Source organism: Centropristis striata, chromosome 16 (genome assembly GCF_030273125.1).
Source record: "Centropristis striata isolate RG_2023a ecotype Rhode Island chromosome 16, C.striata_1.0, whole genome shotgun sequence".
Classification (NCBI taxonomy): Eukaryota; Metazoa; Chordata; class Actinopteri; order Perciformes; family Serranidae; genus Centropristis; species Centropristis striata.
In genome coordinates, this window is record NC_081532.1 from 5,521,683 (window position 1) to 5,593,771 (window position 72,089).

General features: G+C 38.7%; 3 protein-coding genes and 2 long non-coding RNA genes across 5 annotated transcripts in view; all 5 read right to left on the minus strand.

Moving 5' to 3' along the window:
• Positions 1-17,337: 17,337 nt before the first annotated feature.
• On the minus strand, positions 17,338-18,682 carry LOC131987855 (uncharacterized). Its single transcript, XR_009395832.1, has 3 exons — positions 18,512-18,682; positions 17,559-17,614; positions 17,338-17,474 (listed from the first exon to the last, which is right to left on the minus strand). It is a non-coding gene; the product is annotated as an uncharacterized LOC131987855 (long non-coding RNA).
• Positions 18,683-20,440: 1,758 nt separating this feature from the next.
• On the minus strand, positions 20,441-25,021 carry LOC131987752 (uncharacterized). Its single transcript, XR_009395827.1, has 3 exons — positions 24,938-25,021; positions 20,672-20,730; positions 20,441-20,552 (listed from the first exon to the last, which is right to left on the minus strand). It is a non-coding gene; the product is annotated as an uncharacterized LOC131987752 (long non-coding RNA).
• Positions 25,022-47,246: 22,225 nt separating this feature from the next.
• LOC131988359 (uncharacterized) lies at positions 47,247-49,929 on the minus strand. Its single transcript, XM_059353484.1, has 4 exons — positions 49,638-49,929; positions 49,194-49,553; positions 48,928-49,040; positions 47,247-47,390 (listed from the first exon to the last, which is right to left on the minus strand). The coding sequence occupies exons 1-4, from the start codon at positions 49,684-49,686 to the stop codon at positions 47,247-47,249; spliced, it is 666 nt and encodes a 221-aa protein (XP_059209467.1). The 5' UTR covers positions 49,687-49,929.
• An 11,494-nt stretch (positions 49,930-61,423) lies between these two features.
• On the minus strand, positions 61,424-62,377 carry LOC131988360 (uncharacterized). Its single transcript, XM_059353485.1, has 3 exons — positions 62,259-62,377; positions 61,818-62,174; positions 61,424-61,659 (listed from the first exon to the last, which is right to left on the minus strand). The coding sequence occupies exons 1-3, from the start codon at positions 62,305-62,307 to the stop codon at positions 61,424-61,426; spliced, it is 642 nt and encodes a 213-aa protein (XP_059209468.1). The 5' UTR covers positions 62,308-62,377.
• Positions 62,378-66,700: 4,323 nt separating this feature from the next.
• Positions 66,701-72,089, minus strand: part of LOC131988361 (uncharacterized) — a 6,581-nt gene continuing 1,192 nt past the window's right edge. Inside the window, exons 2-16 of the mRNA XM_059353486.1 lie at positions 71,984-72,089; positions 71,528-71,693; positions 71,361-71,443; positions 71,084-71,260; positions 70,685-70,792; positions 70,559-70,612; positions 70,383-70,451; positions 70,146-70,280; positions 69,069-69,203; positions 68,457-68,525; positions 68,267-68,361; positions 67,874-68,000; positions 67,622-67,739; positions 67,386-67,462; positions 66,701-66,808 (exon numbers count right to left, since the gene is read on the minus strand). The exon at positions 71,984-72,089 is cut by the window's right edge and continues 114 nt beyond it. Of these exons, the coding sequence (XP_059209469.1) occupies positions 66,701-66,808; positions 67,386-67,462; positions 67,622-67,739; positions 67,874-68,000; positions 68,267-68,361; positions 68,457-68,525; positions 69,069-69,203; positions 70,146-70,280; positions 70,383-70,451; positions 70,559-70,612; positions 70,685-70,792; positions 71,084-71,260; positions 71,361-71,443; positions 71,528-71,693; positions 71,984-72,089 (1,627 nt within the window). The remainder of the gene's footprint in view (positions 66,809-67,385; positions 67,463-67,621; positions 67,740-67,873; positions 68,001-68,266; positions 68,362-68,456; positions 68,526-69,068; positions 69,204-70,145; positions 70,281-70,382; positions 70,452-70,558; positions 70,613-70,684; positions 70,793-71,083; positions 71,261-71,360; positions 71,444-71,527; positions 71,694-71,983) is intronic.

Genomic DNA, 72,089 nt, shown 5'->3' on the forward strand with positions numbered 1-72,089 from the left:
AAATCAAATGAGAAGTTTTCTCATTTTGTATTGAAATGAATGGACCCAAATGCTTCTGCAACCCTCGTCAGCACCCCCTGCTGGAATTTTCAGTAGAATGCAGCTTAAGGCACTTCCTGGTTTGCCTCCCTGCTCAGACCCGGAGGTTGCCGCCTGGACACTGAAAAGGCTCAACAAAGTTAATAGGAGTCATCCTCAGTGGATCATTTTGAAGATGAGATTGAGATTTTTCAGTCTGGACCAACATTACCATCTTCAGCACTAGCTTCGTTAAGAGCATGCAAAAATTAAAACACATATTTCTCCTTTTTTAAGACTTTAAATTTTCATTTCTGCCCTTAAAAGATTGATTTTGATTTTACAAAGTGCTTCCAACACACCATGAGAAATGCACAAAGACACACAATGCAGCCAATGAGAACACAAGGGATTTCTGAGAAACAGCTGTACTACGGTTTTACCTTTGTGTATTCTCTCCACATCAACATCGGAGCCAGGACTTGACTGAGCCAATGCTTCACAGCAACTTGCTCTAATCGACATGACACACTGTCTGCCAGAGGAGGTATCTCAAATAGCTAGGGATAAATAAAAAAAATATCACTAAACAAAGGAGAGGCATTTAAAACGGTTCGTTGTGGAGGCAGAACCAGGTTAGCACTCGCCTGGAAGCAACGGGTGAAACGAGCTCGAGGAGTGAAATGGGCAACTAGAATCTACTTAAACAAGTTCACAGTGGACGGAGTTACTGTAGGAGCAAGAAAATTATATTTGAATTAAAGAAATATAGGTAAAGTTAATCAAACGTAATTGAAATGAACAGACCTGACACTTCCAATCTGACACATTAGGATGCTGACAAGCAAGCCAAGTATAATGCAAGGATTGATTGCTGTGAGTTCCTCTCCAAATGAAGCCTCTTACCTAGTAGGTAATTAGGAAGTGAGCAGATGCTGGTATTGAGTGCTTTGAGCGCCTGAGAGAAGCAGTAATTGTTTTCTGTTGATTACATGGCCTTTTGACAGAAAAATGGGTCACTGCAGTAGTGACCACAGAGTACCGAGCTGAGAAGACCCTCCAGCATGCAGAATTACAACAAGCACAGAAGCATTTATTTTACAGTTTATGCATGTCACTGCATCTGCAAACACAGGGTGGCATTTGCATTTTTTTTTCATGTTAATTCATCTATAATGGATATTTTTTCAAATTACATAGTCATGAATCCACACAAAAAAAAACTATCACTGGAATCTTGGAAGCTTTTAGTGAGTTTTAGTTCATCGTTCAACCCACACTTTCACTTTTACCGTCACTTTCAGCTCCAGCAGGCAGCTGTTTTCAGTGAAAAAGCTCTAAAAAACCCACTGTAGTACATGAGCTGAAGACAGACAGTTAGTGGCTAACTTGGGAACATAGTGGAGCATTTAACGACTGAAGAGCCAGATGTTTCCCTCAATAGTTTGTAGTGACCAACAATGTTGCTAAAAGAGTTAATAATGGATTTACATTCATCAGGAGGCTTGAAAAATTACTCCAAATGTGTTTTACGTGCTCTGTAACCGTCTAGATATGTAAATAAACAACTGTTTACTGTATCAACTGAAAAAAATGATATGTTGTTGTGTTCTAACCTTGTTTTTGCTGCCATCAAGTGGCCCAAAAAAACTTTTTTGCTGGTTTTAAGCAACAATATTGCTTTATTCCATATCACACACTATTTCTTTTTATTTTACTGCAGCTGCCCAAAGTACCTGTTTTCAGTTGCAGCAGGCAGCTGTTTTCAGTGAAAAGGCTCTAAAAACCCACCATACATGACCTGAAGACAGACACAGTTAGTGACTAGCTTGGGAACATAGAGGAGCATTAAGCAACTGAAGAGCCAGATGTTTCCTTCAGTAGTTTGTTGTGACCAACAACGGTGCTGAAAGAGTTAATATTGGATCGATGTTTATCAGGAGGCTTGAAAAAATACTCCAAATGTGATTTACATGCTCTTTTACTGTTTAGATATGTAAATAAGTAACTGTTTGCTGTATAAACTAAAAAAAAAATGTGATATGTCATTGTTGTGTTCTAACCTTGTTTTTGCTGCCATCAAGTGGCCCAAAAATGTTTTTTTGCAGGTTTTCAAGCGACATTATTGCTGCATTCCATATCACACATTTCTTTTTACTTTTAGTATGTACTGCAGCTGCCCAAAGTATATCTTTTGCATGCAGTATGCATATAATTGGGACACACTACTTTGAACTTTGACCCTCTTGCTCATACAGTCATGGAAAATATGATGAGACCACCCTTGTTTGCTTCAGTTTATTGTTCATTTTAATGCCTGGTACAATTAAAGGTACATTTGTTTGGGCAAATATGGTGTATATGCTGCACAGGATTGTGGGTCAGAATCACCCAAAAAAAGAAATAATGCTGGCTTGCCTTGTAATCTGCAAAATGTGACCTGCTGCTGTAAGACATCGTGGTATTTTAGGCATGTTTGTGTTTGACAGATTGTGTATTGAGACATACATAGCTGTTTCTGGCACACTAATCAGTATGGTTGTATTAATTAATAATTGCTGCAGCTCAGCAAAAGTTACATATTCTCACTTTAATTTGTCTGTTTTTACTTTTTTTGTTCCTATTATTGTCATGAATTAGTCCTCTTTTTAACCAAATCAAGCCAGATTGATTGCAAATTACTGAACATGCATAATGTCTACATTACTATTCAAAATACTGGCCAAAAATCACTACGAATCACTATCAATACAGCACATTTTGGCTCAGATGAACCCTCCTACAAGTAGCTCTGTGTTTGCAGCTTTGCTCACATTTCCTGATTAAATTTGCAATGTCACCAGCGGTTTAAGCAGAACCATCCACACATATGAAAAGTAATCCCTGCAGAGGCGGTGTGAGCTCCTATTGTCTAGTTCAAGGACCCTTCAAGCCTCTTTACTGGCAGGGTTCAGCAGGGGAGAGACTGTTTGGTTTGCTTTTCTTGAATCCTGGCTCCATCTGCTGGTTAAAGGCTCACCTCTCCTTCCACTGTGTGCTGCTCAGCCAACATGACCTAAATCATGAGCTCAGAACAAAGGTTGATGCCTCATCTCTTCCTGCAAGCTGAGAATGAGAAATATACCGAGCATGTCATTGTTAATGTGTTGAGTAAAAGGTTTGCATTAAAAAAAGATTCCCACAAACCTCCTACTGAGGTCAGAAGTTCATCTCTGTGACGTACTTTCAGCGTCAACACAACAGCAGAAGCCTTAATTTACACTTAGTGATGGAGCAGATTAAGAGGGATAGCTGAAAGTTAAACAGGGCGGCCCAACGCCTCTTTCACTACAGTTCAACTCCTCCCGGCTGCATTGACGGTTGCCCTGGCAACCTTATGTCACCGTGTCAGAGTTACAATATCCCTCTGTGCAGCTCTGCTCATCTGTTCACTTGTTTACGTCTGTGCAGCGTCTCGATGGACAGATGAAGCTTCACTGTCTCCCTTTGTACTAAATGTCTCATGCACAGTTTACTCTGTTCATTCACATTAGTGACTAAAGTCTGTAAAGATAGCGGACACGTTTTACATCTTAATCTTTTACATCCAACTGCAAGATCTAACCTATTTGACACTGCAAGTATCTGACCTGAAGTATTTTATTCAAGAGATATTTAGGGTTTGAAAACTTAAATCACTAACAAATAAAATATACACATGGTTTTGTTTTGTTTTTCATTGTTGCAAAAATGCATCACTGAGTTTCATGTACCGCATCCACCAAATTAAAATTGAATCCTCAGACATTAAAAAATGATTAAGATATTCAAACAAAGTTCAATGTGTAAAGATGAACAAATTGTAAAGGACTTATGTAATAAAAATTCATGTTTTACAAGGTCAAAAAAAGTTTCAATAACAAGTGTTTTCTCTATTTTTTATTCATTTTTGTTGTGCAGATTTGCCTCATAATGTGGGTTACAGTTACAATTTTTTTAATTAGTCAAATTAATGTACTTTTTATTGTGCTGTATCAAACAGTTTTAGGTTGATAACATTAATTTTTAAAATATATATTTTGAAAAAATGTTATTAATAAAAAGTGTTTTCTTTTTTTATCGTGTAGATTTGCCTCATAACTTTTCAGTTACAATTTTTTTAATTACTTGAATAATGTACTTTTTATTGTGCAGAATCAAACAGTGTTAGGTTGATAAAAATCAATTTTTAAAATATATATTTTGAATTTATTAAATAATTGGTGTATAACAATATATGGACGTCATTACAACATTTTAATGTTCATAAAATCCTCAAAAGAAAAACAGGAAAACACAACAACTTTTTTTTGTTTTGATGGCCGGCTTCTTGTGTAAAGATGAACAGATTGTAAAGGACTGATGTAATAAAATTTCAGTTTTAAGGTTAAAAAAAAAAATTCCAATAAAAAGTGTTTTATTTTTTATTTTATTTTGTATTTTTTATCGTGCAGATTTGCCTCATAACTTTTCAGTTAAAAATGTTTTAATTACTTGAATAATGTACTTTTTATTGTGCTGAATCAAACAATGTTAGGCCAATTTAATTAATTTTTAAAATATATATTTTGAATTTATTAAATTATTAATGAATAACAATCCATTGACTTTATTTCATTTTTTTAAATTTTCATAAAATCCTCCAAAACAAAAACAAGAAAACACACAAAAAAATTGGTTTTGCTGTCAGGCTTCTTAAAAAATAGTTAAAAACTGAGAAAATAAATCTAATCGATATAATCCATGCTTGGGTTTGGAGGGTTCAGGCTTTAGTCTGAATGGATCCTAATGATAATGATACTAGTAAACATGAGATCCTGAAGAAAAAACCTATACTACAGGATGTGGTGTGTGTTTATGTTGAAGTAGTTTTTGTGACCCTGTCATGTTCTTGTTTGTGTACCTGGCAGAGTAAGAGAGGCCCAGACAGTTTTACTGGAATGCCGATCAGCAGGCAGCTGGCTTGTTAAATACTCTCCAGAGATTCAGTTTCACCAGACATATGGCAGAAATGTGTCTTTGACTCAAACATGACAACAGAAGTTTAATTTGTTGCCCTTCAAATGGAGAATCAATTCAGATTTGTTGTACACGAGGGGAACAAAGGGCATTTTATACTTAAAGTTGCAAAATCAGCTCACTAATTGTCTATACCCAGTCCCAAAATCATCTCAGTTCACTTAGTTTTGAAGGATTTGATGCACAAAGCCAGGACAAAGAGTGAACTTTCCTCAGTCTTTCAAGTCTCCGTCCATGGGAGGAGGAACATTGTTGAATCTTGGAGAAGTCGGAGAAGCCACAGTTATGCAGCGAGCTGGGCTGTGGCCTCCGTCTTGTGGCAGATCCTCCCCCTCGTCTGGAAGCTGTTGAGTTCTCTTCCAGATGTGGCCGCCTGCATGATCTTTTTAATGATACGCTGGTGCAGGCAGAGCATAACAGAAATGAGGATAGAAAAAAAAAATCCATGAGAAGCATTTGTGTACTCCTACTTTGGGGTAGAATCAAAGAAAAAAAATGAACTTCTACTTTCACTTAAGTACATTTTATTGGACTTTTGGAAAGAAAAGATACATTTATGCAATTATTGCACAATCAGGAGGATGGTGGAGTAATGCTCTGAAGCTCTTTTCCCTATAAGGAAACCTCTCAGAAAACATTTTCATAAAGTAAAGATCATCTTCAGACACCATCGCTGACATAAAGATTGGCTGGAGAAAAAGTACAATCCAATACCATCCATTAACCTAAACTATCCCGTTAATGCTTAACTAAACTTTGAGTGACAAACTGTACGGACAGATGTGCCACAAGTTACACAGATGAGCAGCTGAAATGAAAAGAAGCAGCAGTCTTGCATAACTGAGTCATATTTCAGGTTATTCACAGTTTTAGAATTATGTTTTTTAATGGCTAGTTTAAGCCGAGTGCATCCATACAAATGTAAACACATTTGTTGTGAGAGAGGAAAAGATGTTATGGGATTGGTTCGGACATGAAAAGGCTGTATTGAACCTCCTCTACACTGGGCCTTTCATTAAGACATTAGTCGTGTTTCCATTAGGGTAAAAAGTGGCCACCGGGAAAGTTTCAGGCCACGCCGCATCAAATGTCCGCTCACTCAGCGTGTCTCCATTTCAAAGATGTATGGTCTTCGATCGTAGCGTAATCGCTTAGCGACAGTTTCGACCGTGGCATCACAAACATGACGGATTAAACACGGGATACGCAACTGTGGCCGCCGTCACTAACTGTGCACAACGTCCGCCAATGATCATAAACAAACCAGCATGGGTAACTGTGCACAACATACACCGCTGATTATAAACAAACGGGCATGCTAACTGTACACAAAGTGTCCACCACTGATCTTGAATTAACCGGCATCACTAACTGTGCACAGAGTGTCCGGTGCTTGTTGTAAACAAACAGAGATCGCTAAGTGAACACCTCCTGCTGCTGCAGCACATACACACTGTACTGCTACAGAGCTAACTGTTAGCCTGTTAGCACTGTGCTACCGTGCACCTCGTTCTGCCACGCCTTTGCAGGATCACTATGAACGCCCTAAGGCGAAGAGCAGTATAGCGGGGACTTGCGGGACCACACTATGAAAGGGGCCTATGTTTCCTGTCGTTTGTGACTCCTCGTTACTTCACTGGCTTTTAGAAATGGCGCGTGTTGTTGTGGCATCGAGTAATACGCCACACCCTGCTTAGCATTCTATCCAATCAGCAACCAGGCTTTTTTCAGGGGAGAAAAACGGCCCTGCTCTTCCACAGGGCCAAAAAAAGTCAGCTCAGGACGGCTCGTATTCAAATTAGGGGCGTTACGCCTCATTCCGGGTATTGGACTGTAGTGGAAACAGCTTATAAGTCACTGCTTCTGACCATGGTCTTTCAGCTCAACCATCCTGTTTCTAGTAAAAGTACAATAGTGTAGATCTCTCCCCCCCAACATCTTAGACTTGCTCTCTCAAAAATCAAAAAGTAAAGCAGGAATTTCCACGATGAGACATCTGGGACTTATAGCCTGACTCTCTCCCCGCCTCTCACATTCACAGTTTGGAAAGTGCCCGTTGCTTAAACAGCAGGTGTCTTTGACTTGGTCTTCCTCCAGAGAGAACAGGTTGCACAGCTGTCTGGCACAAACACACACATATGTGTGCACACACAAGCAAGGACAGAGAGAGAGAGAGAGAGAGAGGCACTTAATGAAAGATAGCAAACAAGTCCTTCACTCGGGTGAACTCTGGGTTCTTGTTGGACAGCTCTGGCAGGGAGATGCTCCCGCTGTGTCTTTTGTATGTGCAAGTGGATCAAACAAAAGCTTATTGAGGAATCTCTGGGAAGCCCAAGCTGTCGGAAAGGAATGCCCCCTTTTCTCTTGTGGCTCAGTGCTTCAGTCTTAATCAGTCAGCGGAGGGGCTGGTGAGCTGGGGGCCTCCTGGACCCGCCGGGCCGACAGGAACTCACTCACTCCTGACCTCACTTGGCGCAATAAAATCTATTAGCTGAACACAGAGGGGCAAAAGGCTGATGTGATACACATAAATCACACTAATTGGCCCCTGTTAGCCTTTTCATAGCCATACTGTCTAAATCCTTATGTAATCACTTCCTCAACCCTGCCGCGTATTTAAATGTAGACTTTTTCAAATTAGAAAATGTTTAAATTCTAAGAGGAATATGAGAACACATGCAGAGGTTCTAGAGGGAAAAAGTGGAAGTTATTTGTGTCCAGTACAAATACTGGAAACATAAAGGGTGTGTGTTCTCTTCTATAAGAAGGCGGAGTTTTCTCCCTGGGGTCCGGAGCCAAACTGGTGTTATGTAACTGATACGCTGCTTCTCATCCTGATGTGGAGTTACGCGAAAGTTTACAGGCAGCTGCTGTGTGAACATGGAGATGGTTTCAGCGGCGCGTCCGAGGACATTTTTTAAGAAAATTGGCCTTTAGAGTTGATTTCCAGCCAAAGAAGTGTCTTACAGCCGTAAAACCTAATTGAAAACTGACCTTAAAGCTGCAAAGGCTCTTTGTTGGTTAATGTTCAACTCTCGAAACTCTTGCGCCTGAGGAGGAATTTGGAAATGGGACTTTGTTGTTAGGTTTTGGAAGCAGCCAGACGCACGGACGGACGGGCGGACGGACATGGGCAGCGGGACGAGCCGCGGGAAGAAAGTTGCACCTGCGTGTGTCAGCGAGGTGAACGTGACCAAAACATGCGTCACTTCGCCCAAACAGGACAGCCGTCCATTCAAGCCTCTCAAAATCCATGCAATTTTGCGTAACGCGCGCAACCGTGCGCAACACGACTGCCACAGCGAGGGCCACGACTCGGACTTCTCTCGGGAGGACGAGGACATGGATGCAGAGCTGGACACGGTGCTGGCGGACTACGAGGAGCGAGGGAGAGCCTCCGCGAAGAAGAGTCCTCCCAAAAAGACCGTGGTCAGATCCAAAACGTACGGACTGTGTCACTTCAGCCAGGAGGAGGACGAGGAGCCACGTGGCTCTCACGGTGGATCCAGAGATGTAAACAAGAGGAACAATGATGCGTTCACGCACTCCAAGAAACACACACCTGCCTGCCCCACTCAGCACAGTGTAAGGACCTCTATTTCTCTACTGTCTAATCATTATTATTGGATCATTTCTGTGATTGTCTTTACCAGTTCATTATAAATCATTGACATCAGGAGGCAAAATTGTCATTTTATAAACAAGCTGGCATTTAAAGAGTTCTGAAAATGGATTCATATTTGGTAGTGATGATCAGGACTGATGTTGTTTAAAGATGTTGCAGAATTAAAGTGGAAAAATAATATAAATACATTGTATTTTTATTGTAGATTTACTAGGGAACATTTGTGTTCTCTAAGGTAATAAGAGGGACTTTTTAACACTTTGATGCACAACATGGGTCAAAAATGACCCGCATTCATTCCCCATGTTATTTCATGCTGGCTGTGTGTTTGAATATCTTTTTTATTATTATTACAACAGATCATTATATCCATTTTTCCTTTAGTACTTTATGAAGAAAAATAGTTTTTGTATTATTACATCAAGTTTACACACATGGGTCAAAAATGACCTTGTGCATTAGAAGCGTAGTGATACACTGAATTAACAATTTGAGTTTATGTGTAACTATGTTCGTCTTATTTTTAAGGTTTAACTTTAAAAGAGTTGTTAGAACCACCAGATTACATTGGAAAGTCACATATTTTAACATTTGAGACTTATTAGAGCCACCAAATAATAATTTCCACTGGAAAAACACCAATTTAACAAAACAGGATTGTTAATATTTGTGTCTTCTTTGTCAGGTTTTAAATTGGTGACAACATATAAACACCTTCTAATGCACAACATGGGTCAAAAAGGACCTTGTGCATCAGAAGCGTAGTGATAAAAAAAAGGGGTTTTATTCAAAAAGTATGAAATGAAAACAAAAAAATTAGGATGTATGATGATCAAAAACAAGTTATTTGAGGAAAACCTGGAATACTGAATAATGTAATTAATGTATTGCAAAGATATAGAATATAAAAACTTAGTCGGGTCACTTTAGACCATGTGGTTAATCATGTTGTTGCTGATCATTGACAGAAAATTTAAAAAAATCTTAATCTCTTCTAGTATACAGAAAATAATTATTAGCATTGGCATTATGTAAACAAACTGCCATTTAAAGGGTTAAAACTCTGAAAATGAGTGAATAATTGGTGGTTGTGATCTGGACTAATGTTGGTTAAAATATTTAACTTGAAATAATATGAATCTATAATTTTATGGCAGTTGTTTTGTTGTCCTAAGGTAACAAGAGAGTCTTAAAAGAACGCACAAGGGTTAAACGGTCCTGAGAAACTGTTCACTGCTGAGATGAAAACACTTGATATGGTTTCTCTCCTCTCTGGTTTGTGTCAGTCCTCCTCTCAGGGCTTTTGGACAAGAGGTGCTTTGTTGGAAGCTGTCCCCACATCACAGAAACAACCGTAAGTAGAAGGCTCTAATAAATAATACATGTCCGCGCTCAGTGGAGTAGTAAAAGCTGAGCAGGGCCAGATCAAATTCACCTTAAAGGGATCCAAATACCAAGCCATTATTCTCAGGGCAGATCAGATTAGTCAAACGTCTGCCAGCAGCATAGAAACAAACAAGTCTGTTGTTGCTGTTTTGTTTATGCTGAGTGAAACCCGGAAGCACAGCTGACATATGTCCACAACAACTAAGCAGAATATATATATATATATTTGGCCCTTTGGTGCTCCATATTCATTGCAAATTCATCACTGGATTGTTTGATTTTGTTGTGGATTTATTTATTCAACAGGGTCCTTACACTTTTTTCAAAATAGGTGAAATTCAAGCACTTTTCAAGCATTTTTAAGGTGCATTTTCAAGCTTTTCAAGCACTTTACAGAAGCTGTTTTTTTTTAATCAAGGTCAAGGTCACGTTTATTTGTAGAGCACCTTATACACAACCAAGGTTGACCAAAGTGCTTTACATGAATGAATAACAACAAAAAATCAAAGATAAAATTTAAAAAGATAATTACATCAAGTAATATATGATATGAGATATACAATACAGCACATAAAAACAACTTCATTCTCACACAAGTTCAAAAGCCTGGGAGAAAAAGTGAGTTTTAAGAGAAGATTTTAAAATGTCCAATGGTTTATATGTATATTACATATTGTTAGGGCCACGGGGCAATCGTACCGAGCACTGGCCCCTACAGGAATAGCTGTAGGGGCCAGTTATCGGGGCTTTGCCCAGCATATTGTTATACTGTGGATTTTTCTTCTTCCTCTTCTGGACACAATTTCCCGCTACTAGTGTGTGTATAATTATATATCAAAACGTGTGGTTTGATCGGGATCGGTGTGCTATTACTTTTCTCTACGGAATACAAATTTTTCGCGACATAAGTCGCCAAAAACTGCCCAAAATTTTGCATTGAAATAAATGGGACGGCCTAAAAAAATGAGCGAAAAAGAACACTAATTGGAGATTTTTAAACGTCTACTTCTCCGGCATAATTTCACCTAGAGACTCCATTTAAACTTCAAACAGTAGACACAAGTCTTGTGTATTGGTGTATTAATCCACGTTTCAATAGGTCATATAGTTTTTTATCAATCCCTGTTCAATGACCATGATCATTTTTGGAGAATTTCTGAGATTATAATGGGTGTGTATTGCACGGAATGTTCGTGTCACAGTGTGTGACATCATCATTTGATGTGATTACAGTTACAGACACGCATGTACGCACACACATGCGCGTGTAAGCGCGCGCCGCACACTCCTCCAGATACACATGCTTCACACAGACACACACACACACACACACATGCGCGTAAGCGCGCACACTCCTCCAGATACACATGTTTCACACACGCACACACACATTTTGAGGTTAAAGGGCATAGGTTGCTATATAAATAAATACTTGAAAAGGAATGCTTGTTGTAGGTGTGCTCCTTGTATATTATATAGTATCATAATATTACTAGTATTAATTGTTTGAAATCTCTGAAGAATCTCATCATAGTGTACACACACCGGCAGTAGCCCCCGTGGCCCTTGAAGAATTTCCCCAGAGGAAATTTTCTAGTTATTGTTATTTACCTATTTTGTTCATTGTTTTTCTTATCCTATATTATGATTGTTTTTGTAACTTTGGAGCAAGCTGGAACCAGATTTTCCTTCGGGATTATTAAAATTCTATTTTATCTTATCTAAATGGTAAATCACTATTAAATATAAATATTTATATACAGTACATACAGTGTATAGTAGGCTGTGCTGATTATTGTACATCTTCAAATTAAACTAGATGTTATTGTCTTATAAATTATGTCACAAAATGTCAAAAAATTTAAGCAGTTCCAAGCACTTGGGAGACACAAAAACTTATATTTAGTTTGAGTTTTTCCATTACCATGTTACTGATTATGTTTCTCCACTCTGCAGGACTTTTGGCAGCTGCCACAGCTCCTCTCTCACCATGCCGGTCATCCTGTACGATGGATCAGAAGAAGAGCTGATGGACACTATTGAGAGAGAGTTTAGCTGACCTCCAGCTGAGAGCGCTGCTACAGAGCTGTTATAAAGCTGCATTCAGGGCATACAGCAGATTCAAGGATAGATTTTAAAAAAGAGAAAGGAAAGCAGGGTTACATTTTGACAATTTCCTGCCACTAAGGAAGGCTACATTAATTATATTTAACCCTTGTGCATACCAGGTACATTTTTTTGCACACTTCTTTATTCTTTTTTAAATACTCAATAATTTTGCCTGTGTTAATGATAGTGGGACAAAATTTTGTTTTCTATCAACTTTTAAAATTTCGACCTTAGATCAATTGAGAGGACGATATTTCACTTTGTAAAAAAAATAGTTCCACGTAGTACCCTTAGGACATTTCTTTCTCCATTGACTCCCATTCAAACATACCTTTTCAATCTAAGCTTTTGGCCTTCATTTTTTTTCTTTTCAATTATCCATCATATGGAATCATGAACATGTTTTGCATAGTTTTTCTTTTTTTACAAACTCATACTGGTAAAAAAAAATAATAATCCATTGAAATCAATGTTGTTAATTATTGATGTAGCCAAGGGTCTAATACCCCCCCCCCCCCCCCCCCCCCCAAAAAAAAAATCCAGTTTGCACTTAGTATATGGAAAATATTCATATTTTGTGTTTTTATCATTTAAAACATGTGGATTTACATTTCCAAAAGGGCATTAAAGGGTTAAAATTATTTAAGAAATGCATGTAAATGTTATAGTTATGATCAGGACTGAAGTTGGTCAAACAATTTAATGCATTGAAAGTGAAAAAAAATATTCATTTATAATATTTTTATAGCATTTTTGAAGAAGTGAACATTTTTTGCACCAAGGGTAATACATGTACATTTTCTGAAGGGGTGCACAAAGGGTTAAAGCAGGGTTGATCACTTTAGGATCAAACTGCTGCACTCCAGGCCTTTGCATGCACCCAAGTCTTATTTACCACCATGAAGCAGTGTAATCGAGTTATAACAGCGAGTTGAACAGGTGCCAGGAGGCTCAGAAGCCTCCTCCGTGTGTTATCTGGAGCGGTAAGGTGTCGCTGTCACCCCCTGCACGTTGCCAGGCTCCCACAGAGCTCACGCTACTTATTTGTTACCTATTACTCACTTTACTCTAACCTGTCTGTTAATAGGTAAAGAGGATAGATATTTATCTGGTTGTTGGAGCTAAAATAGAGCAGTAAGTGCACATTCTTGTGGCCATGCTTTGTTCAAAAAAAAATTTCTAGCAGCACTTTTGTGCGTGCAGCAGATTGTATAGTGTAGTTTTCCATAAATGGTGACCCTGCTAAGGTATGAGGTGGGACTGTTTATTTAAGGTTTCCTTCCTGACCACAGTTCCTGCACTTTTCCACCCTTGTGAGGAAGGAATGTGTGGCAACAGAGACTTTCAGTCAGGCTCAGTTTGACCCTGCTGCAGCTCAGCCACATTCAAACATAAAGGCCTGCTGCCGCCTAGTGGTGGAACCTCAACAATGACAAATTCAGTTGCAATGTTTAACCCTTATGTCCTCCTCAAATTTACTACGCTCTCCTGACCCTCGTGGCCAAAAAAGGCCACACACTCTAAAACTGCTATTAAATCACCATACATAATTTTGCTAAAGAGTAAAGTTCCTGCAAAAATTCATGCCTCAAGCTGTAACACAGCCAAAATGATCAACAAATGACAAAAAGAAGAAGAGAAAAATGGCCTAAAATGCCCGAGGAGGGCATAAGGGTTAAGACAAGACGCTATAGATGTATATAATGTAGGGAATTTAACTTAGAGATATCATCATATAAGTCAGATTTTTTGTATCAGAAGTTTTCCAGTTTTATAATAAGCCATTATCGTGTTAAATGTGCAAATTTGCAGAACAGAGATAAAGCCAGGTTCAAACAATCCATAAATACTGTCATCAGCTATGAAAATAAATGTTTGCCACATTTAAGGAATAAAATGTTCTATAAATAAGGCTTTTAATGATATATGAACAAAAAAATTGAAATTTGACATGTAAGTTTTACTGAAGTGCTGCTTTTCTTTCCATGTTCTGAAAGAAGACACGTTACGGAAGAAAAAGAAAAAAAAAACATGTTGGCGTGTCTCGGCTTAACAAAAGGGGGATTTCAATCAGAAATATAAACGTTTTGTAATTTTGTTTTATATTGCAAATAAAAATTGATTATTGGTATGTTACTGATCATGTTTGAACTTTCTGGGAGAATTGTGTGTGAGTATTGACTTATTGTAGTTGACTCATATTTAAAATACCTGTCTAGTCTAATAACACACACCTTCAGATTAGAAGAAACAAATCTCTGATTACCTCCTCTCACCTGTAGAAAAGAGATCAGTGAGCCACCACTCCAAAAAGGACTGTTCTTCTTGGAATTTTTTGCTTTAATAGAATAATGTAGAAAACTCCCAGGTCTCTTTACACTGTAAAAAAATGTCTGTAGATTTTACGTGAAAAACTCCTAAACCATGAAAGTAAAAGACTGTAAACTTTTTTTAATTTTCAAGTTTTTCAAATACATCGGACAAAGAAGATACAATTCTCACATGAGACAATCAAGTCTAGTTCCTGTCCAATCAAACAAACCTCCCAATGCCCCACACACACAAGTACTGGACTCCAAGCAACTTTCAATACATCCAGACACCGACACATACACAAACTAAGTAAATAAAAAAAGGAAATCACAATGGAGAGAGAAAAGAAAAAACAAAAACAAAACAAAAAACAGATCCATATATACATTTGGGTTACATAGAAATGTTAGTAGCTGCCATGCTTTCAACAAAGGAAATAAATACACCGTAAATGTATATATCAGCCAAAACAGTATTTTTAACATTAAAAAAAAAAAAATTTTTTAAAACATTACTCCACTGTAAAATACACTGGCACCGTGTTTGTCACAAAAATATACTGTAATAATTTTACAAGCATCACTTTAATTTTTGCATTCATTTAAAAAAAATACTTTTTCTCACTGTTAAATGTACTAAACACCATATCTCTAACAGAAATATACTGTAATATTTTATGGTAAAATCTTTAATTTATGCAGGATTTATAAAGTATTTTCTTGTCAATTATATGGCAGAACAGTGTTTCTTTTGATGGAAAAACGTTTTATTTATACGGTAAAATATGGAATAAATTGGCAATCTTAAACAGGAAATCAACAGTGCTAATATAATTTTACCGTAATATTGCAAAAAGTTGCACTGTATTTATTACGGTAAAGTTCTAGATAGAAGTAGTGAAATACATAAACATCAGATTTTGTTCACATGAATCAGATGAGACATGAAACAAACATTTAATGTAAATGTAGCAGATAAAATTAGAGCAGAAGATCTTTGTGATCATGGTGGAAAAACAAAAATAAAACAGTTTCATAACATAGTAGTTTGATAGTTTTCATGCTGTCAGACAGTAAAGCAGCTTCACTGTGAAAACTAACACATGAAGAACAGAAACAGCAGGTTTGATCATTTACACTGATGATAAACAAAAGCATCACTTCCTGTGAGTCACTACAGTTTCATGACAGAACACATGAAGTTTTAAAATGCCAACAGTGCAAGTTAATAGAATATAAATATAAATATAAACAACAATTTTCCATGGGCCCACACACTTTGTCATGACTGCTGAGGAAAATAAATATTATAGGCTCTATTATATATATTTCAAAATATACACTGACATTTGAAACACTGGAGACATGCCATGTGCTTCCTTCAGGACCTCTTCTATTATCCTGTTCTGTCCTTCTAAAAACCATCCCAAACTCCTGTAAGACCTCTGTGATGTTTCTCCTTCAGTCTGTATATCACTGAGGTGTAATGGGGGGGACGTTAAATGATCTTTTTTAAAGTGTTAATAAGAAAGGAAGTGGAGTGTACCATTAGAAACACGACTCTCACTGAGTCCTTCTCTGAGTCTGTAGAATCTCTACAGTGAGAAACAGCACGACATGCGGTTCTTCACCATCATTGTTTTAAATTCACTTGCCGCTGTTGTTGCTTATTCTACACGTAATGCTGCTGCTTAGCTACACACCACTACCGTCTCTTCACATTTTGTTGCATAATTCGGATTGCAATGTGAATTCACAGACACAAATGTCTGAAGGAGTAATAATGGCAGAGTTTGCTATGGCACTTTTGCAGAAAAACACTTTCCAGCACCTGGATTCTGCAGGAACCTACGCCAGGATCCTGTTTGTGGACTTCAGCTCTACCTTCAACACCATCATCTGAGCTCAGCTGAGCTTGCCTGACTCCACCAAGAAATAAAAACAGCCCAACAGAGGATGTTCTCCCTGCAGCAGGTGAAGAAATTCAACTTGCTAAAGTCTATCCTCACTTCCTCCATCACCATCTGGTACGCTGCTGCCACTGCCAAGGACAAGAGCGGACTGCAGCGTATCATTCGCTGTGAAGAGAAGGTGATCGGCTGCAATCTGCCATCCCTCCAGGACCTGTACTACCCCTCGAGGACCTGTACTATCCCTCCAGGACCTGTACTACCTCAAAGTTGTTGCTATTGCTACCTGCTGATGTGTTCGGACTTACAGTGACCTGTCAGTAACATTTCATTTGTATAATTTGATAAGTTGTTGATGAAACTGTTTCCTTTTCCTTTTCCCTTTTTCGCAGAAAGTAACAGAAACAAAGACTCAACAGAGCTGCTGCTGTCAGTCCCAGTACACAGTAGAGGCTGATCATTCCTCGACTCTTTGGTTGTGGTCCACTTCTTGCTGGAGGAGGATCTGTTCCCTGACTTGGTGTGTTTGGTGTCTCAGGTTCGGGCCGATCCCTCGCTGCTGCTGCAAAGAGAACAAACAGATCTGAGTCATTCATGTGAAGTAAAAAAAAATTGACTGGAATAGAAAAGAAAGTATCAAGATTTGTGAAGTCTTCAATAATTTTCTTCTCAGATTTTTATTAAAAAATAAGAAAACAAAGTTCAACTGGATCAACTTACCAGTGACGTTGAGCCAACATGAGCGAGAGCCCCCATGATAACCTGCATGCACATCACACAGATAACGTCCAGAGTCATTGGTCCTGAGTCTGGACAAATGAAGTCTGAGTCGTCCTTCTCTGAGGACGTCTTTGTCAAACTGGACTCGTCCTGCAAACTGTTGATCCTGAGTCTCTGGGACCTCAACACCTTCATGTAGATCAAACAGGAATAAACTTCTGAGTTCAGCTAACAGTTGGCAGGTGATAAATAAGTGTTTGAGGGAAGTGTTACTACTGGTCCAGGTCCACTCCAGTGTGATGTTCTGGTTCTCCTCTGCCTGATAGGAGGTCTGTGTCACATTCACTACTAATATTCCTGTTGAGGAGACAGAGAGGGAAAGTGAGGACCAGACAGACTTTCTTCTTCTCTGTGGATAATAAAGTGAAGGAGTAAACTAACCAGAGACACAGGAGGTCAGGCTGAGGACGAGCAGGATGCTGCAGATCATCTTCTCCCTGAGAGAGGAGACAGAGGTGAAGAGTCACACATTACAGGTGAAACAGAGAAAATATGACACATACTTATTAAGCCTGACCAAAGATACAACAGTGTGTTTCTGACACTAGATGGCGCCAGTAAAGAAATAAGAATCTGAGATGAGCTGTGGAGAAAAAGCAGGAGGGCGTTAAAGCTGAAAACAAGCATTTCCAATGTGAGTATTAAAGGTACAGATCCTCCGTGGGTATCTGCTGCGACCCCTGTAGCTGTCGGCCTACTGGCACAGATCTGTGAGGTACTGCTGATCCAGTTGTCAAAGTGAAGTGAAGCATCTCTCTCTCTCTCTCTCTCTCTCTCTCTCTCTCTCTCTCTCTGGCGCTAACTGTGTCAGAGGGGAGTCTGGAAAAGAAATCTTGAATCCACTTTTGGAGCATTACTGACCAGCTAGCCTAATACGCCCCCACTTGCTAGCAAACATGATCGACCTCACAATCTGCGCATGCATCAACAATCCAGCCACAAGCAACAGTTATGAGGACAATTATGCAACATTAATTGTGGTGAAAACTGGGACATTGTATATTTATATATTTATCTTTATTTATCCTCTATATCATTGCAATGTAAGTTTTTTTTACATTGATGTTAAAAAGCAAAATTAGGTAGTGAATGCTGAAAGCAGGGACATTTTAGTGTTCAACTGGTGTTTTCATATAACTTTAGTAGTGTACATAATGGAGTCACTACATTCACTACAACAATGTAACATGGCCTATGTTAATACGCAGCTGTACTTGCAAGTGCTACAGTTAAAACAGCTGGGAAATCTACTACTGTCTACTACTGTCTACCAGCTGAGCCACAGCTCAGAGACAAAGAGAATATTCAGACACCAGAAAGTGAATCGAACTCACCTGTAAATCATCCAGTCCTCTTTTTAAAACTTCTGTATCGTCCCACTGGTGTGGATCAAATCTTTCCCACAGGATCAAGTCAACGACAGATAAAAGCGCCGTTTCCTCTTCTTGTTACTTTTTGCTCCTCTTTTGCAGCGTGAACCTTACATACTTGTTTCACACAAAGAATGCCTCCCAGCGAGGGCTGCATGTTGTTATTCTAACCAAGACTGAACTCCATTTATCTCACCTGAACTGTCTTCACTCCGTTGATTACACCTGATAATAGTCGGGGAGCCAAACAGATCCTACATGTTTGCAGGGCCTGTTTGGGACAAGTGTGCAACAACACGAATGTTTTTTCACTTGTCCCAAACAGGCCCTGCAAACAGGTAGGACCTGTTTGCAGGTAAAGCCTGTTAAAATAAAATAATGAAAGTCATTTTGCTGTGTTATATATCTTGTGTGACACATTTCCATTGGGAGAACAGGGTTATGTTGACATTTAATAAAAAGCCTCTGCCATGATTTTTGGGAGTAGCTTAAAATTCTATTGAGGTTCTGAGCTTGTTGATCGCCAACTAGTAGTGAAATCATCACAGATCCATTGATTTTGGCGATATTTCTGGCAGAGCAGACCCTCCAATTATTGGTCCTCAGGGTCAAAGTTAACAGAAAAAACACAAATAAAAAGTATGACAGACGATGTCAGGTTCAACCCACTGTTGAGACTTTGGCTCCCCGACTATAAGGTGTGCTCTAAATGTAGTGGAGTAAAAGTATAAAGTTACATAAAATAACAAGTTTCATATTCTTTTAATGTTTCATCGACTCCTCTGTGGCTCACCTTGTAAAGATGCATGAATGTATAGTTTGTTTACATTTTGGAAAAGCATCTGTAATTATTTTTAAACCAGTGTTTCCACTGAGAATGAAAGTTTGAATGTGGTTACTGTGGTAGAGTGATGTTCCCCTGCAGTCCACTCTGCAGTAATGATGTAAAATGTGTTGTTAAACACAGGACATAAATAAACAAGTTTCCCCTCAGGTCATGCATGTGCATACATGCTGAGCGTGACTGTGTTTCACTTTGAGTGAGTACTTTGTCATGTTGAGATGAGGAAAAACTCATCCCAGTTGAGAGTGATCCAGGTCTCCAACTAGTGAAGGAGTGGCTGAGCACCTGGCAGCACACTGACAGCTTGAGCTTTTCAGGAGGGCTTTTAAAGGTCCATTTTGATATATTAACACAAAAAACTCTTTACAACATGGATCCTCTGTTCCTTTTCACCCCCTTTTTTGATTATGTGTTACATACATGAACATATTGCAGGATAAATATTTATGTGCAGCATACAACATGTATGTATATATATATATATATATATATATATACATCATCTAATAAACTAACAGTTGCAGGTTTATTATAGAGCTGTTGAGAGTTTATAGAAAAACTGTTGATTTTAGCCCTTTACTACTGGGCTTGTGCTGGATTTGTGTCACTTTTAGGGATTTATCTTGATAATTTCTGTAAAATTAGAATAATTTCACATCTTTTTCCGCATCTAAAGTGTCACTCTGATACTTACGGTGTCGACAAGGAGGATGTAGTCACAACTCCCACCAAACACGATCACATCAGAGTCCTTGCCTGGACATGCTGTGTGCCACAACCTTCAACAGAAGAAAAGACGCTGCTCACAATACAGTAACTTTTCTTTGAAGTGTTTCTGTTTGCAAACTGAATGTAAAACCTATGTAAAAAATATTCATGAATTCCTACCTTGGCTTATTCTTATAAGGATGCTCAATTTCTCTCCATTTCTTTGTTGCAACGTCAAGCAACCAGCCATCACCTGATTGATTAAGAAAGATATGTGTCCTTGAAACTACAACAATTAAAGAACAAGGACAATAAAAGTGAGTAAGTGGGAACCTTTTCTTACTTATTGGTTTGCAGTCGACACTGAGACCTCCGAACAGGAACAAGCTGCTGTCTGACACGGCGGTGAGCGTGTGCCACGATCTGCCCACTGGAGTGGAGGACGCTGGGACTCTGGAAAACACATTTTTCAACAGAAAGAAAGAAAGATTAGGCTGTTTTAAATATAAATGATTAGGTTGAAATAGAAGTAATTTGGGCACACTGGTACTTGATCATAAGCACTAACTTACATTTCAGTCCATGTCCACGATTCAAAGTCCAGGCAGTGAATGTCACTAGTCCTTGTTTCCTGCAATAAAAAGAAGAGTCACTAACAGCCAGTGGTGGAGTTTAACCAAGTACATTTACTCAAGTACTGTACTTAAGTACAATTTTGAGGTACTTGTACTTTACTTGAGTATTTCCGTTTTATGTAACTTTATACTTCTACTCCACTACATTTAGCTGACAGCTTTATTTACTTTACAGGTTGAGATTTAACATAAAATTTATGATCAATTTAAAGTGATTAGAATTTTTTAAAATTAGATCTTATAACAGTGTATTAAGTAATTAAATGAGCCCTGTCTTTACAAAATTAAAACACAGCTTACATAAACCGACCTGTGGGCCCACCACCCGCAGACTCAGGCATAAGGGTCGGGTGCGCAGAGAGTCGGGCGGCAGGCAAAGGCGGGGACCTGGGCGTGCTGACCCCCGGCTCCAGCGGCTAGCTCTGGGGATGTGGAACGTCACCTCGCTGGCGGGGAAGGAGCCCGAGCTTGTGCCGGAGGTGGAGCGTTACCAACTAGAAATAGTTGGGCTCACCTCCACGCATAGCGTGGGCTCTGGAACCAAACTCCTGGAGAGAGGCTGGACTCTCTCCTTTTCCGGAGTTGCCCAGGGTGAGAGGCGTCGGGCGGGTGTGGGGATACTCACAAGCCCCCGGCTGAGCGCTGCTGCGTTGGAGTTCTCCCCGAGGAACGAGAGGGTCGCCTCCTTGCGGCTGCAAGTCGCAGGGAGAAGGTCTCTGACTGTTGTTTGTGCTTATGCACCAAACAGCAGTTCGGAGTACCCGGCCTTCTTGGAGTCTCTGGGTGGTGTCCTGGAAGAGGTACCATCTGGGGACTCTATTGTTTTTCTGGGAGACTTCAACGCTCACGTGGGTAACGATGATGGTACCTGGAGGGGGGTGATTGGGAGGAACGGCCTGCCCGATCTAAACCCGAGTGGTGTTCTGTTATTGGACTTCTGTGCTAGTCACGGATTGTCCATAACGAACACCATGTTCGAACATAGAGTTGTTCATAAGTGTACCTGGTACCAGAGCACTCTAGGCCAAAGATCGATGATCGATTTCATTATCGTGTCATCAGATCTGCGGCCGCATGTTCTGGACACCCGGGTGAAGAGAGGAGCAGAGCTGTCAACTGATCACCACCTGGTGGTGAGTTGGATCAGGTGGCGGGGGAGGATGCTGGACAGACCTGGCAAACCCAAACGTGTAGTGAGGGTGAACTGGGAACGTCTAGCGGAGGCCCCTGTCTGCAGGGTCTTCAACTCACGCCTGGTTGGACGCGGCTGGTTGGAGCTGTGGCCTGAAGGCCGTTGGTGCCTGTCGTGGTGGCAACCCAAGAACCCGCTGGTGGACACCAGCGGTGAGGGAGGCCGTCAAGCTGAAGAAGGAGGCCTTCCGGTCTTGGCTGGCTGAGGGGTCTCCGGAAGCAGCGGGCAGGTACCGTTTGGCCAGAAGGGCTGCAGCTGTGGCTGTCGCTGAAGCGAAAACTCGGGTATGGGAGGAATTTGGGGAGGCCATGGAGGGGGACTTTCGGTCGGCCTCAAAGAGGTTCTGGAAAACCGTCAGGCGACTCAGGAAAGGAAAGCAGGGTTTGGCCCAAGCTGTGTTCAGCGGGGGAGGAGACCTGCTGACCCGACCTGGGGATGTCCTTAGACGGTGGAAAGAACACTTTGAGGAACTCCTTAATCCAGCCAAAACGTCCTCCGCAGAGGAGGCAGAGTCTGAAGACTCGGGGGAAGACTCATCAATATCCCTGGCAGAGGTCGCCGAGGTAGTTAAAAAGCTGCCCGGCGGCAAGGTGCCAGGGTTAGATGAGATTCGCCCTGAGATGCTGAAGGCTCTGGACACTGTTGGGTTGTCATGGTTGACACGCCTCTTCAGTGTCGCGTGGAGGTCTGGGACAGTGCCAGTGGAGTGGCAGACCGGGGTGGTGGTTCCCATTTTCAAAAAGGGGGACCGGAGGGTGTGTTCCAATTACCGTGGAATCACACTTCTCAGCCTCCCCAGGAAAGTCTACTCCAGGGTGCTGGAAAGGAGGCTCCGGCCGATTGTCAAACCTCAGATTCAGGAGGAACAATGCGGCTTTCGTCCTGGCCGTGGAACGACGGACCAGCTCTTTACCCTTTCGAGGCTCCTGGAGGGGTCATGGGAGTTTGTCCATCCAGTCTACATGTGTTTTGTGGATTTGGAGAAGGCTTATGACCGTGTCCCTCGGGGAGTCTTGTGGGGGGTACTGCGGGAGTATGGGGTACCGGGCTCGTTGCTACGAGCTATCCGGCCCCTATATAACCAAAGTGAGAGCTGTGTCCGCATACTCGGCACAACGTCAAACGCGTTCCCAGTGGGTGTTGGCCTCCGCCAGGGTTGCCCCTTGTCTCCGATTCTGTTCGTGGTCTTCACGGACAGGATCTCAAGGCGCAGCCGGGGGGAGGAAGGGATCCGGTTTGGTGACCTTAGAATTGCATCTCTGCTTTTTGCAGATGATGTGGTTCTTTTGGCTTCATCAAGCCGAGACCTCCAGCACTCACTAGGGCGGTTTGCAGCCGAGTGTGAAGCGGTTGGGATGAGAGTCAGCACCTCCAAGTCTGAGGCCATGGTTCTCTGCCGGAAAACGGTGGACTGCCCCCTCCGGGTGGGGAGAGAGGTACTGCCTCAAGCGAAGGAGTTCAAGTATCTTGGGGTCTTGTTCACGAGTGAGGGTAGAATGGAGCGTGAGATGGACAGGCGGTTTGGTGCGGCGTCAGCAGTGATGCGGGCGTTGTACCGGACCGTTGTGGTGAAGAAGGAGCTGAGCCTGAAGGCAAAGCTCTCGATTTACCGGTCCATCTACGTTCCAACCCTCACCTATGGTCATGAGCATGGGTAGTGACCCAAAGAACGAGATCGCGGGTACAAGCGGCCGAAATGAGTTTCCTCCGTAGGGTGGCTGGGCTCAGCCTTAGAGATAGGGTGAGGAGCTCAGACATCCGGAGGGAGCTCGGAGTAGAGCCGCTGCTCCTTCGCGTCGAAAGGAGCCAGTTGAGGTGGTTTGGGCATCTAGTAAGGATGCCTCCCGGGCGTCTCCCGTTAGAGGTGATCCGGGCACGTCCAACTGGTAGGAGGCCCCGGGGAAGACCCAGAACACGGTGGAGGGATTATATCTCTCGCCTGGCCTGGGAACGCCTCGGGGTCCCCCAGGAGGAGCTGGACGTTGTGGCTGGGGAGAGGGGCGCCTGGAATGCCCTGCTTAGCCTGCTGCCCCCGCGACCCGGCCCCGGATAAGCATACGAGAATGGATGGATGGATGGATGGAGCTTACATAAATGCATCAATACAAATAATTTAATTAATATATTTGGAATATATATAACAATCTGAGTGAGGTCATTATGCATAACAAGTACTTTTACTTTTTTTACTTAAGTACATTTTGATGCTTATATTTTTGTACTTTTACTTGAGTAAAGTTTCAATGCAGGACTTTTACTTGCAGTGCAGTATTAGGGCTGTTTCCACTACCGACCAATACCCGGAATGAGGCGGGTCTCACTCACCAAAACGCCCCTAATATGAATACGAGCCGTCTGGAGCGGACTTTTGTCAGGACCTTTTTCGTCCCTGTTGAAGAGCAGGGCCTTTTTTCTGACGTAGTACTCTACACGACAACAACACGCGCCATTTGTAAACCACTGTTGCCAACTTAGCAACTTTGTTGCTATATTTAGCGGCTTTTCAGACCCCCTTAGTGACTATTTTTTTAAAAAGCGACAGGCAACATATCCAGCGACTTTTGCTGGTGTTATTGGAGACTCCTTCTTACTCTTTTTAACGAGTAAGAACGAGTTGAAGCGGCACAGTCCTCCTGCAGCAGTCTCTCCCAGCTGCTGCTGCTGCTGCAGGAGGTGTTCACTTAGCAATCTCTCTTTGTTTACAACAAGCACCGGACACTCTGTGCACAGTTAGCAATGCCGGTTAATTAGCCATGCTGCTTTGTTTATGATCAGCTGTTGAAGTTGTGCACAGTTAGCGACGGTGGCCACAGTTGAGTCTCCCGCGTTTAATCCGTCACGTATGTGATCATGGATCACGGTCGAAGAGTGAGCGGACATTTGAGAGGGTGTGGCCTGAGACCGCTAAAGGAAACACGGCTAATTTCACAGTGTAGTACTTTTACTTAAGTAAGGAATCTGAATACTTCTTCAGCCACTACTAATAGCAGACTGGCCTGTAGATCTCTCACCATGACTCGGCCTCCACAGATGTATCCTCTGCCTCCGATGGTGGCGCTGGCGTGGGCGGCCCTGGGGGCCGGAGCACGGCCCTGCACAGAAAACCTGTCACTGTTACATCATCGGAGAATATTGAAACTGTCCTAACAAATCACTAATCAGAATCTTTGCATTGCATCCAGTTTATAAAAGCATGAACCAGACTAAATGACTTACATGCGTCTGTGGTTCACTCCAGCTGGCCTGCATGGGGTCAAACACATGAACCTCGTTGTTCCATCCCCAGAAGACATCTTCCACCTGAAACACCACATGAGCAAAGAATTCATTCATATAGATCTATTTTAGAGTATTCTCAGCAGTGGTGGAATGTAACTAATTTACTCAAGTACTGTACTTACGTAACATTCAATACAAATAATCTAATAATATATTTAGAATATATAAAACAACTAAGCAGAATATATACATATATATGGCCAAATTCATCACTGGATTGTTTGATTTTGTTGTGGATTCATTTATTCAACAGGGTCCTTACACTTTTTTCCAAATAGGTGAAATTCAAGCACTTTTCAAGCATTTTAAAGGTGCATTTTCAAGCTTTTCAAGCACTGTACAGCAGCTGTTTGTTTTTGTTTTTTGTAATTGACTTTTTATTGCTTTTTAACAGTACAACTAAAAGACCAACATACATGAATATGAACAATAACAGGAACTTAACAACATAACATGAGATTTTAAAATAATAGAAATAAAAAACAAAAACAGAAATCACACCCACAGAAAAACAATTACTCATCAAAAACTACTTTCAGAAAATAAAGTCATCCAGACATAAAAACAATTACACATATATACATACACAGAGCTAACACCTCCAGCATCCAGCAGCTGTTTTTAAGATAGAATTAAAAAAAAGATAATTTCATCAAGTAATATATGATATGAAATATACAATACAGCACACAAAAACAACTTTATTCTCATACAGGTTCGAAAGCCTGGGAGAAAAAGTGAGTTTTAAGAGACGATTTAAAAATGTCCAATGGTTTATATTTATATTATATATTGTTATTGTTATTGTTACCTATTTTGTTCATTGTTTTTCTTATTATCCTATATTGTGATTGTTTTTGTAGCTTTGGAGCAAGCTGGAACCAGAATTTCCTTTGGGATTAATAAAGTTCTATCTTCTTTTATCTTGTATAAATGGTAAATCACTATTAAATATAAATATTTATATACAGTACAAACAGTGTATAGTCGGCTATGCTGATTATTGTACATCTTCAAATTAAACTAGATGTTATTGTCTTATAAATTATGTCACAAAATGTCAAAAAGGTTAAGCAGTTCCAAGCACTTTATTCAAAATCTTATTTGAATCGTAGGAACCCTGATTCACAGATAACACATCTGTTGTGGAAATGAACACACAAAAACTTATATTTAGTTTGAGTTTTTCCATTACCATGTTGATGATGATGTTTCTCCACTCTGCAGGACTTTTGGCAGCTGCCACAGCTCCTCTCTCACCATGCCGGTCATCCTGTACGATGGATCAGAAGAAGAGCTGATGGACACTATTGAGAGAGAGTTTAGCTGACCTCCAGCTGAGAGCTGCAACAGAGCTGTTATAAAGCTGCATTCAGGGCATAAAGCAGATTCAAGGATAGATTTTAAAAAGAGAAAGGAAAGCAGGGTTACATTTTGACAATTTCCTGCCACTAAGGAAGGCTACATTAATTATTTTTAACCCTTGTGCACCCCAGGTACATTTTTTTGCACATTTCTTTATTCTTTTTTAAATACTCAATCATTTTGCCTGTGTTATTGATAGTGGGACAAAACTTTGTTTTCTATCAACTTTTAAAATTTCGACCTTAGATCAATTGATAGGGCGATATTTCACTGTGTAAAAAAAATAGCTCCACGTAGTACCCTTAGGACATTTCTTGCACCATTGACTCCCATTCAAACATACACTCTTGAACATAGTCTAATTTGAGCATAATTTTTTATTACTCAGCATTTTTTGCACCAAGGATAAAAGGTGGGGTTTATTTTTTTACAAACTCACACTGCTCAAAAAATAATAATGCATTTAAATCAATGTTGTTGTTAATTATTGATGTATCCAAGGGTCTAATCCCCCCACCAAAAAAAATCCAGTTTGCACTTAGTGTATGGAAAATTTTCATATTTTGTGTTTTAATCATTTAAAACATGTGGATTTACATTTCTAAAAGGGCATTAAAGGGTTAAAATTATTTAAGAAATGCATGTACATTTTATAGTTATGATCAGGACTGAAGTTGGTCAAAAGATTTAATGCATTGAAAGTGACAAAAAATATTCATATATAATATTTTTATAGCATTTTTGAAGAAGTGGACATTTTTGCACCAAGGATAAAACATAACACATTTTCTGAATGGGCGCACAAAGGGTTAAAGCAGGGTTGATCACTTTAGGATCAAACTGCTGCACTCCAGGCCTTTGCATGCACCCAAGTTTTATTTACCACCATGAAGCAGTGTAATCGAGTTATGACAGCGAGTTAGGACACAGCGAGGAAGGAGTGTGTGGCAACAGACTTTCAACAGACTTTCAGTCAGGCTCAGTTTGACCCTGCTGCAGCTCAGCCACATTCAAACATAAAGGCCTGCTGCCACCTAGTGGTGGAACCTCAACAATGAAAAATTCAGTTGCAATGTTTAAGACAGGGGTGGGCAACCTGCGGCTCTGGAGCCACATGTGGCTCTTCAGGCCATCTGCAGTGGCTCCATGTGGCTGTGACAAAAAAAATAATAATTTTAATTTTAATTTATCATTGGTGTAGGCCCAAAGCAATTTGGATTCTTCAATTGTAAAAATGTTAAGCTTATATATGGCAATAAAGCATTTCTTTTTAACATACAGTCATGAAAAAAATGATTAGACCACCCTTGTTTTCTTCATTTTCTTGTTCATTTTAATGCCTTGTACAACTAAAAGTACATTTGTTTGGACAAATATAATGACAACAACAAAGACATTAGAGTTTAATTTAAGAGCTGATATCTAGACATTTTTCATGTTTTCTTGATAATAACCAAAATCATTATCAAGAAAAAACATGTAAAATGGCTAGATATCAGCTCTTCATTATTCAATGGTCTACTAACTTTTTCCATGACTGCATTAGTAAACTAAAATGTGCATCATAGTTTACGAAAATCTAAAAAACCTTAACCTATACATTTTGCCAACTTAAAATCTAGTTTTGAGTTTCCCTAGCTAGACTAGCTTTCGATTACAAACTCCAAAATTATATTAATAAATGCTAATTTTGACCAATTAGTCATGTTGGTGGACTAATTTAGGCTATTTTATTTTCATTCAAAATAAGTTTTGCGGCTCAATTCCGACAATTTTTCTCTTATTTTTGCCACCATGGCTCTTTTGTTAGTAAAGGTTGCCGACCCCTGGTTTAAGACAAGATGCTATAGATGTATATAGTGTAGGGAATTTAACTCCCCAGTTCATTACTGACATTAAGTCATATTTTTTGTATCAGAAGTTTTCCAGTTTTATAAAAATAAGCCATTATTGTGTTAAATGTGCAAATTTGCAGAACAGAGATAAAGCCAGGTTCCAAATTCTTGTTTCATTTTGTTGACATATTTAAATGTTGTTTTCCAGAGGGAATATTAGATATCTCTTTTTAATAATCCATAAATACTGTCATCAGCCATGAAAATTAAATGTTTGCCGCATTTTTAGGATTAAAATGTTCTGTAAATAAGGCTTTTAATGATATATGAACAAAAAAAATGGAAATGTGATATATGTAAATTTTACTGAAGTTGTGTTTTTCTTTCCACTGTTCTGAAAGAAGACACGTTACAGAAGAAAAAGAAAAAAAAACATGTTGGCGTGTCTCGCCTTAACAAAAGGGGGATTTCAATCAGAAATATAAACGTTTTGTAATTTTGTTTTATATTGCAAATAAAAATTGATTATTGGTATGTTACTGATCATGTTTGAACTTTCTGGGAGAATAGGGTGTATGTGTGTATTGACTTATTGTAGTTGACTCAATTTAAAAATACCTGTCTAGTCTAAAGACACACGTCTTCAGATCAGAGGAAACAAATCTCTGATTACTTCCTCTCACCTGTAGAAAAGAGATCAGTGAACCACCACTCCAAAAAGGACTGTTGTTCTTGGAGTTTCTTGCTTTAATAGAATAATGTAGAAAACTCCCAGGTCTCTTTACACTGTAAAAAATGTCTGTAGATTTTACAGTGAAAAACTGCTAAACCTTGAAAGTAAAAGACCGTAAAATGATAAATGAGTTAATTCAGTTTCAGTAACAATGAAAAACACCGTAAATGTATATATCAGCCAAAACAGTATTTTTAACATAAAAAAACCCAAAACATTACTCCACTGTAAAATACACTGGCACCTTGTTTGTCACAAAAATATACTCTAATAAATATACAAGCCATCATTGTCATTTTTGCATTTATTTTTTGTAACAATACTTTTTCTCACTGTTAAATGTACTAAACACCATATCTCTAACAGAAATATACTGTAATAGTTTATGGTAAAATCTTTAATTTATGCAGGATTTATAAAGTATTTTCTTGTCAATTATATGGCAGAACAGCGTTTCTTTTGATGGAAAAACATTTTATTTATACAGTAAAATATGGAATAAATTGGAATCTTAAACAGGAAATCAACAGTGCTAATATAATTTTACCGTAATATTACAAAAAAGTTGCACTGTATTTATTACGGTAAAGTTCTAGATAGAAGTAGTGAAATACATAAACAACAGATTTTGTTCACATGAATCAGATGAGACATGAAACAAACATTTAAAGTAAATGTAGCAGATAAAATTAGAGCAGAATATCATTGTGATCATGGTTGAACAAACAAAAATAAAACAGTTTCATAACATTTTAGTTTGATAGTTTTCATGCTGTCAGACAGTAAAGCAGCTTCACTGTGAAAACTAACACATGAAGAACAGAAACAGCAGGTTTGATCATTTACACTGTTGATAAACAAAAGCATCACTTCCTGTGAGTCACTACAGTTTCATGACAGAACACATGAAGTTTTAAAATGCCAACAGTGCAACTTAATGGAATATAAATGTAAAGAACAATTTCCATGGCTGCTGAGGGAAAAATATATTATAGGCTCTATTATATATGTATATACGTACGTATGTGCGATCAACACCGAGGTAAAAAGAAAGGAAGTGGAGTGTATCATTAGAAACACGACTCTCACTGAGTCCTTCTCTGAGTCTGTAGAATCTCTACAGTGAGAAACAGCACGACATGCGGTTCTTCACCTTCATTGTTTTGAATTCACTCGCCGCTGTTGTTGCTTATTCTACACGTAATGCTGCTGCTTAGTTACACACCACTACCGTCTCTTCACATTTTGTTGCACAATTTGGGTTGCAATGTGAATTCACAGACACAAATGTCCGAAGGAGTAATAATGGCAGAACAAACCCAGGTAGTTCCTCAAAAATAAAAAATGCACTAGAGGTTTTCAGCTTAAAGTAGAGTTATAAAGGCACTCGACCACACTAGACCACACCCCCAGAAACCAAAAACAAAGCCTTTTAACAGGCTAACTTCATCTTAAGTGACTCAGGCCTGTCAGGTGAAAACCACTAAGTAGAAACAAATACAAATACAGCATAACCGCAGCAAGCAGAAAGCAAATTTAAAGCAAATACTACACCAGAAACCAGAAGCCAGGCCAAGCCTTAAAAATGCACTATGTTCAACACCATCATCTGAGGTCAGCTGAGCTTGCCTGACTCCACCAAGAAATAAAAAACAGCCCAACAGAGGATGTTCTCTCTGCTGCAGGTGAAGAAATTCAACTTGCCAAAGATAATGTTGGGGCACTTCTACACTACCATCATCGAGTCCATCCTCACTGCCTCCACTACCAAGAACAAGGGCGGACTGCAGCGTATCATTCGCTGTGCAGAGAAGGTGATCGGCTGCAATCTGCCATCCCTCCAGGACCTGAACTACCCCTCCAGGACCTGAACTACCCCTCCAGGACCTGTACTACCCCTCCAGGACCTGTACTACCCCTGAAGGACCTCTACTACCCCTCCAGGACCTGAACTACCCCTCCAGGACCTGTACTACCCCTCCAGGACCTGTACTACCCCTCCAGGACCTGTACTACCCCTCCAGGACCTGTGCTACCCCTCCAGGACCTGTACTACCCCTCCAGGACCTGAACTACCCCTCCAGGACCTGAACTACCCCTGAAGGACTGTAGATTGTAGCCGACCCCTCCCCACCCTGGACACAGACTGTCACTCCTCTCTTGCAGGACTCTGCGGTCCATCAGGACCAAAACCTGCCATCATCAGAACAGTTTCTTCCTCTGCAAGAAGACCAGAGACCTCCTTGACTCTCCCTCCACCTCTTCACGCTTCATTAACATATGAACAGCCACCTGACATCATCCAAGTTGCACATTCCTGTTTGCACAGCTCATTCCCTCATTTAAATAACTCTATAGCTGTGTCCCATTATCAAGGAAGGATCCTCAATCCGCTGGATTTGAAGGATACTACATCATCAACATCCGCCGAAGGACTGTCCCGCAGTCCCAGAGTCCTTCTTCTGCCCAAATTCCAAGGATGCATGTGTGTATCCTCCATGCGCTCCGACTACCCATAATGCCTTGCGCACACCGGTCCGCCGGGAGATTTAAAAATATAAGTATTTTCAGTTTACACTGAATGTTATCACATAACTTACACAAGGGCGGACTGCAGCGTATCATTCGCTGTGCAGAGAAGGTGATCGGCTGCAATCTGCCATCCCTCCAGGACCTGAACTACCCCTCCAGGACCTGAACTACCCCTCCAGGACCTGTACTACCCCTCCAGGACCTGTACTACCCCTGAAGGACCTCTACTACCCCTCCAGGACCTGAACTACCCCTCCAGGACCTGAACTACCCCTCCAGGACCTGTACTACCCCTCCAGGACCTGTACTACCCCTCCAGGACCTGTACTACCCCTCCAGGACCTGTACTAACTCTCCAGGACCTGAACTACCCCTCCAGGACCTGTGCTACCCCTCCAGGACCTGTACTACCCCTCCAGGACCTGAACTACCCCTCCAGGACCTGTACTACCCCTCCAGGACCTGTACTATCCCTCCAGGACCTGAACTACCCCTCCAGGACCTGTACTACCCCTCCAGGACCTGTACTATCCCTCCAGGACCTGAACTACCCCTCCAGGACCTGAACTACCCCTCCAGGACCTGTACTACCCCTCCAGGACCTGAACTACCCCTCCAGGACCTGTACTACCCCTGAAGGACTGTAGATTGTAGCCGACCCCTCCCCACCCTGGACACAGACTGTCACTCCTCTCTTGCAGGACTCTGCAGTCCATCAGGACCAAAACCTGCCATCATCAGAACAGTTTCTTTCCCTCTGCAAGAAGACCAGAGACCCCCTTGACTCTCCCTCCACCTCTTCACGCTTCATTAACATATGAACAGCCACCTGACATCATCCAAGTTGCACATTCCTGTTTGCACAGCTCATTCCCTCATTTCAATAACTCTATAGCTGTGTCCCAATGTCAAGGAAGGATCCTCAAAGGACTGTCCCGCAGTCCCAGAGTCCTTCTTCTGCCCAAATTCCAAGGACGCATGTCTGTATCCTCCGTGCGCGAGAAGTATTTTCCGTTTACACTGAATGTTATCACATAACTTACACAAACAAATGCCAGAATATTTAGCTAAAGATAATAAACGTCATCTTGATACATTGCTGGATAAGTTAATTAATGCGTCTCAGTCGATAAAGTTATTGTTAATTAATTTATATGCGTCAGATGACGCATTAAATTAGTCTTCTCACTCACAATCCTCTGGTAAAGCTGTCAGAGTTATAGTTTGGGCGTAGGACGCACAGATGCACTCCTCATACATGCATACACATGCTTCAAACACACGCACACACACACACACACACACACATTTTGAGGTTAAAGGGCATAGTTTGAAATCTCTGAAGAATCTCATCATAGTGTACACACACTGGCAGTAGCCCTCGTGGCCCTTTCAGAATTTCCCCAGAGAAAATTTTCTAGTTGTTCATATTGTTTCTTTTTTTCGCAGAAAGTAACAGAAACAAAGACTCAACAGAGCTGCTGCTGTCAGTCCCAGTACACAGTAGAGGCCGATCCTTCCTCGACTCTCTGGTTGTGGTCCACTTCCTGCTGGAGGATCTGTTCCCTGACTTGGTGTGTTTGGTGTCTCAGGTTCGGGCCGATCCCTCGCTGCTGCTGCAAAGAGAACAAACAGATCTGAGTCATTCATGTGAAGTAAAAAAAAAATTGAATGGAAAAGAAAAGAAAGTATCAAGATTTGTGAAGTCTTCAATAATTTTCTTCTCAGATTTTTATTCAAAAATAAGAAAAGAAAGTTCGACTGGATCAACTTACCAGTGACGTTGAGCCAACATGAGCGAGAGTTCCCACTGTGATTTATGACCACCTCACACACATAAAGTCCAGAGTCATTGGTCCTGAGTCTGGACACATGAAGTCTGAGTCGTCCTTCTCTGAGGACGTCTTTGTCAAAATGGACTCGTCCTGCAAACTGTTGATCCTGAGTCTCTGGGACCTCAACACCTTCATGTAGATAAAACAGGACTAAAGGTCTGAGGTCAGCTAACAGATGGCAGAAGATAAAAAAGCGTTTGAGGGAAGTGTCACGTCTGGTGGTGAAGGTCCACTCCAGTGTGATGTTCTGGTTCTCCTCTGCCTGATAGGAGGTCTGTGTCACATTCATTACAAGTATTCCTGTTGAGGAGACAGAGAGGGAAAGTGAGGACCAGACAGACTTTCTTCATCTCTGTGGATAATAAAGTAAAGGAGGCAGTTCAAGCTGAAAATAAGCATTTCCAATGTGAGTATTAAAGGTACAGATCACCCGTGGGTATCTGCTGCGACCCCTGTAGCTGTCGGCCTACTGGCACAGATCTGTGAGGTACTCTCTCTCTCTCTCTCTCTCTCTCTCTCTCTCTCTCTCTCTCTCTCTCTCTCTCTCTCTCTCTCTCTCTCTCTCTCTCTGGCGCTAACTGTCTCAGAGGGGAGTTTGGAAAAGAAATCTTGAATCCACTTTTGGGGCATTACTGACCAGCTAGCCTAATACTTGCTAGCAAACATGATCAACCTCACAATCTGCACATGCATCAACAATCCAACCACAAGCAACAGTTATGACAATGATACATTGATTAGATGCAGAAAACATGTCTTTATATATTCAATTATTATTATTTTAATTGTGGTGAAAACTGGGACTTGGTATATTTATATATTTATCTTTATTTTTCTTCTATATCATTGCAATGTACGTTTTTTTTTTTTTACATTCATGTTAAAAAGCAAAATTTGGTAGTGAATGCTGAAAGCAGGGACATTTTAGTGTTCAACTGGTGTTTTCATATAACTTTAGTAGTGTACATAATGGTGTCACTACATTCACTACAACAATGTAACATGGCCTATGTTAATACGCAGCTATACTTGCAAGTGCTACAGTTAAAACAGCTTTAAGTTCCTGCCCCATTGTATAGAAAATTGGAGGAACAGTAAATGCCACATTAAAGTGGTGACATCATTTTTAAGATGAATTTGAGATGCAGCTCAGCACTGTGAATCAAATAAACCTATTAAGGTTTATTTGGGTTGAGAATATTAATATTCTTCTTTCTGAAGTCCATGTTCATGCTCAACTATGTCCCATAAGTTGTTGCAGCAAGTTTGTGGTTAACGTTGATACAATGTGTTACACACATTTGTTGCTGAATTAGGCATTTCTCTAATTTCTTCTTAGAATGTATAAAAATGATCAAAAACCCTTCAGAATATTACACCAATACACCAAGAGCTTTGGAACAACAGAAAAATCCATGCTGTGATTTGGCTTCAAAAATGCTAATCATTCTGGAGATTTCTCTATTTTCAATGATTGGATAGGAAGCACTTCTGTTGTTGTTAGTAGTGCTGAGAAACCCTCAGCCCCACAGCTGCCAGGGTCTGAATTTATTATGGCCCAATAACCAGTTTTGTTCCCAATATATCTATCAACACATCTGCCAAAGTTGGTTCTTTTATCACAAAATGAACAATTTTTATGATATATTAAACATCTTAGATCATTTTATACAGTGAGGTCAAGATTCAAGAAATTCCCTCATGGGCTCTTATGGGAACTGATATCATCCAACATGAATTTAGAGAGGGCTCACTGGAACCACAAGAACCTCAGCTTTCCAGTGAAAGCCAAATTATGCAATTTAAAGCCTATTTAGGGAACCCATTGTGCACAAATATTGAAATACAGTTGGGAAAAATAGTTAATGCATGAGAAAAACGATGTGGGTTTTGCCTTAAACTGCATGTTATCAGCATAAAGTACACCTGTCTGTAAAGAGGAGATTCGAGGAAACCCAGAGAGCCCATTCATTGAGATAGCATGATGCCAGAGGTCAATGACCACATTGAAAATCATCATGCTAAATTGTCCTAGCAAAAAAAGCCTCAAACCATTATTGATTGCGTTATTACATTTGTGGGAAGTTTTTACAACATTGAAGGTTGAAGATTTTCACTTCCCCACAAACGTAATAAGTACCTGCAAACACCAGTTATTACATTTGTGGGATATCACGTGTTACGTTTGTAGAAGACAGAGGCTATTAGGTTTGTGGAAAATGTATTATGTTGAGAAAATGCCTACATTTTTTGCATTAAATTGATGCAAAATCATGTAGAAATGTGTTTTCAGTGTGTGTTGTCAGCACATGTGTTCTGTGCATCTGGAATGCATTTATTGACAGCCTACCCAACCCACTGAGGAGTTGAGGGAAAAAAAACATTTTTCACATTTTTCTGATAAAAAAGATAGGGTGCAAACACTAAAATGGCCAAAAAAAAATTTGCAATATATATATATACATATATATATACACACTGCAGTGACCTGCTAATTCCACAGGATTGGTTAAACTCTACATCAAAACTGATATGAGGCTGAATAACTTCTTCCTGCACTTCTATCAACATCTCCTCTAGTTCAACCAACATGGATGAGAATTTAACTGCAAATAAAACTCAAATTTTAAAATACATAATGGGTCCATGATAACAGTTTGTTATTGTTTGTGAAATTATTGCATTCGCGGGCATTACACACAACCATCCGTCAGTAGGTCTACTACTGTCTACCAACTGAGCCACAGCTGAGAGACAAAGAGAATATTCAGACACCAGAAAGTGAATCTAACTCACCTGTGAATTATCCAGTCGTCTTTTTAAAACTTCTGTATCGTCCCACTGGTGTGGATCAAACCTTTCCCACAGGATCAAGTCAACGACAGATAAAAGCGCCGTTTCCTCTTCTTTTTACTTGTTTCACACAAAGAATGCCTCCCAGCGAGGGCTGCATGTTGTGAACTGTCTTCATTCCGCTGATTACACCTGATAATAGTCGGGGAGCCAAAGTCTCAAAAGCTCAAGGAAATGGGCTGAACCTGATATCATCTGTCATATAAAGCAAACAAGACCTGCAGGGTGGGTTATCAGCAGCCCGGCCTACTTGCAGGAGAGGGTGGCACACTGCAGATACTGATCCGGGGACGTACCTTCATCCTCAAACTCACCCTCACCACTTGCACACTTGTCCCAAACAGGTCCTACCTGTTTGGGACAAGTGTGCAAGTGGTGAGGGTGAGCACACAGGAGGGTGGCACACTGCAGATACTGATCCGGGGATGTGGTGAAGGTCTGTCCCCGGATCAGTATCTGCAGTGTGCCACCCTCCTGATTATCCCACCACACAGGGACCTGCACCTAATTAATTAAGTTATGTTAAATTATTGTGTTCCATTAAAGTTGTAATAGTTGTCATCTGAGGCAATAAAATAATGAAAGTCATTTTGCTGTATTATATTTCTTGTGTGACACATTTCCATTGGGAGAACAGGGTTATGTTGACATTTAATAAAAAGCCTCGGCCATGATTTTTGGGAGTAGCCTAAAATTCTATTGAGGTTCTGAGCCTGTTAATCGCCAACTAGTAGTGAAATCATCACAGATCCATTGATTTTGGTTGGATTTGGATTTTTATATTTTTTTCTGTATATAGTTTTAGTATACTTTTACAGTATACTGTTTGGTGAAAAGAATGGCATATTGACTGATGTCATAACTTGGGGGAATAATTGATTGCCAATGAAGTAAAGATGAAAGTATTGGGAAAAAGTGATAAAACGCTTACATTTTTTCATTAAATTGATGCAAAATGTATTAAGAGTTATTTTTTCAGTGGATGTTGTCAGCACATGTGTTCTGTGCATCTGGAATGCATTCATTGACAGCCTACACAACCCACTGAGGAGTTGAGGGGAAAAAATTTCACATATTTCTGAGAAAAAAAGATAGGGTCAGAATGACAGTCTGTCTCTATAGATGTGCTCTCAGGTGTGTAGAATGACACACTGTGTTTACCAGCATGGATGAATTAATTTCAACATTCACATGTTGCACCCTGGTGCACTCTGAGCCAAGAAACTGACACACTAGTCCGAAAAACTAGTGTGTGTCCCACGTTTGTGTCTGCACAATCCCAGTTCTTTAATTCCATTCTTGTTTCATTTTGTTGACATATTTAATATTGGGTATCTCTTTTTTATCAATCCATGAATACTTGTTAAGGAATAAAATGTCCTATAACTAAGGCTATTAATTAAATATGAACAAACCCCTCAGTAAAAAACAAATGGAAAGTTGATATATGTACGTTTTACTGAAGTGATGCTTTTCTTTCCACAATACAAGACAAGTTACAGAAGAAAAAGAAAAGAAAAAACATGTTGGCCTGTCGTGTCTCAGCTTAACAAAAGCGGGATTTCAATCAGAAATATAAACCTTTTGTAATTTTGTTTTATATTGCAAATGAAAATTGATTATTGGTATATTACTGATCATGTTTGAACTTTCTGGGAGAATTGCGTGTGTGTGAGTATTGACTTATTATAGTTGACTCAATTTAAAAATACCTGTCTAGTCTAAAGACACACATCTTCAGATTAGAGGAAACATATCTCTGATTACCTCCTCTCACCTCTGTAGAAAAGAGATCAGTGAACCACCTCTCCAAAAAGGACTGTTCTTCTTGGAATTTCTTGCTTTTATAGAATAATGTTGAAAACTCCCAGGTCTTTTTAGAGAAGAGTCACACACACACACACGAGCTCAAAGTTGACACATTACAGATGAAACAGAGAAAATGTGTTTGTTTCTGAGACTAGATGGCGCCAGCAAAGAAATAAAAATCTGAGATTAGCTGTGGAGATAAAGCAGGAGGGCGTTGACTAAAAGCTGAAAACACACGCTTGTATGTTAAGGAGTCTGTGGACATTAACAATGCTGTTTTATCTCAAGGACTGGAAGAGATTTTGGAACTACTCCAATTTATAGAAAATATGATCATATATAACATAATCCTTGCATCCTTGATCTATGGAGAAAATGTGGAACAATGTGCACACTATTTTATTGTCTATGGCAGTGATTCCCAACAGGAGGGGCGCTAAAGATCCACGGGGGGTCGCGAAGCCCTCTTCATTTTGAGAGGTGTAATAAATCTAATGTGTAAAATATAGATGAGTCTGCATTTAATTCATTAGTGTGACAAAAACAACTAAATAAGGGCTACAATAAACGTTTATTCATTAATTTAAATAAAAAAATCACTATAGAAAAGTTTGAAAATAGGCTATATCACAAGAATAAGGGTGTGTGTAACATCCCTCCTGCAGTATACACAGGTAACCTCACCTAACAACAGAAACACAGAGCTAATGGAAAAAAAAGGGAGACGAGAATGCTGAATATCTCAAAAAGAAAAAGAGAGGGTACCATGAAAGGTACATTGAGTTTGGCTTAATAGAAGCAATGAACAATGGGGGGTCCCCAAAGTTTACAATGGTAAAAATGTGGGTCCCTCAGGAAAAAGGTTGGGAACCACTGGTCTATGGGACGGATCAAGCTTCCTGGACAGAGGTTTTAAATATTCTTCCATATGTTATGTATGTAGGCGTGTGTGTGTGTGTGTGTGTGTGTGTGTGTGTGTGTGTGTGTGTGTATTATTTTAATAAAATCCTTCAGCAGCTCAAAAATGATGCAGAATTAATTAAAAGAAGTTTGAAATTAATTTGATTCCGATAGAAAAAAAACATACATGCACATGTTTATTTGTCAATGTAGTGAAATACATAAACATCAGATTTTGTTCACATGAATCAGATGAGACATGAAACAAACATTTAAAGTAAATGTAGCAGATAAAATCAGAGCAGAAGATCTTTGAGATCATGGCTGAACAAACAAAAATAAAACAGTGACAGAACACATGAAGTTTTAATGCCAACAGTGCAAGTTAATGTAATATAAATATAAACAACAATTTTCCATGGGCCCACACAGTGTGTCATGACTGCTGAGGGAAAAATATATTATATTATAGGCTCTATTATATATATTTACAATTTCAATAATTAATGTTTTTAACAGGGCCTAGTAGTGCAAATTGTTTATTTGATAAACAAAACGTTTAGTTGCACTGTACCGTTCAGCTGTCTCTGGTGTTCACTGACATTTGAAACACTGGAGACATGTCATGTGCTTCCTTCAGGACCTCTTCTATTATCCTGTTCTGTCCTTCTAAAAACCATCCCAAACTCCTTTCAGACCTCTGTGATGTTTCTCCTTCATTCTGAATATCACAGAGGTGTAATGGGGGGACGTTAAATTAATTTAACTTTAAAGTGACGTATTTGCGATCAACACCGATGTAAAAAGAAAGGAAGTGGAGTGTATGATTAGAAACACGACTCTCACTGAGTCCTTCTCTGAGTCTGTAGAATCTCTACAGTGAGAAACAGCACAACATGCGGTTCTTCACCATCATTGTTTTGAATTCACTCGCTGCTGTTGTTGCTTATTCTACACGTAATGCTGCTGCTTAGCTACACACCACTACCGTCTCTTCACATTTTGTTGCATAATTCGGATTGCAATGTGAATTCACAGACACAAATGTCCGAAGGAGTAATAATGGCAGAGTTTGTTATGGCACTTTTGCAGAAAAGCACTTTCCAGCACCTGGATTCTGCAGGAACCTACGCCAGGATCCTGTTTGTGGACTTCAGCTCTACCTTCAACACCATCATCTGAGCTCAGCTGAGCTTGCCTGACTCCACCAAGAAATAAAAACAGCCCAACAGAGGATGTTCTCCCTGCAGCAGGTGAAGAAATTCAACTTGCCAAAGACGATGGTGGTGCACTTCTACACTACCATCATCGAGTCTATCCTCACTTCCTCCATCACCATCTGGTAAGCTGCAAATTCCACTCTACAGAAATAATTTATACATAGAAACGTAGGAAAATTTGTCTTCTCACTCACAATCCTCTGGTAAAGCTGTCAGAGTTATAGTTTGGGCGTAGGACGCACAGATGCGCCACCAACACGCACCAACAGCCCCATTGGCTCCGCACACACTAATGCGAGCATAAGCGCGCACACTCCTCCAGATACACGTTTCACACACACACACACACACACACACACACACACACACATTTTGAGGTTAAAGGGCATAGGTTGCTGTATAAATAAATACTTGAAAAGGAATGCTTGTTCTATGTGCTCCTTGTATATTATATAGCATATAATATTACTAGTATTAATTGTTTGAAATCTCTGAAGACTCTCATCATAGTGTATACACACCGGCAGTAGCCCCTGTGGCCCTTTCAGAATTTCCCCAGAGGAAATTTTCTAGTTGTTTATTATTATTTATTTATTTTTAATTAATGCATGTTGAATTTTGCTGTTCCTAATTTTTTCTATTCATGCTGCTGTGTTTTGACTCACAGTACTCAATCTCTATTTATATTTTCGTACTTGAAAACTGTTTCTGATTCTAAAGTGATTTTGAGGAAATATCACAATTTAAGCGTCTTTTTGGTTATTGTGTCTAACGGAAGCGTTCAACACACGTGATCTCTTCAAGGATAAAGGGAAAGTTAAAACTTCAACAATAATGTACAGTTTCTTTCTATGATAAATTATGTATTTTGGGCGATTTTTCACCCGTCTGGTCTGCGAAGCGTCAAAGTTGTTGCTATTGTTACCTGCTGATGTGTTCAGACTTACAGTGACCTGCCAGTAGCATTTAATTTGTTAAGTTGTTGATGAATCTTGTTTTTAAGGCAGAAAGTACTTGAAACAAAGACTCAACAGAGCTGCTGCTAGTGCCATTCCCAGTAAACAGCAGAAGCCGATCACTGCTTGACTCTCTGGTTGTGGTCCACTTCCTGCTGGAGGAGGATCTGTTCCCTGACTTGGTGTGTTTGGTGTCTCAGGTTCGGGCCGATCCCTCGCTGCTGCAAAGAGAACAAACAAATCTGAGTCATTCATGTGAAGAAAAAACATTTGACTGGAAAAGAAAAAGTATTAAGACTTGACTTCTCAAATCTTGATAAAAAATTGAGAATAATATATTTATTTTTTTTAATTAAAAAATAAGAAAACAAAGTTCAACTGGATCAACTTACCAGTGACGTTGAGCTGACATGAACGAGAGTTCCCACTGTGATTTATGGCCACCTCACACACATAAAGTCCAGAGTCATTGGTCCTGAGTCTGGACACATGAAGTCTGAGTCGTCCTTTTCTGAGGACGTCTTTGTCAAACTGGACTCGTCCTGCAAACTGTTGATCCTGAGTCTCTGGGACCTCAACACCTTCATTTAGATGAAACAGGAATAAAGGTCTGAGGTCAGCTAACAGTTGGCAGAAGATCAATAAGCGTTTGAGGAAAGCGTCACGTCTGGTGGTGAAGGTCCACTCCAGTGTGATGTTCTGGTTCTCCTCTGCCTGATAGGAGGTCTGTGTCACATTCACTACAAATATTCCTGTTGAGGAGACAGAGAGGGAAAGTGAGGACCAGACAGACTTTCTTCTTCTCTGTGGATAATAAAGTAAAGGAGTAAACTAACCAGAGACACAGGAGGTCAGGCTGAGGAGCAGCAGGATGCTGCAGATCATCTTCTCCCTGTGAGAGGAGACAGAGGTGAAGAGTCACACATTACAGGTGAAACAGAGAAAATATGACACATACTTATTACGTCTGACCAAAGATACAACAGTGTGTCTCTGACACTAGATGGCGCCAGTAAAGAAATAAGAATCTGAGATGAGCTGTGGAGATAAAGCAGGAGGGCGTTAAAGCTGAAAACAAGCATTTCCAATGTGAGTATTAAAGGTACAGATCCCTCGTGGGTACAGGGATGTTGGAACTGTTTTCTGGGAGGGAGAGCCTCTACGGGGGTCAAATTCTTTTTAAAGTGAAATGCATCACTCTGGTGCACTTTGAGAGCAAAATTAATAAGATCAATTACCTAATAAATAACCTAACCTGTACACACCAGCTGAATGTATGACAAGGACGACGAATGAAGATGATCAGTGTTTATCATTTTTTTTGTTCAGGTTTACAAATAAAGGTGACCAAATCAAACTGTGCACAAGATTTTTCAGCGACTGAGTCAGCTATTGTATTCCCTATTTGATAGGATCTTTAATGTTACGATCACTGGTGACAGAACAAAGCCTTTTAGTAGTTCTACTCTACACACAGATACAGGCTATCTCATTTCTTCTCAGTCTAATGCTCTCTCTCTCTCTCTCTCTCTCTCTCTCTCTCTCTCTCTCTCTCTCTCTCTCTCTCTCTCTCTCTCTCTCTCTCTCTCTCTCTCTGGCACTCACTGTCTCAGAGGGATGGGACATTGTATATTTATATATTTATCTTTATTTATCCTCTATATCATTGCAATGTAAGTTTTTTTTACATTGATGTTAAAAAGCAAAATTAGGTAGTGAATGCTGAAAGCAGGGACATTTTAGTGTTCAACTGGTGTTTTCATATAAAGTAGTGTACATAATGGAGTCACTACATTCACTACAACAATGTAACATGGCCTATGTTAATACGCAACTGTACTTGCAAGTGCTACAGTTAAAACAGCTGGGAAATCTACTGTCTACTACTGTCTACCAACTGAGCCACAGCTCAGAGACAAAGAGAATATTCAGACACCAGAAAGTGAATCTAACTCACCTGTAAATCATCCAGTCATCTTTTTGAAACTTCTGTATCGTCCCACTGGTGTGGATCAAACCTTTCCCACAGGATCAAGTCAACGACAGATAAAAGCGCTGTTTCCTCTTCTTGTTACTTTTTGCTCCTCTTTTGCAGCGTGAACCTTACATACTTGTTTCACACAAAGAATGCCTCCCAGCGAGGGCTGCATATTGTTATTCTAACCAAGACTGAACTCCATTTATCTCACCTGAACTGTCTTCACTCCGTTGATTACACCTGATAATAGTCGGGGAGCCAAAGTCTCAAAAGCTCAAGGAAATGGGTTGAACCCGACATTGTCTGTCATATATACAGCAAACAAGACCGGCAGGGTGCGTTATACGGCAGCCCGGCCTACTTGCACAAACAGGCCTGTCCCATACAGGGCCTGTTCGGGACAAACCAAACAGCAAAAAACACAGGCAGGGTGCAGCATGCCCTACTTGCACACTTATGTAAGATGCTACGAGCAAGCAGCAAGTACTACTTGCAGGCCCTGCAAACAGGTAGGACCTGTTTGCATAGGACCTGGCATATTGACTGATGTCATAACTTGGGGGAATAATTGATTGCCAATGAAGTAAAGATGAAAGTATTGGGAAAAAGTGATAAAACGCCTACATTTTTTCATTAAATTGATGGAAAATCATGTAGAAATGTGTTTTAAGAGTTATTTTTTCAGTGGATGTTGTCAGCACATGTGTTCTGTGCATCTGGAATGGATTTTTTCACAGCCTACCCAACCCACTGAGGAGTTGGCCAGAAAAAAGTCTCAGGCATGTAGAATGACACACTGCAGTGTGTTTACCAGCTTGTCAATGATCTTTATGAAGCTGTAGAAGAAGAAGCTGTATGACAGCGCAGCATGGATGAATTATTTTCAACATTCACATGGTGCACTCTAAGCCACGAAACTGACACACTAGTCCGATGAGTTGTGTCGCACGTTTGTGTCTGCACAATCTTAGTTCTTTCATTTCATTCTTGTTTCATTTTGCTGACAAATTTAATGTTGGATATCTCTTTTTTATCAATCCATGAATACTTGTTAAGGAATAAAATGTACTATAACTAAGGATATTAATTAAATATGAACAAACCCCTCAGTAAAAAACAAATGGAAAGTTGATATATGTAAGTTTTACTGAAGAGATGCTTTTCTTTCCACAATTCTGAAAGAAGACACGTTACAGAAGAAAAAGAAAAGAAAAAACATGTTGGCCTGTCGTGTCTCAGCTTAACAAAAGGGGGATTTCAATCAGAAATATAAACATTTTGTAATTTTGTTTTACATTGCAAATAAAAATGAATTATTGGTATATTACTGATCATGTTTGAACTTTCTGGGAGAATTGCGTGTGTGAGTATTGACTTATTATAGTTGACTCAATTTAAAAATAGCTGTCTAGTCTAAAGACACACATCTTCAGATAAGAGGAAACATATCTCTGATTACCTCCTCTCACCTCTGTAGAAAAGAGATCAGTGAGCCACCACTCCAAAAAGGACTGTTCTTCTTGAAATTTATTGCTTTAATAGAATAATGTAGAAAACTCCCAGGTCTCTTTACACTGTAAAAAATGTCTGTAGATTTTACAGTGAAAAACTGCTAAAACTTGAAAGTAAAAGACCGTAAAATGATAAATGAGTTAATTCAGTTTCAGTAACAATGAAAAACACCGTAAATGTATATATCAGCCAAAACATTATTTTTAACATAAAAAAAAAGAAAAACATTACCCCACTGTAAAATACACTGGCACCGTGTTTGTCGCAAAAAAAATACTGTACTATATATACAAGCATCACTGTAATTTTTGCATTTATTTTTTGTAGAAATACTTTTTCTCACTGTTAAATGTACTAAACACATTATCTCTAACAAAACTATACTGTAATAGTTTATGGTAAAATCTTTAATTTGTGCTGCATTTATAAAGTATTTTCTTGTCAATTATATGGCAGAATAGCGTTTCTTTTGATGGAAAAACTTTTTATTTATATGGTAAAATATGGAATAAATTGCCAATCTTAGACAGGAAATCAACAGTGCTAATATAATTTTACCGTAATATCACAAAAAGTTGCACTGTATTTATTACGGTAAAGTTCTGGCAACCACAGCTGCCGTTTTTTCCCCGTAAAAATATTTTTTGAGAATATAACACTTGTATGGTGAGGAGTCTGAGGACATTAACAATGTGGTGTTATCTCAAGGACTGGAAAAGATCAACTTCTCTGTTCAAACACAGTCTATAAACACCTGTTTGGAACTACTCCAAATAATGGAAAATATGATCATATATAACATAATCCTTGCATCCTTGATCTATGGAGAAAATGTGGAACAATGTGAACATTATTTTATTGTCTATGGGACTGTTCAAGCTTCCTGGACAGAGGTTTAAATATTCTTCCATATGTTATGTATGTAGGCCTGTCACAATAATTACTATATTATGTGTAAATATGGCTTTGTTGTTGTTTACCAGATTCACACCAGTGCTTTTAGTTTCCTTCACTTTCTTTTTAAAGATCTGTGTGTGTGTGTGTGTGGACCTGTTAGGATTATACAGAAATCAGCCAGATATTCAGCTCAATCATAAACACATCACATGAATGTTTGAACATGTTTTATCTCTATCTGACATGCTGAGTCATTTGAGCCGCTGGTCGTACACCAATCAGAAGGTTTACAGTGAAATCAGTGTTAAATGTCTCCTGTTCAAAATACATAATGACTTTTTTATAGTCAATGTTGATATTCTGATTAGTTTTACACAATATACAATTGTAGTTGCTCTCACCCGCTCATATAAATTTGACTGCTGAATGATTATTTATAAGCTGAATAACTAAAAAAATTAAATAGTATATTTATAGCCTTTATATCTGTGGTAGAAAATGTACAAATCATACCGTTCAACCATCAGTCAGGGCTGCAAATTATTTTAATAAAATCCTTCAGCAGCTCAAAAATAATGCAGAATTTATTAAAAGAAGTTTGAAATTAATTTGATTCCGATAGAAAAAAACATACATGCACATGTTTATTTGTCAATGTAGTGAAATACATAAACATTAGATTTTGTTCACATGAATCAGATGAGACATGAAACAAACATTTAAAGTAAATGTAAACAAAAATAAAACAGTTTCATAACATTGTAGTTTGATAGCTTTCATGACTGCATGACTCCATGACTGCTGAGGGAAAATATATTAAAATCACCATACATCATTTTTTTTTCCATAAATCTCTTAAACTTCAGACTTGTTCAAAACTACCAAACATTAAATAATTTTCAGAATTTTAACCCTTTATATGCCAGTTTATTTATTTGAAGTTTTCCATAATTTCTTCCAAAAAAACACAAAAAAATGAATTATTTTCTATATAATAAATAGTAGGGAGCTGGGGTTTTGGTGGAGATTAGAGTCTTGGATATGATATAAACTGGCGTATAAAGGGCTAAAATGATTTAATGTTTGGTAGTTTTGAACAAGTCTGAAGTTGTTTATGAGAATTATGGGAAAAAATCTGAAAAAATACATTTAAACAAACTTTTAAAGTAAATGTAGCAGATACAATTAGAGCAGAAGATCTTTGTGATCATAGTTGAACAAACAAAAATAAAACAGTTTCATAACATTGTAGTTTGATAGTTTTCATGCTGTGAGACAGTAAAGCAGCTTCACTGTGAAAACTAACACATGAAGAACAGAAACAGCAGGTTTGATCATTAACACTGATGATAAACAAAAGCATCACTTCCTGTGAGTCACTACAGTTTCATGACAGAACACATGAAGTTTTAAAGCCAACAGTGCAAGTTAATAGAATATAAATGTAAACAACAATTTTCCATGGGCCCACACATTGTGTCATGATGAGGGAAAAATATATTATATTATAGGCTCTATTATATATATTTACAATTTCAATAATTAATGTTTTTAACAGGGCCTAGTAGTGCAAATTGTTTATTTGATAAACAAGACGTGTAGTAGCACTGCACTGTTCAGTTGTCTCTGGTGTTCACTGACATTTGAAACACTGGAGACATGTCATGTGCTTCCTTCAGGACCTCTTCTATTATCCTGTTCTGTCCTTCTAAAAAACATCCCAAACTCCTGTAAGACCTCTGTGATGTTTCTCCTTCATTCTGAATATCACAGAGGTGTAATGGGGGGACGTTAAATTCATTTTTTTTAAAGTGACGGACGTGATCAACACCAATGTAATAAGAAAGGAAGTGGAGTGTATCATTAGAAACACGACTCTCACTGAGTCCTTCTCTGAGTCTGTAGAATCTCTACAGTGAGAAACAGCACGACATGCGGTTCTTCACCATCATTGTTTTGAATTCACTCGCCGCTGCTGTTGCTAATTCTACACGTAATGCTGCTGCTTAGCTACACACCACTACCGTCTCTTCACATTTTGTTGCACAATTTGGATTGCAATGTGAATTCACAGACACAAATGTCCGAAGGAGTAATAATGGCAGAGTTTGTTATGGCACTTTTGCAGAAAAACACTTTCCAGCACCTGGATTCTGCAGGAACCTACGCCAGGATCCTGTTTGTGGACTTCAGCTCTACCTTCAACACCATAATCTGAGCTCAGCTGAGCTTGCCTGACTCCACCAAGAAATAAAAAAAGCCCAACAGAGGATGTTCTCCCTGCTGCAGGTGAAGAAATTCAACTTGCCAAAGACAATGGTGGTGAACTCTCCTCCAGATACATGTTTCACACACACACACACACACACACACACACACACATTTTGAGGTTAAAAGGACATAGGTTGCTGTATAAATAAATACTTGAAAAGGAATGCTTGTTGTAGGTGTGCTCCTTGTATATAATATAGCATCATAACATTACTAGTATTAATTGTTTGAATGTTTGAAGTTTCCCCAGAGGAAATTTTCTAGTTGTTTATTATTATTTATTTATTTTTAATTAATGCATGTTGAATTTTGCTGTTCCTAATTTTTTCTATTCATGCTGCTGTGTTTTGACTCGCAATACTCAATCTCTATTTATATTTTTGTACTTGATAACTGATTCTGATTCTAAAGTGATTTTGAGGGAATATCACAATTTTAAGCGTCTTTTTGGTTATTTTGTCTAACGGAAGCGTTCAACACACGTGATCTGTTCAAGGATAAAGGGAAAGTTAAAACTTCAACAATAATGTTCAGTTTCTTTTTTTGTCATGATTTCCCTCGTCTGGTCTGCGAAGCGTCAAAGTTGTTGCTATTGTTACCTGCTGATGTGTTCAGACTTACAGTGACTGCCAGTAACATTTAATTTGTATAATTTGATAAGTTGTTGATTAAACTGTTTCCTCTACTTCACCTGGTGGCCTGTAACTTCATCAAATCCACCTCTGAAGCAGAAATCCTTCTTTTTTTCTTCTTCTTCTCCAGGACCTGAACTACCCCTCCAGGACCTGTACTAACCCTCCAGGACCTGAACTACCCCTCCAGGACCTGAACTACCCCTCCAGGACCTGTACCCCTGAAAGACTGTAGATTGTAGCCGACCCCTGCCCACCCTGGACGCAGACTGTCCTACCAAGGAAGGATCCTTGACTTTGGGATACAGCTTATATTTGTTCATATTGTTTCTTTTTTTCGCAGAAAGTAACAGAAACAAAGACTCAACAGAGCTGCTGCTGTCAGTCCCAGTACACAGTAGAGGAAGATCACTGCTGGACTCTCTGGTTGTGGTCCACTTCCTGCTGGAGGATCTATTCCCTGACTTGGTGTGTTTGGTGTCTCAGGTTCGGGCCGATCCCTCGCTGCTGCAGAGAGAACAAACAGATCTGAGTCATTCATGTGAAGTTAAAAAAAATGTAATGGAAAAGAAAAGAAAGCATCAAGATTTGTGAAGTCTTCAATGATTTTCTTCTCAGATTTTTATTAAAAAATAAGAAAGTTCAACTGGATCAACTTACCAGTGACGTTGAGCCGACATGAACGAAAGTTCCCACTGTGATTTATGATCACATCACACAAATAAAGTCCAGAGTCATTGGTCCTGAGTCTGGACACATGAAGTCTGAGTCGTCCTTCTCTGAGGACGTCTTTGTCAAACTGGACTCGTCCTGCAAACTGTTGATCCTGAGTCTCTGGGACCTCAACACCTTCATGTAGATGAAACAAGAATAAAGGTCTGAGTTCAGCTAACAGTTGGCAGAAGATAGAAAAGCGTTTTAGGGAAGTGTCACGTCTGGTGGTGAAGGTCCACTCCAGTGTGATGTTCTGGTTCTCCTCTGCCTGATAGGAGGTCTGTGACACATTCACTACTAATCTTCCTGTTGAGGAGACAGAGAGGGAAAGTGAGGACCAGACAGACTTTCTTCTTCTCTGTGGATAATAAAGTGAAGGAGTAAACTAACCAGAGACACAGGAGGTCAGGCTGAGGAGGAGCAGGATGCTGCAGATCATCTTCTCCCTGTGAGAGGAGACAGAGGTGAAGAGTCACACATTACAGGTGAAACAGAGAAAATATGACACATACTTATTACGTCTGACCAAAGATACAACAGTGTGTTTCTGACACTAGATGGCGCCAGTAAAGAAATAAGAATCTGAGATGAGCTGTGGAGAAAAAGCAGGAGGGCGTTAAAGCTGAAAACAAGCATTTCCAATGTGAGTATTAAAGGTACAGATCCCTCGTGGGTACAGGGACGTTGGAACTATTTTCTGGGAGGGAGAACCTCTACGGGGTCAAATTCTTTTTAAAGTGAAATGCATCACTCTGGTGCACTTTGAGAGCAAAATTAATAAGATCAATTACCTAATAAATAACCTAACCTGTACACACCAGCTGAATGTATGACAAGGACTACGAATGAAGATGGTCAGTGTTTATCTTTTTTTTTGTTCAGGTAAAATATATGAAATAGTCTACTATATTGTTTACAAACAAAGGTGACCAAATCAAACTGTGCACAAGATTTTTCAGCAACTGAGTCAGCTATTGTATTCCCTATTTGATAGGATCTTTAATGTTACGATCACTGGCGACAGAACAAAGCCTTTTAGAAGTTCTACTCTACACACAGATACAGGCTTTCTCATTTCTTCTCAGTCTAATTCTCTCTCTCTCTCTCTCTCTCTCTCTCTCTCTCTCTCTCTCTCTCTCTCTCTCTCTCTCTCTGATGATCGACCTCACAATCTGCACATGCGTCAACAATCCAGCCACAAGCAACAGTTATGACAATTCAATGATACATTGCTTAGGTGCAGAAAACATGTTTTTATATATTTATCTATCCTCTATATCATTGCAATGTAAGTTTTTTTTACATTGATGTTAAAAAGCAAAATTTGGTAGTGAATGCTGAATGCAGGGACATTTTAGTGTTCAACTGGTGTTTTCATATAACTTTAGTAGTGTACATAATGGTGTCACTACATTCACTACAACAATGTAGCATGGCCTATGTTAATACGCAGCTATACTTGCAAGTGCTACAGTTAAAACAGCTTTAAGTTCCCGCCCCATTGTATAGAAAATTGGAGGAACAGTAAATGCCACATTAAAGTGGTGACATCATCTGAAAGCTGTGAACCTGAAGATTAATTTGAAATAAACCTATTAAGGTTTATTTGGGTTGCGAATATTAATATTCTTCTTTCTGAAGTCCATGTTCATGCTCAACTATGTCCCATAAGTTGTTGCAGCAAGTTTGTGGTTAAAGTTGATACCATGTGTTACACACATTTGTTGCTGAATTAGGCATTTTTCTAATATCAAGTATGTATAAAAATGATCAAAAAATCCTGCAGAATATTACACCAATACACCAAGAGCTTTGGAACAACAGAAAAATCCATGCTGTGACTTGGCTTCAAAAATGCTAATCATTCTGGAGATTTCTCTATTTTCAATGATTGGATAGCAAGCACTTCTGTTGTTGTTAGTAGTGCTGAGAAACCCTCAGCCCCACAGCTGCCAGGGTCTGAATTTGTTATGGCCCAATAACCAGTTTTGTCCCCAATATATCTATCAACACATCTGCCAAATTTGGTTCTTTTATCACAAAATGAACATTTTTTATGATATATTAAACATCTTCCGAAAGCCCTTCATGATGCTGTGATTATCCTAGAGGTCACAGTAGATCATTTTATACAGTGAGGTCAAGATTCAAGAAATTCCCTCATGGGCTCTTATGGGAACTGATATCATCCAACATGAATTAAAGAGAGCTCACTGGAACCACAAGAACCTCAGCTTTCCAGTGAAAGCCAGATTATGTAATTTAACCCTTGTGTAATGTTCATATTGTTGTTACTCAGCCAGCGTTTGTGGGTCTGATGGACCCGTTGCATTTTGTGGCTTTTAATGCCTCACAATCAAACACTTTTATGTTAAAATACTGAACAGATGTTTACCTTACCCCAATTACAAGCAGTATAAACAATATATATTGTTAATATTTGCCCTTTACCTTTGTTAGGTCACATTTATAACTTATTATTTAAAACATAATAAAGAAAATCAATTAAAATCAAGATATGAGTGGAAACAAATTTACAAGTGAAGCAAGGTTTTTCAAAACTACTGACTTTTATTTCTTTGAACTTGAAATTTAACCCATTCAGGTGCTCCTCTCCCTCTACATCATCATCAAAAACTTCTCTCTCTTCCAAAATCAATTCCAGTGCCCTCTGCACAGAGTACCTTTTGGACATCTTGATCGGTTGTGATAAGAAACCACACTGGCAAAGCTATAATTATAGTGTCCCGCCTCCTATTTGTAGCAGATAGAGTGTGAGAAAATAAAGATTCCCGCAAGACAGAAGGTCAAATGTGCGAGAAAATGAGAGCAGACAGTGTTGACAAACAATGTCGCAACCTTGTATGGGAACTGCTTCTTTTGTGTTTCTGCACCTGCGGTTCCCACACAAGGTTGCAACATTGTTTGTCAACACTGTCTGCTCTCATTTTCTCGCACATTTGACCCTCCGATGTTCTGTGTACCTACACTCTGTCCTCCTCCTGTCTAGGCCTGCTGTGTGTGTGTGTGTGTGTGTGTGTGTGTGTGTGTGTGTGTGTGTGTGTGTGTGTGTGTGTGTGTGTGCGTGCGTGTGTGTGCGTGTGCGTGTGTGTGTGTGTGGTACACAGAACATCAATTTCCACACTTCTATTAGCCCCGGGTCCAGTGGACCCGGACATGTTATATGTAATAGAAATGTGTAGGGGGGGTGTATGGTGTGTGGTCATTAAATATGTATTCTGATATATGTTCTTCACAGAAAATGAGCCAAAGTCAGTGAGTCTCAGTTTGAAAAATTAATTAATTGTATCATTTTTCTTTTAATAAAAAATGAAAACGGGTCCCACAGACCCGAACACCACACAAGGGTTAAAGCCTGTTTAGGGAACCCATTGTGCACAAATATTGAAATACAGTTGGGAAAAATAGAAAATGTTAATGCATGAGAAAAACGATGTGGGTTTTGCCTTAAACTGCATGTTATCAGCATAAAGTAGACCTGTCTGTAAAGAGGAGACTCGAGGAAACCCAGAGAGCCCATTCGTTGAGATAGCATGATGCCAGACGTCAAATGACCACATTGAAAATCGTCATGCTAAATTGTCCTAGCAAAAAACAAGAAAGCCTCAAACCACTATTCATTGCGTTATTACATTTCTGGGAAGTTTTTACAATATTGAAGGTTGAAGATTTTCACTTCCCCACAAACGTAATAAGTACCTGCAAACGTAGGCCTACCAGTTATTACATTTGTGGGAAATCGTGTTACGTTTGTAGAAGACAGCGGCTATTAGGTTTGTGGAAAATGTAGGCCTATTATGTTTGTGAAATTATTGCATTCGCGGGCGTTACACACAACCATCCGTCAGTAGGTCTACTATACCAACTGAGCCACAGCTCAGAGACAAAGAGAATATACAGACACCAGAAAGTAAATATATCTCACCTGTAAATTATCCAGTTTTTAAAAGTTCTGTATCGTCCCACTGGTGTGGATCAAACCTTTCCCACAGGATCAAGTCAACGACAGATAAAAGCGCCGTTTCCTCTTCTTGTTACTTTTTGCTCCTCTTTTGCAGCGTGAACTTTACATACTTGTTTCACACTAAGGGAGATAAGTGGAGTTCAGTCTTGGTTAGAATAACAACATGCAGCCCTCGCTGGGAGGCATTCTGTTTTCACTCTGTAGATTTCCCCTGGTAATAGACGAAAAACATTCCACATACCATTCACATAGTATGAAAAGGCAACACCCCAACTAAGTAGGAGGAGACACAGCGAAAAATATATTAAAGCTATATTAATGAGACCATGTTAGACAACGAGCAGCCTTTTCTTATGTACTGGTTGATGTATGTATTGAACTGAGCTCCACACTTCATGAACTGTGCTTGAAGAAAACATTAAAGTGTTTTCGTTTGACTCTTCCACCGTCTCCTCGTCTGCTCTCTCTGCTCCATCAACAACTCGGAGGAGTACAACTGGTGTACTCAACAGGCTCCTCGGAAAAACGGGTCCTACTGCCGGTCTTGTTTCCTGTCTCCTCAGGTGATGAGGGTGAAGGTCGGTCCCCAGATCAGTATCTGCAGTGTGCCACCCTCCTGATTTTCCCACCACGCAGGGACCTGCACCTAATTAATTAAGTTATGTTAAATTATTGTGTTCCATTAAAGTTGTAATAGTTGTCATCTGAGGCTATAAAATAATGAAAGTCATTTTGCTGTATTATATTTCTTGTGTGACACATTTCCATTGGGAGAACAGGGTTCTGTTGACATTTACTTATAAAAAGCCTCGGCCATGATGTCTTTCGGAATTTTGGGAGTAGCCTAAAATTATATTGAGGTTCTGAGCCTGTTGATCGCCAACTAGTAGTGAAATCATCACAGATCCATTGATTTTGGTTGGATTTTTATATTTTTTTCTGTGTACTGAGTATACTGTTTGTTGAAAAGAATGGCATGTTGACTGATGTCATAACTTGGGGGAATAATTGATTGCCAATTAAAATATTGGGGGAAAGAAAACGGCTACATTTTTTTGCATTAAATTGATGCAAAATCATGTGGATGTTGTCAGCACGTGTTCTGTGCACCTGGAATGCATTTATTGACAGCCTACCCAACCCACTGAGGAGTTGAGGGGAAAACATTTTTTCACATTTTTCTGATAAAGATAGGGTCAGAATGACAGTCTGTCTCTATAGATGTGCTCTCAGGCGTGTAGAATGACACACTGTGTTTACCAGTGTATTTCCCGAGAGATTCAGGGATTTGAACCTGCAACCCTCTTGTAGAGAGGCAACAGTGCTAACCTCTACACCACCACGTAGCTTCAGAGGGATATAAGTCTGTGAAGCAACTAAACTTCCACATTGTGGGTCCATGGGCTGTTGATATCAGTTTGGGTGATGATCAAATGTCACAGAGAAACAGAAAGTCTGCTCTCATGTGTAATCTATAAATATGAAACAAATCTAGACCCAGCTTGTCAGTGATCTTTGCTTTGTTAAGCTGTATGACAGCGCAGCATGGATGAATTCATTTCAACATTCACATGTTGCACCCTGGTGCACTCTGAGCCAAGAAACTGACACACTAGTCCGAAAAACTAGTGTGTGTCCCACGTTTGTGTCTGCACAATCCCAGTTCTTTAACTTCATTCTTGTTTCATTTTGTTGACATATTTAATAATGGATATCTATCTATAGCTATTAATTACATATGATCAAACCCCTCAGTAAAAAACAAATGGAAAGTTGATATATGTAAGTTTTACTGAAGTGATGCTTTTCTTTCCACAATTCTGAAAGAAGACAAGTTACGGAAGAAAAAGACAAGAAAAAACATGTTGGCCTGTCGTGTCTCAGCTTAACAAAAGGGGGATTTCAATCAGAAATATAAACATTTGAAATTTTGTTTTGTATTGCAAATAAAAAATGATTATTGCTATATCACCAATCGTGTGAATTTTCTGGGAGAATTTCATGTATGAGTATTGACTTAGTTGACTTATATTCAGAATACCTGTCTCACACACATCTTCAGATTAGAGGACACATATCTCTGAATTACCTCCTCTCACCTCTGTGGAAAAGAGATCCATGAACCCCCACTCCAAGAAAAGACTTTTCCTTTTTGGAATTTCTTGCTAAATATATAACACTTGTTTAGTGAAGATATGAGGATATTAACAATGTGGTGTTCACTCAAGGAAGAAGAAGCAAGAGATCAACTTCACTGTTCAAACACAGTCCATACATACCTGTTTGGAACTACATATATACGTATATATATCCTTCATTGACATTTAAAAAATATATATGTTTTCCAAGAGAGACCTGGCCAAGAAAGCTGCATAAAAAGAGACAGTTACAACATTTAAACACAGTTATCATAAACAATTAAATTCAAATACAGCATCACAACAACACTGAAGGAGCCTCAGTAGAGACTTATAAGGAGCAGTCACACTGACCAAGGGAAGAGATTTCTATATCCCTTATAATCTATTTAAATTCACAGATTGTGATCAGTTCAGACAGTTTCAAGTCCTTTTCAAAGTTGATCCATGATAAAGGGGCGACGTAACTAAAAGCTTTATTACCTAACTCAGTTCTCACTCTTGGCACCAGAATCTGTTCAATATTGTGAGAGCGTACACCATGTTTAGTTTGGCTTCAGATGCACACAGGTATGAAGGAAGCAGCCTAAGAATAGATTTATAGATAAAAACTAACCAATGAGAGAGCCTGCAAAAATACAAGGATGGCATTTCAGCCGTGGCACACAGAGTACAATGATGTGAACGATTTCCCAAACCAGTTATGAAACTCAGAGCACAATGATTCTCAACTACTCCAATTAATGGATAATGACATCATATATAACATAACCCTGTTCAATAAATTTAATCCCTGCATCCTTGATCTATGGAGAAAATGTGTGAACACTATTTCAATGTCTATGGGACTGCTCAAGCTTCCTGGACAGGTTTTAAATATTATTCCATATGTTATCTGTGTAAGGTTGACAGTATACCTCAAACAGTGTTTGCTTTGATTTTTTACAGCAAGTTGTAAATTAAGCAATGCAAATAAAAATTAAAAAATGACAAGCAAAACCTACCACAGCTACGTAGGTTCACAGATATAAGACCAAGTCTAGGTTGTATAAATATGACACTCTAGCTCTTGAAAAACGTACACAGATAATTATGGGGAAATACTCATAATACCTTTGAGAAGATATGATTATATTTTATTGAGTTTCCAGACAGGGAGAAATTTGCATACCTGTTTGCGTTGAATATTTAGTCTGTATATTCATTGTATTGATTCCCTTACATTGTAAAAAAAAAATGAGGAAGGAATGTGTGGCAACAGAGTCTTTCAGTCAGGCTCAGTTTGACCCTGCTGCAGCTCAGCCACATTCAAACATAAAGGCCTGCTGCCACCTAGTGGTGGAACCTCAACAATGAAAAATTCAGTTGCAATATTTAATCCTTATGTCCTCCTCAAATTTACTACCCTCTCCTGACCCTCGTGGCCAGAAAAGGCCACACGCTCTAAAACTGCTATAAAATCACCATACATAAAGATTTTTTTTTTTTTTTTTTTTTTTAAATCTCTTAAACAGCTTCAGACTTGTTCAAAACTACCAAACTTTAAATTATTTTCAGAATTTTAACCCTTTATATGCCAGTTTATATATTTGAAGATTTCCATAATTTCTTCCAAAAAACACAAAAAATGAATTGTTTTCCATATAATATATCGTAGGGAACTGGGGTTTTGGTGGAGATTAGAGTCTTGGATATGATATAAACTGGCATATAAAGGGTAAAAATTCTGAAAATGATTTAATGTTTGGTAGTTTTGAACAAGTCTGAAGTTGTTTAAGAGATTTAGGAAAAAAAAATCTGAAAAAATATTGATGTATGGGGATTTAATAGCAGTTTTAGTGTGCATGGCCAAAAGGGTCACCAGAGGGAGTATCTGGCACTACATAAAAAAATACTAATGCAATCAAAGCAATTTTGTTGCTGATCTTTGACATATCTAAGACTCTAATCACCACCAAAACCCCAGCTTCCTACTATTTATTTTATGGAAAATAATCAATTTTTTGTGGGGGGGTTTTGGAAGAAATTTTGAAAAAATTTAAATATATAAACTGGCATATAAAGGGTTAAAATTCTGAAAATTATTTAATCTTAGGTAGTTTTGAACAGGTCTGAAGTTGTTTAAGAGATTTATGAAAAAAAAGTCTGAAAAAAATATAGATGTATGGTGGTTTTTTTGGCCATGAGGGTCACCAGAGGGCAGTAAATGCACCAATGGAGTATAAAAGACATGTAAGGGTTAATGACAATGGATTTCAAACATTTTACTAAAAAGTAAAGTTCCTGCAAAAATTCATGTCTCAAGCTGTAACACAGCCAAAATAATCAATAAATGAAAAGAAAAAAAAAGGCTTAAAATGCCGAGGAGGCTATAAGGGTTAAGACAAGACGCTATGAACAAAAAAATGGAAAGTTGATATATGTAAGTTTTACTGAAGTGCTGCTTTTCTTTCCACTATTCTGAAAGAAGACATGTTACGGAAGAAAAAGAAAAGAAAAAACATGTTGGCCTGTCGTGTCTCAGCTTAACAAAAGGGGGATTTCAATCAGAAATATAAACATTTTGTAATTTTGTTTTATATTGCAAATAAAAATTGATTATTGGTATATTACTGATCATGTTTGAACTTTCTGGGAGAATTGCGTGTGTGAGTATTGACCTATTGTAGTTGACTCATATTTAAAATACCTGTCTAGTCTAAAGACACACATCTTCAGATTAGAAGAAACAAATCTCTGATTACCTCCTCTCACCTCTGTAGAAAAGAGATCAGTGAACCACCACTCCAAAAAGGACTGTTCTTCTTGAAATTTCTTGCTTTAATAGAATAATGTAGAAAACTCCCAGGTCTCTTTACACTGTAAAAAATGTCTGTAGATTTTACGGTGAAAAACTGCTAAACCATGAAAGTAAAAGACCGTAAAATGATAAATGAGCTAATTCAGTTTCAGTAACAATGAAACACCTTAAATGTATACTGCCCTACAAAGTCTAACTGCAGTAACTACGAAAAAGGTAAAACTGAGGAAAACTGCTTTAAAGTTTGTTTGTTTTTTTACCGTTTTTTTAACTGGCCAGCCAAATTGGTTATATGTAGATAAGTGATATGACACTTATTTCTACATGTATAGATGATGTCATTTTTATGCTCAAAAATCATGATGATTTATTTGACCTTTGACCCCTAAAAATTTAGTTACTGCACTCTGGTTTTGCTGTAAAAGGTTCTAATAGTAATGAAGAAACAGAGTGGAGTAACTGCAATGTCGTTGTCTTCTTTCAGCTTTTATATTTTGTTTTCAGTGAATAAACATTTTCAAATTAATTTTGTTAGAAGTGTATTTAAAAGTGTTGAACAACTCTATTCAATACTCTATATACTTCAATACTACTATAATATAATTTTATCTCACTTTTTTTTTACCTCATCACTATCTAAATAATAATTTCCTTTCAAATAAACTTATAATTTCAATTATTGTCATGTTTAAATTAGTGTATATATATATATATATATATAGTGCAATTACTGCTTGGTTTTGAGTTGGATTTTGTGGTTTTTATATAATTATTTCTCTGAAATAAAGCAATATTGAAATTTAAAACTTTGTCACAAGATAAAACAGACATCAAGGAGGTCATTTTTAGTTAAAACTCAATCTTGACCAAAAATGTAGTTACTGCAGTTAGACTTTGTAGGGCAGTATATATCAGCCAAAACAGTATTTTTAACATTAAAAAAAAAATTAAAAAAACATTACTCCACTGTAAAATACACTGGCACCGTGTTTGTCACAAAAATATACTGTTATAATTTTACAAGCATCACTTTAATTTTTGCATTTATTTTTTTTTAAATACTTTTTCTCACTGTTAAATGTCAAACACCATATCTCTAACAGAAATATACTGTAATATTTTATGGTAAAATCTTTAATTTATGCTGCATTTATAAAGTATTTTCTTGTCAATTTTATGGCAGAACAGTGTTTCTTTTGATGGAAAAACTTTTTATTTATACGGTAAAATATGGAATAAATTGGCAATCTTAAACAGGAAATCAACAGTGCTAATATAATTTTACCGTAATATTACAAAAAGTTGCACTGTATTTATTACGGTAAAGTTCTAGATAGAAAAAAAACATACATGCACATGTTCATTTGTCAATATAGTGAAATACATAAACATATGTACATTTAAAAAACAACCTCAGTTGACCAAAGTGCTGTACAGTTATTAAAATAGAATAAATCATACACAAATAGGTATAAATAAAAACAATAAAAACAATGAAAACAATAAAACACTAAAAACAGTAAAAACAATAAAATAAAATAGAATAAAATAGTAATAAAAACTCAATCCAAAACAGTGTTAGAGATAAAAAGACAAATAAAATGGTAAAAAAGTAAAAAAGAAAGAAGATCTTTTTGATCATGGTTGAACAAACAAAAATAAAAACATTTAGTTTGATAGTTTTCATGCTGTCAGACAGTAAAGCAGCTTCACTGTGAAAACTAACACATGAAGAACAGAAACAGCAGGTTTGATCATTAACACTGATGATAAACAAAAGCATCACTTCCTGTGAGTCACTACAGTTTCATGACAGAACACATGAAGTTTTAAAATGCCAACAGTGCAAGTTAATGGAATATAAATATAAACAACAATTTTCTATGGGCCCACACAGTGTGACATGACTGCTGAGGGAAAATATATTATATTATAGGCTCTATTATATATATTTACAATTTCAATAATTACTGTTTTTAACAGGGCCTAGTTAGTGCAAATTGTTTATTTGATAAACAAGACGTGTAGTAGCACTGTACCGTTCAGCTGTCTCTGGTGTTCACTGACATTTGAAACACTGGAGACATGTCATGTGCTTCCTTCAGGACCTCTTCTATTATCCTGTTCTGTCCTTCTAAAAACCATCCCAAACTCCTTTCAGACCTCTGTGATGTTTCTCCTTCATTCTGAATATCACAGAGGTGTAATGGGGGGACGTTTAATTCATTTTTTTTAAAGTGACGTATGTGCGATCAACACCGAGGTTAAAAGAAAGGAAGTGGAGTGTATCATTAGAAACACGACTCTCACTGAGTCCTTCTCTGAGTCTGTAGAATCTCTACAGTGAGAAACAGCACGACATGCGGTTCTTCACCATCATTGTTTTGAATTCACTCGCCGCTGCTGTTGCTAATTCTACACGTAATGCTGCTGCTTAGCTACACACCACTACCGTCTATTCACATTTCGTTGCATAATTCGGATTGCAATGTGAATTCAGACACAAATGTCTGAAGGAGTAATAATGGCACAGTTTGTTATGGCACTTTTGCAGAAAACCGGTATGAAAAGGACTACAGACCCAGACCCACTGCTGCAGTTTGCCAATAAAGCCAGCAGCTCTGTAAACTATGCTGTGAACATGGTCTTACACTGCAGTTTCCAGCACATGGATCCTGCAGGAATCCACCTCTTAACACTTCATTAACGTATGAACAGCCGCCAGACATCTTCCAACTTGCACATTCCTGTTTGCACAGCTCATTCCCTCATTTAAATAACTCTATAGCTGTTCATATTGTTTCTACAGTTTATTACTGTTTAATTTTTATTATTTAGTTCATTTTTTTAAAAACATTTTTTGCAAGTTAAATTTTGCTGTTCCTAATTTTTTCTATTTATGCTGCTGCATTTTTTTTGACTAGCAGTACTTAATCTCTATTTATATTCTTGTACTTGAAAACTGATTCTGATTCTAAAGTGATTTTGAGGGAATATCACAATTTTAAGCGTCTTTTTGGTTATTTTGTCTAACGGAAGCGTTCGACACACGTGCTCTGTTCAAGGATAAAGGGAAAGTTAAAACTTCAACAATAATGTTCAGTTTCTTTTTTTGTCATGATTTCCCTCGTCTGGTCTGCGAAGCGTCAAAGTTGCTATTGTTACCTGCTGATGTGTTCAGACTTACAGTGACCTGCCAGTAACATTAAATTTGTATAATTTCATCAACAAGTTGTTGATGAAACTGTTTCCTCTACTTCACCTGGTGGCCTGTAACTTCATCAAATCCACCTCTGAAGCAGAAATCCTTTTTTTTTCGCAGAAAGTAACAGAAACAAAGAGCAAACAGAGCTGCTGCTGTCAGTCCCAGTCCACAGTAGAGGCCGATCCTTCCTCGACTCTCTGGTTGTGGTCCACTTCCTGCTGGAGGATCTGTTCCCTGACTTGGTGTGTTTGGTGTCTCAGGTTCGGGCCGATCCCTCGCTGCTGCTGCAAAGAGAACAAACAAATCTGAGTCATTCATGTGAAGTAAAAAAAAATTGAATGGAAAAGAAAAGAAAGCATCAAGATTTGTGAAGTCTTCAATGATTTTCTTCTCAGATTTTTATTCAAAAATAAGAAAAGAAAGTTCAACTGGATCAACTTACCAGTGACGGTGAGCCGACATGAACGAGAGTTCCCACTGTGATTTATGATCACCTCACACACATAAAGTCCAGAGTCATTGATCCTGAGTCTGGACACATGAAGTCTGAGTCGTCCTTCTCTGAGGACGTCTTTGTTAAACTGGACTCGTCCTGCAAACTGTTGATCCTGAGTCTCTGGGACCTCAACACCTTCACGTAGATCAAACAGGACTAAAGGTCTGAGTTCAGCTAACAGTCGGCAGGAGATAGAAAAGAGTTTGAGGGAAGTGTCACTACTGGTCCAGGTCCACTCCAGTGTGATGTTCTGGTTCTCCTCTGCCTGATAGGAGGTCTGTGTCACATTCACTACTAATCTTCCTGTTGAGGAGACAGAGAGGGAAAGTGAGGACCAGACAGACTTTCTTCTTCTCTGTGGATAATAAAGTGAAGGAGTAAACTAACCAGAGACACAGGAGGTCAGGCTGAGGAGGAGCAGGATGCTGCAGATCATCTTCTCCCTGTGAGAGGAGACAGAGGTGAAGAGTCACACATTACAGGTGAAACAGAGAAAATATGACACATACACTATTGTATCTTTGGTCAGACGTAATAAGTGTTTCTGACACTAGATGGCGCCAGTAAAGAAATACGAATCTGAGATGAGCTGTGTCCTTCTTATCTCAAGTTTTTGCTTGCAGTTTTTAGGATTTTTCTTGTCTGTGTTTTAATATATTTCTTAAAGATTTTTCCAAATAACACTCCAAAGCAACAAAAAACTAAGCTAATCTAAGCTAAGCAAATCTAAGCTACCTGATCAAGGAAAAGTTTGTCTGGTGCTCATCTGCTTTGTGATCCACTTTTATACACTGCTGGCAATTCAAAGACAACCACAGTGTGCCAAGCTCAGCATGGTTAGATAATCATGTTGACCAAATAGATCTTTATTACTGTGGACATGGATATCATACCCTTTACATTGCCTGCTCATTAAAGGGATTAATGCAACATGGAAAATCAAAGACCAGCTCACAACTGCCTGTGCAACGTGGTAAGGGGAGCGTGCCAAAGTTTATACTGGCGCTGCTACTCCTGGCTGGCGATATACATCTCAACAAGGACTGACACGGGGAAGACCATGTGCCGCCCAGCGGCACAAAGTTCACAAAGTGAATCATGCCAGGGTGGTTTGGGACTCAACATCTAAACCTAAAGGCATTCTTAGCAGTCATCTTAACATCTGAAGCATTGTACCAAAAGCAGACCAGATCAATTCTCTATTGACGGAGTCAAACTTAGACTGTCTTTGTCTTACTGAAACTTGGTCACATAGCAGTGTGCCCACAAATATGAAAGATGTACCAGGTTATGTGTGTTTTAGGAAGGACAGACAAGAAGGTAGGGGTGGAGGGGTTTTGGTTTTTATTAAAGAGAAATACAAGTGGATACTCGTCTTGAATATTTAGCTCTTAATATCATTCTTGCGCCACAGATGAGTTTCAATGTAATTGTTCTGTCTTCTGCGGGTCTCTCGGCGGCACCGCTGTCGGGGCTATTAGCGCCGCAAGCGGCTAATACGGTAGCGGGGCTATTAGCGCCGCTAGCGGCTAATACGGTAGCGGGGCTATTAGCGCCGTTAGCGGCTAATAGCCCCGCTACCGTAACGCCGGTGATCTGGCTACGAGCCGGGGGACAGCTGAGCCACCGAGAGACCCGCAGCAGCTTGTTTATTGCCCATAAAATCAGTGGATGTGTGTGGCTGAATGACATGAGGGGGAATAAAGCGTGAAAATAAATAATCGTGCAGAAAGCGAGAACTGGAGAAGCAAAGCAGCAAACAACACTCTCTCACAGACACACACACAACAAACATCCATTTCTGTAGCTCTACTACGTCATCTGGTATAACTGATCTGATTGGCTAAGAGCTACCTACAGACGCTTTGATAGACATTCTAAGCGCCCAATAAACGGCTCCGGAGGATCGTAAACCACACCTCCTCTACGGAGAAATGAATGGCTGGTTTCCAGACTAGATCTCATTTGAGAATAGTCTGGTGTTAGCCAGGCAAATGCAAGATTGTTTTTTTTCCTTTTTTCCTCTCTTTTCTTTCTTTCTCTTCTCCTTATTGTTGTATAGATTTGTGATGATCTTAAACTCTTAAGCTATATTTATACAAGGTTTATTTTTTTTATTTTATTTCTCAGTGTAAATGTATATTTTAATTGTTTGTAATTTTATTCTATTTTGTAGATGGGGTAATTGTATATTGGATTTTTATAGTATTGTGATTTTGTATGAATGTATAATATTGGGAACAAAACTAGATACTGGGCCATCACAAATTCAGACCGTGGTTGCCATAGCGGCCATTTTTTAAAATGGCAACCAGCAGTTGGTTAAACATTCCTTTTCCATTGGGTCCACACGCAATAATGGACATAATCTAGATCCTATGACCCTGAGAACCAAATCAAATACTCACTCACACTTTTAAAGATTTTTACAAAGTAATTGGTAATCTTATTATATAATAATGTTACAACTTGTAAGGTTATTAACTCTTACAGTTCCAGGTGTTTTGAATTTTGGTTCGAGTGTAGACATCCCAGTCTCAGTAAACATATTTACCATGTGTTCCTGCATGTTCACTAACCAGCAGCTGTTTGGTCAGAACTAAATAAATACAGGGCTACACAGTGGTGTAGCGGTTACTCTCGCCTCACAGCTAGAGGGTCACACACACACACACACACACACACACACACACACACATATATATATATATATATATATATATGTGTGTGTGTGTGTGTGTGTGTGTGTATGTGTATGTAAATGGATATACAGAAAGGCATAAGACATATTTCTATTGAAAATAAATACATATATGTTAATGTTATGTGTCATTATTGTTATCATAAAAGAAATATTACTAATATAATATACATGGAATGATTAAATATTTTATAAATTATTTAATATAGGCTAAAGTTACCTTGTGTGTGTAGGCCTATAGTTATTGCTCTACCTATCTGCTTAATGTTTATTTATGAAAGTCCATGGTTAAAATCTACATTGGCTAACAGTTCATGAGATTTGTTTGTTTCTTGAAATCCCTTTTTGTCTGACCTCATGATTGTAATGTTCCTTAATTATCAATAAAGTTTAAAAAATAAATAAATAAATACATTGGCTAACAGCGAGCGTGAGCCATCTAGTGTTTATTTCTATGTATAACACTCTTCTACAGTCTATGATAACAGTTCAACCCGTCTGAAACCCAACTCCCTCCATGCATTCAACTCAACTTCAACTCTCAAGCGCCACCCTTTCAAAATAGTTTACAATACCTGAACTCAAATCTATCATCTCTGTTTAGTTCTATTTTCTTCTGCATTTTGTTTGTCTAATTTCTGTTATGTTAAGCGACTTTGAGTACATTTAAAAGCGCTATAAAAATTGAATGTATTATTATTATTATTATCTGGAAAATGTATTAGGCTACGTTTGTGAGATTATTGCATCAAAAGCTGCAGTTTTTTATTACGTTTGTGGGTATTATTAACTACATTCGCGGCCACAGGATCAGTAGCCGACAGGTCTACCACGGAGCCTCGCCAGAGAGGAAATCAAGGAAATCAAGACACCTGAAAGTGAATCTAACTCACCTGTGAATTATCCAGTCCTCTTTTTATAACTTCTGTATCGTCCTACTGGTGTGGATCAAATCTTTCCCACAGGATCAAGTCAACGACTGTGTGTGCAGATGACAGCGTGCGACAGTTTCACTGTCACTTAAAGTGACGTTGAGCGGCGGGGCGGATCTAACTGCAGTATCTAACTGCGGTCAAATGAGCCGTCGTTCGTCTTCGCGGAGTCAAGCCAGCCGCACAAACATTTTAACTGCGCCCGTAACATGGAGCTTACGGCGAATGCTCCGAGTCCACTGAGAACGCTAGCGCTTGTTTAGAACCAAGTGAGATGACTTCCGGTTTTCAAAATAAGACGATGGAGGCAATCAATCAATCGGTTGTGTTGTGTGTGTGTGTTTGTTTTTTTTACACCGAAAAAGGTCTAATATCCCATTTTTACCGGAAAAAAAAGTAAAACAGGAAAAAAGGCTTTTTACTCATTTTTTACTGTACAATAACGACACTTTGATCCATAAGTTCAGACAATGGTTGGTACAGTTGACTTCTGGACCATCCTGGCTACTTCCTCAGTCATTATCAAACATTTTTACTGTATTATTTTGGAGAAATTAAGCCTCAAAGTTGTCCTTTAGCTCAGAATACTGTCTTTTTCTGTTTTTAGACGAAAATATGGTGCATCATGACAAACACTTGGCAATTTAAGGGTTAAAAACAGAAAAAAGTCATTAATAGTTGATGTTTATTATTAGGACTGATTTTTATTTTAAAATTAAAAAATAATAATTTATAAGGTTTTCATAGCTTGATAAAACATCCACACATTTATGTGCAACACGAGTATTTAAAAGGGGCATCTAAGGTTTAATTATTTTATAATTTAGATGATTTATTTAGTATTACACATCTAACTTATAGTTTAAGTATGAGAGTAGTCATTTGGATTTATTTATTTATGTTTACGTATTTAGCTGTCCTGATTTAATTCAGATTTCTATCAGGTGTGGAAGGAGGACAGGGTGTGTTTTTTGTTTTTTGTTTTTTGTTAACTGACAGGTGGACAAGAAAGAGAGGACCGACACAGTGTTCGACCTCATGTTGAGTTAAAGAGCGTTTCGATTTAAAATAAATATGGAAAAGAGGAAACGAGTGACTCAAGCAGACATAACCCTGTACCATGGCACAGCGTTTTTTAATAGAAAAAGGACAAGACATCCCTTTCTCTTCCACTGTCCGAAGGTGATGTCTTAATGCTAGCAAATTTCCCAGTTCCAGTCACCAGCTTTTGCCTGCTGAAGTGTTGCAGAGTCCATGTTCAGGCACTCCACATGGAACCACCGGCAACATGTGTCACACTGTATCTGTAAAAGGCATGCAAGTATAAATGTTAATTTTTAATCATGATGGACATAAGATAATGATATTCTAAGTTTTATTTTATATTTCCTAGTTTCATCTTTCAAAGACACGATAACTATGTTTTGTCATCTTGGTTATAGCTTCACAGCCTGGTATTTAGGTTGATGTGTTTGATATTTCACTGTGTAGAAATGCATTCAGTGTAACACGATACATAATGGATATAAAAGATATAACATTGCAAGGTTGACCTGACCATTGTTTTTGCATTATTCATGAAAATCACTAAGTAATTCTATAGGCTATTTTCCATAACATTAAATTTTCTAGCACCACCCTTTGATGAGTAGTTATCTTGATTATTCTCCAGATCAAAATCTTGTCATTTGTAATCTCAATCTAATGAAAACCCCTTTTCCTGGATTCTTTTTAGGAAAACATGCTTATCATTATGGCTAAGGAGTGAAACTCAGGATGCTTGTGTGTTACTTGCCATTATTCTGTCCTTGTTGCTTCCATCCACTTTAAATTAGAGCATATGAAATTAAAAAAAACCACCACACCCACACAAAAACCTACCCAGTTTGTGAAGGCAGGCCCTGGAAGTGGTGGTTTCACTGCTGCACACATGGCACAGCTGGTGTCTATGTTAAACACTAACATAAAATTGAAATCATTAGTTTTGACACATCAGACTATTGTAATTTTAACAACAAAAGTAAACATCTTCCTATTATAGCATATTAAAAAACAAGTTCACAAAGTGTTTAGAGTAATACTGTGTCACTGTACATTTAAAATCCACTGTTACACACCTGAGGCTTGCAGAACTTCAATCGCCACCTGTTTCCTTTCCTCTGCCATCTCGTCTGGAGCTGTCCCAAAGGTCATCTTTGCTCTTTTAGGAAAAGCCTCCATGACTGCCTTTGCCATCTGAACCGTTAAACAAAGTTTGTATAACTTTGAAAGTCTGCTAAATACAGCAAGTGGAATTGCACTAAAAGAGAAATAAAAAAAAAAACTTGATATGTCGATCATTTTGATAAAATAAGAAACATTCTTATTACCTTGATGACAATTACCCCACAGCTGGACCCATCTCTTTGGATTGGGTGTTTTAGAACATCACCTTTCCACTTGATATTTACCCAGTCACTCTTTCCGTGACAAGTCCTCCTCATTTTGAAGTACTTGCTATGTCAGAAAAGGTTTAAAGTGATTAATATTATGAATACGTACACATACATTACACACCCCATTAACAATGCCGTGGTCAATGCATTTGGTTGGCAAGAGGGTTCGACAGAAGTGTGTTAATATTCAAGGGTCAGAATTGAAAATAATATTTCTGTTCCGCAGTCTCACCTCAAACCTGTTGTTTGATACACATTGATTACTGTAAGCCTCTTTTACAGCATTGCATCTTGCTACAATTGCGCTGGACAGGTAGAATAGCTTACCACAATCTGTTTGCTGCATCATCTGAGTCCGCCTGCTCAGTTGTGCTGTGTGCGGGATCGACCAGATAGACAGAACTATCTGCAGCACTGATGTACTGTAAACAGGAGAAAATATGACAATATTTAAAAATTACTCATGACATCCAAAGGAGAATTGAAGGCAGTTGTGATGTGTGAGTTAACGACCTACCAGAAGTTTCCAGTGAATATCACTTATGTTAACAAAGGACACAATAGCCTTATATTTATCAAAGTTGATCTGTAACAAAATTAAAAATCAGTGAATCATTTTATACGTGATTTCTGCTATGAATAAATGGCTCTTTGGAATATGATAGAACATTTGAGAAATAATTAAGTTTTGCTTTCACATGTAACATCCTCGCAGCACACTACTATACTCACACACTCACTATTATGGATGGAACAGCATGATAGAGGATGAATCAGAGAATGATGTGTGAGAAAATAATAGTCTGCGTAACAGTTTGATTTAAAGGGAAGTTAACTTGAATTCTTAGTTTCTGATTGGGTTAGAAAGAAATACTAGGATGTTACTGTGTTGCCTCCTTTAATATGACTATTATCTTATTCCAGAATAGAAGACAGTGTGGGTAAGAGGAACAGAGAGGAGTGTGTGTGTGTGTGTGTGAGTCTGATGTAAGAGCAAGACTGAATCATTTCTCAAAACGCCTCTATTTGGAATACTTTGATTAATTATAATATACAAAAACACAGATGCACACACACCATACAACAAAACACTTTTGTACTTAGTTTTTGTACCCAATAAGATTATTACCTTAGACAAACTGTGTCGCCTGACATCCTCTCTCTTGCCAAAGAGGATTATCCCAGCCACATAGTGGTTCAGAACGTAAATGGTGCTCCCCAAGTTCAGTTTAGTGGCAGTGTGGTGAAGGATGCTTTCAATGACCTTCATACAATTTTTACACAGACAGAAAAAAATCTTGAGAAGTCAAACACTAAGAATATATTATTCTTATGGATTACTGTTCATCTTCTGTTATGTATAACACAAATTAGGGCTGAACGATTACTTGCATTTGCAATAATATCGTGATATGATAAAACACAATTTTCTAACTGCAATGTGTGCGATTACAAGGTGGTCACGTGACACGAGCGAAAGAGTGGAGAACTCGCATGCATTAACTTTTCATGCTGCCTGTTAGTGGTCCAAAATGAAACCCTAACATAAAGGAATGCATTAGTTTATGTTAAGATAAACGTGGGATCAAAAATGGTGTTTTTTGTGCAGCTTAGCCTTTTCAGGCTTAATTAAAGTACTGAGATGACAATTCTAAAAGAAATGTAAAATGAATATCTTCTAGAAAATTTGAGCTATTCTTTCAACACAGCCAAAAACAAATTCTTAAGACTGTAAAATTTGCACAGTGTTTACAAAGTGCATGCCTTTGTTTAAATTACTTAAATGCACAGTGGCAAAGCCACGTTTCTGTAATGAGCAGTTAAATAAAAACGTAATTCATTTAGTCATACATCTTAGCCTATGGGAAAGAACATTTTACACTAAATGTGTCTAATATTGTGTTGGTCATATTTAAATCATTCGTTACGTTTTGTTGGGGAAAAAAGAGGATAAAATAAAAAATAAATAAAAAATTGCTTACTAAATCGCAATTGCAATATTGGGGGGGGGGGTTAGATTTTCCCAAATCGTTCAGCCCTAACACAAAACAAACTAAAGATAATAAATCACATACTTTGAGTATGAAATCAAAAATAATTTTCAAAGGTTGCTACATTAAAAGGGCGTGATCGTTGCTGTTAGCAGCTTCACTTGTTTTTATGTCTTTATGATAAGTGGTTTGGTTACTTTAATGAAAGTACTTACCTCGCCTACAAGCCACTGGTGAGGCCTCAGTGTTCTGAACTCACTGTGGTGAATTACAAAGTTGTGCCCTGTAATTTGAGAGGGCACCACAGAAATAACCACTTCTGTGTCTCTTTTTTTCCACAGTTTTGTGACCTGTCAATCATAAAAAGCAATTATTTATTTTTGTGACAGTGTGTTAATTAAATTCAAAACATGAAATTTAATTAAAAATATATTAGAGAATATTGGTCATACTTGTGATTCGAGATCTTCTGCAGTGTCACTGACCGGTGAAGATGGAGGTTGTATTTTGCCTTGGGGACTCTAGGGGTGGAAGTAGCAGTGTTAACATAATGTAGTACATATTGCATTCAGTTGCAATTAATCATCTCACAAGATGCTTTTATAACGTCTTGCCTCAAATAAATTACCTGAGATGGAGAACGATTTTCAGATGTTTTTTTATGTTTTCTGATCAATTTTCCCTAAAATAAACAGACACACCATAGGTTACTCTGTACTTTATACTTACTGGCAAATTTCTCAAAAACACTTACCTCATTCTTCTTTTGTTTAAAGACAAAAGGCTTTGAAAGTTTCGACACATAAACCCCTCTTTTTCTTTGGGTTCTACTCTTCCACCGTTCCACATCCACCCGACGCGTCTAAAGTTAAACAAAATAACTGTCAATGTCAAATTATTTTAATAACATCACCTTAGCACATCATTGCATTGTTCCATGTAACATGACATTACAATTAACAATCATAAACGTTCTAAGTTATTCAGTATGTTACTTGGAAAATGCTCTTGCATATGAATTTGTACTCTAAACCTTTCATTTTGGTGGGGTTACTTTTATTAGAAATTTAGAGAGCATTGGGAAGCGAAGTGCACAATCGCAAATTTATACATTCAAAGTAATTTATTTATGATCAATGTATGAACTTGTTACCTTCTTCTTTCTCCTTTTGGAGTCGGCATACTCCCTCAAGAGGGCCTTGAGAGTGACTTTGTATGCGCCTACAAAGTCATCAAGCCTTGCCATTTTCTTCCTCTGGAACCGGATTTGTTTGAGATCCCATTGGCTCTTTTCCATAATACCTTGGGTATTGTTATCCTGGGTGTAATTCTAGGGTTGGACATATAGATAACGTTCCATAAAAAATATCCAGCATGGAAATGACCAAGTAACATTCATTTCATTTAACAGATGTTCAGCTTTATTGTACCTGTGTCGATTTACTGGCAGCTTTCCTATACTTTTTGCTCAGGCTGTCGTAAACTGGGCCTGTTCCATGACGACCCAAATCCCCTGGGAGAAGATTTTTTTTTGTAAATTAAAGATATCAAAGAAATGACTACAGTATAACAATTATCAAAATTAAACAGGACTCACCTAGGAGTAATCCACACCACAGGGCAGCCTGAGGAAGAAAGTATCGCATCAAGGTAGGGATGAACGTTGGACTGAAGTACGTGTTTTCATCACCCTCTTGGTCCAGATTTTCCCTCCCAATCACTTCCTCGAAGTGTTGTTGAAAGGGTGTTGGCCCCACGTCGTTCTAGAAGAAATTCATACAAAAACATAACACTTTTTCAGAAATACTAAAGCGTGCAGCCAGGGCAGGTGCAGCCTGCTATTTTCAGACTACCTGTATCATACATTTTCAGTTGGGGTCTATTCACACCTGGTTATGATCTGTAACCTATCCATCTCCATTGCGAAGCACTTATCCTTAATGCTTTAAATTAAAAACACAAATGTGTCTGAAGTTTAAAATTTCTGAGTAAGGAACACCCAAAAGTTATATCCAAACCAAAAATGTAACAGTTGCAGTAAAGATAAAGATACCTCATAGCCCTGGCTTGTAAGTGAAGAGTCCTCAGGACATGGTCTATTCTTTGTGAGCAGCATTTGGATGTTTTCAAAATGCTTGCTGACATTGTCTCCACTGTGG

Coding starts and splice junctions, on each gene's coding strand:
- LOC131988359 (XM_059353484.1), bottom strand. CDS start 49,686: ATGATCTGCAGCATCCTGCTCCTCCTCAGCCTGACCTCCTGTGTCTCT. Junction 49,554..49,637: donor CCTGACCTCCTGTGTCTCTG/GTTAGTTTACTC, acceptor TCTCCTCAACAG/GAAGATTAGTAGTGAATGTG. Junction 47,391..48,927: donor CAGTGATCTTCCTCTACTGT/GTACTGGGACTG, acceptor TGTGATATTCAG/AATGAAGGAGAAACATCACA.
- LOC131988360 (XM_059353485.1), bottom strand. CDS start 62,307: ATGATCTGCAGCATCCTGCTCCTCCTCAGCCTGACCTCCTGTGTCTCT. Junction 62,175..62,258: donor CCTGACCTCCTGTGTCTCTG/GTTAGTTTACTC, acceptor TCTCCTCAACAG/GAAGATTAGTAGTGAATGTG. Junction 61,660..61,817: donor ATGTCGGCTCACCGTCACTG/GTAAGTTGATCC, acceptor TTCTCTTTGCAG/CAGCAGCGAGGGATCGGCCC.